We start from the raw sequence: 72,089 nt of genomic DNA, 5'->3' as shown, positions 1-72,089 counted from the left end.
ACGTTCCCTACATGCTTAGCGTTCTTTGGAGTAAAAGAGTATACTCTGACCGGAGCTGTATTTGTCTGAACAGTTCCCCAAGGTATCTGATTGCTCCCTCAGTTCACACTAGATGCAGGCACGTCTCGCCTCGGTGCATGACAATCACGAAACATGTGACCTAACTGTCCACAGTTGTAGCAGTTACCTCCAAATGACCGGAACTTACCCTTGTGCCATTTGTGGCATCTGGTACAACGTCCACGAGTCTGGCTCATCAGAGAATCCTAGCGCTCGATATTCTAACGGTAACTTGAGCCCTTGTTCCTCTTCTTCCACGATCCCTGACGAGAACCTATCTGAGACCCAGAATGTACTGTCCTCTTCCTCGATTCCTGATCCACCTCGTTCTCTAGGATACCAGTCTCAATCACCGTGGCTTTATCCACCAACACCGAGAACTCACGGATCTGAAGCATACCCACCAATCTGCGGATATCCTTCCTCAAACCCTTCTCGAACCTCCGAGTCTTCTTATACTTGCTCGAGATCAAACACGGCGCAAACCAGGACAGATTTATGTACCAAGCCACATATTCCTGCACCGTCATACTCCATTGAATCAGAGAAAAAAACTCATTCGCCTTCGCATTGCGTACTGAAGCCGCGAAGTATCTATCAAAGAACACCTCCTTGAAACAGCTCCACGTCATCTCCTCAAGACCACCCCTCTGCTTCTCCAGAAGATTCACTGTAGTCCACCATCAACTCGCCTCCCCAGATAGCTAGAAGGTGGCATAAAGGACTTGTTGCCTATCTGTGCAGTGCAGGACCTCCAAGATCCTCTCAGTATTTTCCACCTAATCCTCTGCTATCATTAGATCTGGTCCTCTAGAGAACGTCGCAGGATGCATGCGTGTGAACCTCTCAATGGTGCACCCCATAGTTGTAGGAGAGCGCTCGCATCTCCTCACAGTCCGCCCAATCTCCCATAATACTTGCCTTGTCAAACCTCAAGGCACAGATGGAGACTCATCACTTGCAGTCTCCTCGGAGCCACTTCCCAGGTCATTATCCTTGGGCTTCATTCTGTAACACAATAGGAATCTATCAGTATCCCTACAACACATACAGTTAACACAATGATCTACACTAATCGTGTTAACTACTCCCTACCAGGTCTAGGTCTGCCCTATCGCACTAACATGAAAGTCGTCAATGAACTGCCTTGTTTTTACTAAAATCGTCATCCCAGGAAAAACACGGAATACTGTTGACAAATCCCGGTCTAGCAACCGAACAACCCTCAACTAACTTTATCCATATCCAACATCCTATACTCTGGTATGTATTCACAGCTAAGCCTAACCAAGTCTACAAGACCTAACAACCTGGTTAGCTCTGATACCAAGCTGTCACGCCCCAAATCTTGAAATGGGACCTAGGGGTGAAAATGTAACCTAACCTGTCCCTGTATCATACAAATCATCCACAGATACAGTACAAAGGATGAGGGTCCGACCCCGTGGGGTTCTCAGGCACCCTAAACACATCCAAATATAATCATATAAGCAGTGAAAAAAGACATTCAATATATATACATATGCAGTACCATACTAGAGTCTATACTAGAGCAACCACCAGGCTCTATCAAAAGGTACAAATGGGTGCCCAAATACATCTCAAAATGGCAACCCACCATAATAAAGTCCTAACACTTACCCAAGCATTAACCGCAGTACACTGGCCACTATGCTTCCCTACACCAAGACGCTAGTTCCGGTTACTCGAAGGATCTGTAAAAATGTACGTATAGTAGGGGTGAGACGCCTCTTAGTAAGGAAGAACACATGTTATATCGGTGTGTGACATTTAAGTGTTATCATGACATACTACCATGCACAATTCGATAATCAAAACAATCAAAAACCAGTTCTAGTATTTTCACAAAACAAGCAATACAATCTGGTGTCGTCACACTCTTCGGCTTGAAGTCAGACTGTTTGGTGGTATTTTACACCCTTCGGTAAAAACCGGCAATTTGGTGATATTTCACACCCTTCGTTCAACACCAGTAGTCTGGTGATATTTCACACCCTTCGTTCAACACCAGTAGTCTGGTGATATTTCACACCCTTCGGCAAATGTCGGTGCGCCCAGTAACTTGGCATAACATCAGCGTTGAACCGGTGCAGATCTGGTGTTCGCACACCCTTTGGCTCGAAAGCCGGCCAATCTAATGGTATTGCACACTCTTTGGTAAAAGTCGGATTTTCAAACCTGGAACAATTCGGAACCCCGTTCATATTTCACCAAGATATAACATATGCATGCTCATATAACCAAACAAACCACACCCATTTGGTAATCTAAAATCACGGTTTTCCAAACACATACAGTTTAAACAAGTCAAGGCATGGTCATCCCTATAACACGGTATAAATCAACATATACGTTTGGTTTTCAACAAAACCAGGGATGCAGCCCGTCGCCCCCTTTTTCCCAAAACTGTAATCATGAAAAACTCATAGTTTTCCCTATTAAATCCCCCCAAATGAGTAGTCAAAACACACACAGGACCGTGAATCACAGTTATACCGAGTCTGATTTCAAAAATAACTGATATAAACACAATTCCCCTTACATTTTCCCTGAATAGTCAATCCCAAACTCTAAGGTCCCTAAATAGCGAACCGAGTTCCAAAACCTATAATCAACAGTATTAAATATACTCACAACACTGTTCCCTACAAAACTACCGGATCAGAATTAAAAATCGAGCGTTACCTCGATTTTAAGCCGAAACTTGAAAATCTCCGAAACAGGATTCCAATTCGTAGAACTTGTAGAGAGTCCCTCCACGATCCTCGTGGTAATTTCATATTCACGATTCCAAAGACGAACGGCGAGGAAATCTAGAGAGATAGAGAGTAGGGAGAGTTCTAGAGAGGGAGAGAGAGAGAGAGAGAGATTTGAGTTTTCTTAGTTGAGAAGTAAAGAGAATTCTATTTATAGCCCCTTTGACCCGGACAAACTCGTTGATGAGATGGTGTCCTCGTCAACGAGGCTTTATAGTCCTCTTGTCGACGATACGGAGGATTTGTCGACGAATCCTGATATCACTGGTTCCCAAAACTCCTCGGCTTCTCCTCGTCGACAAGCCTCTGAACTTCGTCGACAAGAGATGCATGGCCTTCGTTGACGAACTCTGGCTTCGTCGATGAAGCCTGTTCAAATACCAATTTTACCCCTCTCTTAATTATTTAAACCTATCTATTACGGTTCAGGTTCTTACAAGTTTCACGTTAACTAATAATAGACAAACTCAAGTCCAGCTGAACCAGCTCAAGTGGTAAAAGTGATTTGTGATTTTGGTGACCCCAAGGTCACGAATTGGATTATCCTTTGAGGCATTTCGTCGATGAATTACTTGAAATGCATCAATGGGCGAACGACTTTCACCTCATGAATTTGGTACCATGATACCTAAAGTAACGCGATGACGACTAGAGTCACCGAATTATAAAAAATAAAATAAAATAACATAGATAAACTCAACAAAATATGATGTATTTGATTCAAGTTTTTCATCGATAGATATAATAGGAGCCTAATTAGTTCTAACAAATTCAACTGGGTGAACATCAATTTAATGTATTCTCAGGTTTTGAACATTGGGTAGATTAGCATTGATTCTAGTCTGATCAATTGATTTGGTTTGAGTTCTACATAAAATCATGATTTCACAAAAAAAAAATTGTCCATATTTATAGAAATCATAAACCAAACCCTAATAGGTTCCCAATTAACTCATCATCTCATGCTTCCTTTTTTTTTTTTTTTTTTTGAATATCGTAGGGTGTCCACGTGCGTTTTACGCTTTATGACTAATCCCACGTCCTATGGAGTTGGCCCCACAACACCAAGGAGGGTAAATACAAGAACCCAAGGGAAGAATTCAAACCCGAGAGGCTTTATCAGCTGATCGTCAAGCGACACTCCTAGGAAGCGATCCTGCCACCTGAACCACACCATGTTGATTGATGCTAGGTGAGACTTCAACCCTCAACCCCCTGATAAGAAAAAGGTAGAGGAGAACCACTAAACTTAAAATTCATTTTGACTTACAGGTATATTATATTTAGATAGTTTTCATATTGAAGTCTCAATACAAACATCTTCTTAAAATATACATTTAACTTTCACAAATGTCAAACTCAAAATGCCTGATTTGATGGTTCCCTTCAAAAGTAGTCCTCAGTTATTATTAATTATGAGTTTGTTTGAGATAATTTTATTTTGTCATAAATATTTTAAAATCAAATTATACATTCTTTAAATAAAGCATTTTTTTTTACACATGCTGCTTACACATGCTGCTTATGTGAATTGACCAAAAAACAAAATTAAAGCATAGAAATGAATATATAAAACTCCAATTCCATGTGGCATGCAAATCAACAGCGGTGAATATCAAAATATAAATGGGAAAGGTGCAATCCCATCTGCATGGTGCACATGAAAACGTGTATGTTTGTAGGTTGTACTGTTTTCTTTTTTTAAAAAATAAAAAATTAAATTCCAATCACTTGAAAATGTGTTTGAATATGTATTTCACTCTCAAATGTGATATTTTATAGAAAATTATATTTAATTAGTTTTAAATTAATCAAGATATATACGAGTGTTGAATTATGAAAATGAAAATTAAGACAAATTGGGGGTGGAAAGAAAATGACGAGCATATTTTTGTTTTATAGTTGATATACTCCAAATATATCACTTACCATAAGTCCAAACGAGACTAGAGTCCAGCATTAATGAGAGAAGTTACCACTTAAATCAATTGTTCAGTCAGAGCAATTGACGTCAGCTCCGTGATGATCAGAGCAATCAATGCCAATGTTATAACAATCGAAGCGATTCACACTTGCGCCATAATTCGCCAATAAATGGCACATCACCCTTGGGTCAAATTTCATCACTATAAATGGGGATTTAGAGAAGAGGCTAAGGAATCTCACTCTTAACCGACTATATTGTTGCATTCAACCTCTTTGAAGCATTCCCTTACTTAGGCATCGGTCCCTCGGAGTACACCCTAAGTCCTCCAAGCCTGCTATGTTTCCATCCTTTTCAAGTCATTGGAAGTCAGAGAGCTACGTCGCAAGTCATCACCAATTTTATCCCGCAACAGTTGGCGCCGTATGTGGGAACTTCTTGAGAGGTTTTCTCTTTTAATCATTAATCATGACTACATCAAATAATTGAAGGTCGATGCATTGACTCGATTGAGATCGTCCGAAATGCCAACATCCGACACCTAGACGTCCTCGACGCCGTTCGATCCATCGCCGATCGGGACCCTACCAAGCGCAAACTCTTCATTCGCAGCCTTGGATGAGACACTACCATCAAGAACCTCCGCAATCTTTTCTCCACTTGTAGTGATCTCGAAGAAGCCGTCACAATCCTTGGCAAGGTCACTAGGAAAAGTAAAGGGTACGTGTTTATTACGTTCAAGCACATCAATGGCACTTTGCTCGCGTTGAAGAAGCCAAGTAAGAAAATTGACAGACGAATAACCAGGACCCAGCTTGTGATATTGGGAAATTTTGTATCTAATGCAAATTCAACTACAATTGATGTTTCTATATGCAAGATTTATGTAGCCAACGTGCCTATTCTCAAGGTATTATTTTTTTCTCCATCATATAATAACAATTCTAAAAAAAAAAAAAGAACAAATAGATGTCATAGTTTCAATGCTTGAAGAACTCCACCTTAATGACTAATAATAATTAATAGGATGTTTAAGTTATTTAATTGATCGAACAATGACCTATGCACCAAATGTATAATGGGGTCATGACAGCTGCATTGCCAGTCAAATAAACAAAGTCAAGCTTTGAAATTTCAATGGGTTGGCCGAATGCACCATGGGGTCGGCAATAATGACTTGTACATTCATATGCATTGAACAGTGCTCTGAACAGTGAATTTGAAATTGCAATTGGAAGTTTCAGTTGAAATTGTAATGCACACTGAAATTGCACAATTATAGCAACTGCAATTGGCATAACCCCAAATAGTAAATCTGAGCTCCTTAATGACATTCTTTTGAGCACCTGGAGCCCAATCAGCTAAACAATTCACACCATAATCAAAACAAACAGTAACAAAATCACCGTCACAGATCTTAATCTCAAACTTCAATCTATTAATGCACTCACAACCCCATATCCAAAAAATCCAACATAGGACTCAGGGATCAACTGGAATACAATCGAATAATCTGAGTTTATAGACCCCACAGATAACACAGATGACACGAAAATAGTTTGTGAAATCTATAACATTGCACGCTCACCTGCAGTTCCCTTTGCTACAAATGATCGAACACTTGATGCACACACGTCCAGACCCTTTGAAACAAATCCATCCTGAACCGATTTCGAATCCTAACTGATATTGAAAATACTAGAACTCACATCTTTAACTCCAATAAAATCAAAACTGCAAGAACCTGTCAAATTGAACAACCATCCCGCCATCATAAATTACTAAAATATTACAGAAGATATAGCTTAAAAGATGAGCACAGCTTATTAGGCAAGGAAGAATTGGCCCAACTGACAAGCAACGCTCGTGGGGCCAGAAGAATGTCCAAAAAATGAGCACAACTCATTAGGTAAGGTAGAATCTGTCCAACTGACGAGTAAGGCTCGTGAGGCTAGAAGACTGCCCAAAAAATGAACATAACTCATTAGGCAAACAAGAATCGGTTCAACTGATGAGTAATGCTCATGAGGCCAAAAGACTTCCCAAAAAAATGGAACAACTCATTAGGCAAGGAAGAATAGACCAAACTGACGAACAATGCTCGTAAGGCCAGAAGGCTACCTAAAAAATGAGCACAGCTCATTAGACAAAGAAAAATTGGTCCAATTGATGAGCAACACTCGTGAGGCCATAAGACTGTCCAAAAAATGAGTATAGCTCATTAGGCAAAGAAGAATTGGTCCAACTAACGAGCAACGCTCGTGAGGCTTAGAAACAGCCCAAAATATGAGCACAACTCATTAGGCCAGAAATGAAAAAAAAAAAAAAAAAAAAGAGCATTACTCATTAAACCACAAGCAGCCCAAAATGCCTCAAGAAGAGTTGCTTGACCAAAAATAAAAAAAAAAAACCAACAACAACAACTTTCAAACTTTTGAAGCCAGCTTCAAAAATTCAAAACTGAAGGAGGGGCAACTGATATACCCCAAATATATTACTTACCATAAGTCCAGAGGAGACTAAAGTTCAGCATTGATGAGGGAAGTTACCACTTAAGTCAACTGCTCAACCAGAGCAATTGACGCCAGCTCCATGATGACTAGAGCAATCTACACCAACGCTATAACAACCGGAGCGATTCACGCTTGCACCATAATTCACCAATAAATGGCACATCACCCTTGGATTAAACTCTATCACTATAAATAAGGATTCAGAGAAGAGGCTAAGGTATCTCACTCTTAACCCACTTTACTGTTGCATTCAACCTCTTTGAAGTATTCCCTTACTTAGGCATTGATCCCCCGGAGTACACCCCGGGTCCTACAAACTTTCTGTGTTTCCATCCTTTTCAAATCATCGGAACTCAAAGAGCGACGTCGCAGGTCATCACCAATTTGATCCCGCAACAATAATTATCATTCAATCTATGAGAAAATATAATTAAAGAGTTGTAAATGGAAATTGGATAATTTATTTTTGTTTTTAGAGAAAAAAGAAAGAAAAGAAACTATGCTAGAATCAATTGAGCTCTAAAATAGTATACTAACAAAAAATTTGATAATTTAAAAATAATATCATCCCATCTTGTCATATGCATTTGTTAGGATAAAGTAAATTCAAGATTTGAGGGGAAATCACGTAACAAAAAAAATTAAGAGTGATGTTATGTACATTTTAAAAACTTTATCTCATATAAAAAAAATGCTCAAAAAATTGAAAATTGAGAGTGAATACTTTAGAGTGAATACTTTAAGTCACATTATGAAGTCAATATAATACATTTGTGTATGAAATTTAAAAGTATTGGCCTATTAGACACTCATGGAATTATATACGCAATCAAACAATATGTAATAAAAAAAAAAGAGAAATATAAGATTAAATCAAACTATATAGTAATATGGTCAAGTTGACGTACGTTTATTCTTATTTATGCCAAGTTGTACATGTGTGCACCTAGAACAAAGGATTGGGACCTATTTACTTATAATTGAGACCAAATCACTAGGTTATCTCACCAAACTTGAATAAAAAAAAGTATCTTCCATTTTTTTCTTGATAGTAATAGAATTGCTCATGAATGCAATGACTTAGAATCAATACACACAAAATAAGAAAAAAGAAGAATTAAGAAAAGATTTGAAATAATGGTAACTAGCTAGGAGCTTGCTCAAGATAGTGCTTAGTAACTGAGAGAAAACAATTCTTCTAAATTTTTTCTCAAATAATTAGAACAAAACTCATGAATCGAAAGATTTAGAGTTAATATGAATAGCATAAGGAAAAGAAAAAAAACTAAGAAAAGTTTCAGAATAAAAGTAAGAAGTTTGCTCAAGCTATTTCTCGATTAGTAGGTTGCTCACATCCTATTTTGCTTTGAGCATATTTAGCATATTCCTTGTGAATTACTCTCTTCTCTCTTCAAATAGTTTCAAAGAAAAGTATCTTTGCATGTTCGTATGAATAATTCCTTAAAAATATGTAGCCCTTTCAGTATCTATAGTTTTGCAAGAGAGATTAGAGGTACATGATTTTTAGTATATTTAAGGAGCAAAATGTGTATTTGATTTTGCATAAGAAATTTTTCCCATATAATCTTACAAGAAGAAAAAATAGTAGACAAATAATAAATGTGATAACTAAGGGTCTCAAAATAATCAAATATCATTTCTCACAGTGTACCTTTTAGCAATCAGCCAAATCTTAAGTTGCTCAATAAAGTCATCAAAAAGATATTTGATGGTATATAAAGACCCAACAATACCTACCCAAATCCGTACTAGCTAGGAATATTAGGGTCTACCAAATATCATATCCCTAGAGTGATGAAGGCATCGACCCATTTCTACATCCATTGCATGCTTCTACACAAGGATAGCATGCACTTTATTATGTGAGGAAGGGATAAGAATATAAGGAATAGACAAGACAAAGAATGCACATATGGGACTACAATTTGAAGAACTAAAACATGATGAGCAGTAGGACAAGCAACAAAGGATAATTGGATACTTCTCTCATAAGCAACTAGCAAATCCAAGTCATGTTCGAAGCAATGAAGTGCAAAAGAGGTGGTTGCATGGTGATAATGATGTCTCTACCTATTTTCCATTGTTTATAAATTCTCAGTTGTTTCTTTGGTCAATAATTGATGGATTCAGAAAAAGAGTGAAAGTTCTCTCCGAATAAAGAAGTAACAAGATGATCAACACACAAAGTAACAAGATGCACTAACTTTATGCCTTGGAAAGGGGCAAAAATTATTTTGCTTAAAAAATTCTATATATGTTTTGGATACTTCAAGCCTGTGACCTCAAGGAGATACGAGCAAGACGAATGAAATTTTGAAATGGGAAGGTGGTAATAAGAAGTGTAAGGACTATATTCACAATTGTCAAATGAGTTTTATGATGTTTTATTGCAAATATGAAACTTCCAAAGTGATGTAGGAAATTTTTAACAAAAATAATGTAATAACTGAGGATGTTCAAACAAAGAAATTTTATGTTAGCAAAAATTTTTACAACAAACAATGCAGGCTAATATAGTGGATCAAAGCTAAAATCAAAAATCAAAAATCAAAGCTCAAGACAAATCTAAGGAACAATAAGCAGGTGAATGATAACTATTGCATTAGAAGACTTAGAAAGTGCATAGACAACTAAAAAGAAAACCAACGAAGGAGGTACAACCATAATAATCAAAATAAGTAAAATGTCTACGAAAAAAAATTGTCACTAGATACATATGTTGTGGTCCTAAATTAAGGCGCATAATGGTAAGTAGTTGTCATAATCAATATTAGGTGATTACACGTCAAAGATGCGTAATTAGGTGTTTTAATTCATGCATTAAGGATTATATTTTTAATTAAATGCCTAATTATTCTCAATATTTTAACATTGTGTTTTATTTATAATATTTAGATTTTATTGAGTAATTTACAAATTTTTGATATTTTTTTTATTACAGGGCAACTATTGGAAGCTAAAACTAATATTACTTCATAATTTGGACGTAACTTTCTCATGCGAATTCTGATCAAGACAATTCAAAATGTTATCGCAAGCCGAGAAAGTGCTCTACAACTTTCGTATTTTGAGTTTTGAGAGATACCAGCTTTAGGATGGTCAAAATTGGGATTGTGCGCTGCGGAACAAAAGAAAAGAAAAAAGAAGAAACAAGAAAAGAAAAAAAAAATAAAATAAAGTGGGCTGGGTCTTGATGTGACTCGGCCATGCAAGTGTGTGAGAGGTGGGTCTTGGGTCTTCACTTTGCTTGGCCAAATTGTAAAAAGGGGAGTGGGGCGATATTATTCCTTTGAGTTGGTAGGTTTGCTTTTGGAGGGCTCGAGGTAGGGTTGCTTTTAGTTTTGAGAGTAGGTTTTGAGAGTAGGGGGGGGGGGGGGGTGTGGTGGGCTACTCTCTTTGCTGGTTCTTTGGCCTCTGCGCCGCACACAGGAGGAGACCCGAGGTCCAACACTCACAGCCATCTTCTCCTCTCTCCTCTTTCATTCTCTCTCTCTTGTGCTTATATTTATTTACTTGTATTATGTTATTTTGATGATTATTTTAAATTTTCTGTTGTCATCTAGTTGTAGTATTTAAGTTTAATGTCATTTTAAATTACTTTGTTGGAATTTTCTATTTATTAATCTACTTCAATTTCATCTTGAGTTTATTTATTGTTAAAGTTAGTTTAAAAATTCTGTTTGAGTTTATTTTTATTGTCAAATTCAAAATCTGTTTTTTTTTTATTCTTGGTTTCATTGTTAAGTTGACTTATTTTATTGTTTCACTCCATCTCTAGTTCTCTTGTCACTTTAATTAATTAGTTTGCTTAAACTTCAATGACATTTTAGTATTTGATGAAACTTAATATTGTTGGGCTAATTTCGCTTTGTTTAAGCTTAGTTAATGTGGATTTAATATGTTTAAGTACTTGGTTGAGTGTTAGATTTTGTTTAAGTGTAGTTTATTGTTACTTAAGATTTTATATAAGTTGAATTTATTTTCATTTGTTTAGGTGTAGTTTATCCTTGTTCGGCCTTCGTTTAAATTTAATTCACTTTTGTTTAAGCCCTTGTTTAGGTTCATTTAATTGTTGAATGCCTTCATGAGATTAATGTTTAAAGAGTTGGTCATTTTTCTTATTTGGTTTGGTTATCATTTATTTGGATGGTTGAATGGATTGTACTAGGTTAGCTTAGTTAGTTCATTTGTTTAATTGCATCGTAGTTATTCTTCTGTTTATGCACGTTATGTTCTTGTTTTAGGTTTTAATTTGTTTTAATTTCAGCACAAACTTTCAAAAACCCTAAGATTTCGAATCTAAACCATGTTCAATAAAATTGTTTTCTTATTTTCTTTTCCTAGTTCACACTAGTTTAAAATTAATCTGCATTCCATGAGAAGACGATCTGGCATGTTTGGGCTAATTATTATACAACGTAACTCCCACACTTGGTGTAACGACCTGCTATTTATTCAACATTTTTTTTTCGTAAACATCAACTGTCTGAAATAATGATAATAACATCCCAGGCCCAAAAGACCACCAAGGAATCTCTGTAAATCATACACAACCAAGTAGCGGTACACAAAGTGGGAACTGCTATATACAATACAATACAAGAAAACTATAGAGCTTTGAAATATAATTACAACACAAAATATCCAGTGACAACATCTCAAAACAATATACCCCAAATCACTGCCATAAAAAATACACCTACCCTTCTAGGGCAGCTCAAGACAATCTCTAACCGCGAGCCTGATCTGCTCGCCTAACAGGATTCTCTGAAAAATAATAAGTCACTGGGATAAAACAACGATCAATAAGTGGAAATATGTAATTACTAGTGTATGGCAGCTGAATTAATCATTTAAAATACTATAATAATACTGTAATATGAGAAAACTGATAAACTGTACAGAATATATATATCTATCATGTAATCTTTTAAAATATAATTGTGTATCTGAGTTTACTATCTAAAGATACTGCTAATATAATAATATAAATTGCTGCTGTGTGATATATCTGTACATAGGAACTTCTGCTATACCGTGTGATCTGTATATCATGATATATCCCCTCATGATAAGGTTGTACGGCCCGTAGGCTGGACTTACTCTAGTCGGCCCTCCATCTCTATCATCCGCCAATCTATAATGATCTATGAAGATCCTAGCCCACTGCAATCACTCCGAGCCATCTCAAACCTCTATCATCGTCTAACCGGCTACCTCAACTCAGCATGCTAGGGAGACTACAAATCTCTCCTAACACGGTTAGACGGAATCCACATACTATCTGAGTCATATGGTTGCACGTGTCTGAAACTAGCAATGGTACCGTGCTCTGCTGTAAATATATATGTCTGTAATTTCCACATGGATCTGATATCGTGTAATATTGTATACATATATAAATATATAATCATCTTACTGCTTTTAACATGATTTCAAAAACAACCATAACACTATAATTCTGAGTTGTATTATTTGAGATATCTGACTGAAATATATATATTATTTGTCTGTAACATATGTGTTTTCTATCTGTACTATCTGTAATATCTGTATAAAATATTTGTATATACTATTTGTATACTCTATATATAATATATGCATACTCTGTATATAATATCTGTAATCTCTAAATAATCTGTTGTAGTATCTTGATGCTATAATTGTATAATCTGTTTGAATAAACTATCTGAGTGTTATGGTTTAGAAATCATGTTTTTCTGGGAAATACTGTAAGTTTCATTCATTTCTAATAATCTGAAACATCTAAATATCTGTAATACTGTAAAATCTATATATATTGTACTGTAATAAACTCATGCCACACATTTGAGTAAACACAATCTCATGCTTAATTTTTGTAATTCTATTATAAAAATAATATTCATAATTCTTTGGAAAAATAATATGATCTGCATGTTTGTCAATACACATTCATAATATTCTGTATACATATTAAAAATCGCTAGCATAACATATTTTCCTTACCTTAAATCTGAAAAGCCCTTACTAAATTATGGCCCTATACCTGCAGGGTTCCTAACTCAATATCTTGAAAATAATATCCCCTAAAACAAAATATCAGTATTTTTCTGTATACAACACTTCTTATAACTGTAGGAAAAGCAGATTCTAAATAAAACACCTTACCCTAGATTTGGGATGAATTTCAAACCAACTTTCCCCACGATCTGCTCCGGAAAACTTGTAGAGAACTTCGTCAGGAGCGTCGTGGTGGCCTCAGATCTTCAATCTGGTGAGAAATGGGGCCAGGATCGAAGAGAGAACGGGAGGGGTTCGTGAGAGAGAGAGAGAGGAGGGTTTCTACGCTGAAGATTTTGATTAAAAATCTGAGTTTTAGCTATTTAAAGGGCTGGATTCATCGACGAGACACGTCACTCATCGACGAGTCCTGTAGAAAGTTTGTCAACGAACCCGCACCCTCGTCGACAAGTTTCAGTCTACTTTAAACCCCCTCTCGATATCTTCTCGTTGACAAAACTGGACTTCATCGATGAGATCCTGAAGAGCCCTCGTCGACAAAACCCCTGTGTTTGTCGACAAGTCCTGTAGAATTTATTAGGTTATTACACTTGGGATAGTCATAAGCTACTCATTTTTAGAAGTGAGTCATTAGGTCATTGTATCAATGAGACTAGTTTTGGTGTAGACATTTTAGGAAAAGCAACACATGATGGGTAGTGTTTTGCATAATGCTTATAAAGGCAAAAAGAAGGGCATAGTAGTAAGACAAGGAATCACATTAATGAATTTGATAGTCTCCAAGTATGCATTTATTTTGGCAATCCTTATGCCTATGCTATTTATTGGGATGCATCAATTATGATTGTGGTATTGCATGTAAAATTATCATTAATTGCCTCAACACATTTATTGAATGGCGACTCAAATGAAATTTTATATGGAGCAACTAAAAGGTTTCAAAAACATAAAATTTGTATATTAAATAGTTCTTTATATGGGCTTGCATAGAATCTTTGTAGTGGCATGAAAAAGTGATAACATTCTTGTTAATATACAAGATTACTTAGCCAAATAAATGTGTCTATAGTCTAATGTAGTTATTATTCTTAAGTAGATAATCAATTCACGTCTTGCTCAAGATTATAAGTTATGATAATATTCTTGTTAATAATGGAAACAAGATTACTTAGTCAAATAAATGTGTTAAAAGTCTAGTGTAGTTATTATTCTTGAGTAGATAACCAATTCATATTTTGCTCGAGATTAGAAGTTAACAACTCTACTAATTTTTATTTTTTTTTTGGCATTAAATTATGAGATGCAAGGCCTGCAAGAATCAAACTCAATGTTCAATTAAGGAATTTTATGTAGATATAATTCCCTTGTTTTGTCTCAATCACATCATAAGCAAAACCTCTTGAAAGTTTTGGTCACTTTTGATATACCAAAAATTAATAGGCTCATTCATAAGGAGATACGGTTATGAAACCACTATTAGCACCCTTGTATAACCGATATACTAAAGTCAATAGGCACATTTATGAGGGGAAACAGTTATAAAAGTCATATTAAAACTCTCCCCCCGGCATAAATGCCCTTAAATTATCCATAAACCCCAAAATGCAAAATGCGCCCATAACCTAGCAATCTAGGCTCTAATACCACAACTGTAACGCCCCCAAAAATATTCCATAATCAACATAAAAATGACATCATTATATGATACCTCTAATACCACAAATGTAATAACCCGAACCCAAAAAGGGGTCTCAGGTACCAACTTTCCATAACGTAATTAAAATACATACAGTAGAAGCAAAAGACTACCCATTCCATACCTACCAAAGTACTGTCTCACAGCTATCACATCTACCATACTTAAATTCATATTATAACCCAAAATATCCAAAACATTTGTTGTTAACAAAATAGTGGCCCCCAACACTCACCCTCCGCGAACTCTTCTAGGTCCCGCCCTAAAGCTCCTAGATTTGATTTCCTATAAGCCCTGAAAAATTTAATATATTTATTGGGGTGAGATACTTCTTAGTAAAATGAATTAGATTATTATCAGTGTAGCTAACATGAGTTTTAGTGTAGAAAATATATCCATCAAGTTATATTTAAATGCAAAGCATTGTAAATTGTACTCACACCTATATATTTAAAAATACATATATTTTCTTTCTAGTTCATAACTTGGCTCAACAATAGCCCCATTATATAAATCTACAATTATGTAAATAAGAACGTCCCTGATTGAACTATCATAATCACATCATGTAATAACCCCACATGATTGGGTTGTGCGGTCCGAAAACTAGACTTAGCCTTGATTGACCTACCACCAGGCTAAGTCAAACATATAGCATCTGTAGTCTGATTTGCCTACCGCAGCCTGATCCGAACTCTAGGGGTGGTCCACAACTCTTTGTAGGCCAAATCGACATCCACTACCAACACTCTCAACATAGTGTGGTTGCAAAGACATATATATATCATCTGTAACTACGGTACTGGGCATCCATTGTCCAACAAGGTTCTTGGAACATACATTGCAAATTACATAATAAAATAGATAATTTGTTCATATTTCTCAACACATATTTCATATTCATAATTCTCGACTCCTATTTTGTGTTCACAATTCTCAACACATATATCATGAGCATTCCTCCCCAACGTCTCAGCGATAACTTTTCAATAACCACGTGATCAGTATATCACCATTGACTTACAATTTCTGCATTAATCACAACATTTCCAAGCTCAAAGCTCATTATAACCAAATCTCAATATAAAACTCGTATTCCGTATATTAAACCAGCATTCAGTATAAAAATCCCGATTTTGCCATGCAATACCATATCACTTAATCCACCAGTTAATTATGCATTTAAATAATCATATTCATGCCACACTATTTGAATATTAAATTGTAATATAATAAATTGCCCGGGGAAAATATATTTTACTAAAAATAAGGGTATGATCATTCATAAAATTTAGTTCAACTCAAAATACATATTTTACTGGTAAAACGGAGATGATCACCTCACTCACTTTAATTTTTCCTCAAATCCAAGTATAATAACCAAAACAACATTTTCATCCGCCCGATTAAATCAGGAAATCATATATAACAATCTTGTATCATATACTACAGTTTAATCGATTCACATTTCAAAAATAACTGGCATAATCTAATCCCCTTACCTGTTCTTAAAAATCTACCTACCACATTCCCTGGAATGAATCCTAACTTTTCCTAAAACTCGCCGAGGAAAGAGAAACCACAAGCCAAGAGGAAGGAGAGAGGTTCGAAGAGCACGAGGGAAACCCGAGAGAGCTTTAGAGAGAGAGAAATTCAAAACCCTAGGAGAGAGAGAGAAAAAAACTTATTTTTCTAAAGAAAAAATGAGCTTACACTTTTTTTTTATCAGTAAAGGTAAATATATTAATCAAAATCGAATATGTACAACTACACTGAGCATAACAAGGTTAATCAGATATATATCTCACAAACAGAAAAGGTACAATCATCAGATCTACCTATCTTCATAACATGAATCATAAAGTTTCAGAACAACTGAAAGCATTCAAAAATCAAGAGACATTTTGATTTAACAAAAGATGCTCTAAAAATGTACCTTTTGTTCATGCAGACATCTCCAAGGTAGTGATCATGCAGTCTTCAAGTTCCTCTTATTTCTAGAAGTGTATATTACTCCTTTTAAATTCAAAATGCGTCAACACTACCCATAATAATGTCATTGAGTAGGGCAGTGCAACAGCAACTCTCAATTCTGCATTATCTGATATCATTGTAATAACCATACTTCATACTTACATCTAAACTAGGTCTGAAGTCAATTTCAACTCAGGAGAGTCTAACTACTACTTCAAACATCTGTTTTTAGTCTTCTCCAACATTCAGTGGTGTCAAATTCAAACAGCTGCATTGAGGTTTCAAAGTCAAACCAAAGGTGTATCAGTCATCTACTGCAACATAACTCTAATCTTCATAGACCTTCTGTACAATCTATCTCTAACCACGTTACCACCATAGTAAATTTAATCCCCTCTGTATCAAGCCTAAGCTCTCTAATCTGAATCCAGCAGCATTGATCATACTTGCCAAAACCAGATCAGAAGTCAACAACAACTCAGGAGAGCCCTACTACTTCTTCGAACCTCTGTTTTTAGACTTCCCCAACATTCAATGAAGCCAATTACAGCAGCTGTAATGAATTACAAATACAAACCAAGCCAATCAGGATGTTGCAGCACAACTCTAGCAAAACCCAAAACTGCACTAGTCTTGATTCTTCTCCAAAATTCAGTGGTTCCAACTACAATCTGCTTCACTGATGTTTCAAAAAATATTTTAGTCAACCCAACTGAATACTGCAGCACAAATTTAATCTTCAAAGGACTACTGGTTTGCCCACCTCTGACCAAGTTCCCACCATAAGGACTTCTGGTGAAACTCCCTCAAAACCTCAAATCTATGCAAAAACTAGAGTACCAAAATGCCTTCTCCAATCTTTGCATTTGGTCAACTCCAGAATTTAGTATTGCTAGTTAAACAGTAAAGCTTATCATCCAACAATCAATCATGCCACCATCTGTAAGCAAACACATAACCAACACAGCCATTCAGCAGCATTTCAACCCACTGAGCAATCAAGAGGAAACATATTAAATCCATCATACACTTATCTATATACGTGCTTTTGTATCACTTTCACCAACTCTCCAAGAGAAATATCATTTCCTTCAAATATTTTTTTGTTTCTAAAGTGCCAGATGAAATACACTATAGAAGCAAGACATATTTTCTTTCCAACTGATTGGATTCTTGTTCCTTTGGTTTCCTTGTGCAGCCATTTAAGGGTAGCCTTAACTGTGGTCATTTGTCTTTTAATACCCATCCAAGTTCTCACCATGTCCCAAACTTTTTTAGTGTATTGGCATTTAAAGAGTACATGTTCATTTGATTCCATCTCTTCATTACAGAAGCAACATCCCAACTCCACTTCCTGAGCTTACACTTATTTATAGGTAAGCTGACCCGGAAGAAACCGTCGACGATTTTCCTGAAACCGTCGATGGTTTGGTCACTTACCAAACCAAAAATTTTCGTTATAAGCTCTCAATTGTTGAAACAGTGAACGGTTTTCCTAAGATTTCCAAAACCGTCGACGGTTTGGTCTCAAACCAAACCTTCCCACCTAAAATCATCGACGATTTTCCTAAGTCCCGCAAAACTGTCGACGGTTTGGTGATGTATCAAACCATTTCCTTACTTTTATTTTTCTTTCTCTTTTCTCTTTTCTTTTCTTTTTCTTGTCTTGGTTCAAGTTCCTACAAACTAAGCCTTGAGTTCAGGTGACTGAAGACCTCCTGAACTTTTAGTTTTCAATATCATTATCACTTGCTAATATCAATCGTGGAAATATTGACTTGTTAACATAAAACTTGTATTTTTTAACTTTGAAATAGCATCTTTTCTGCATAAAACTTGATTCCTTGGTGAATGAACACTTGAGACTTAATTTGTGGATAAATCATACACCTTTTCAAAAACCTTACAACATGTGAGTCGTAGCATAATTTATGATGTTAATGTTTAGTTGATTATATTCTTAAATTAAATTGTTTAGGTGTATGTGCTTGCTTGAGGGTTGTCCGTAGGACTAGGCTAACCAAACCCATCCTACATCAACCGATAGACAACCCCAGTGTACACTAAATGAATTTCTAACCTTCCTGAAAAGGTTGGAAGACATGTTTACTAGATCCTACATCATAAAAGGGATCACGGAGAACATGGTCCAGAGGCTAATCAAATAGAAGCAGCTTCTAATGGGAAGGTCTCAGCCCCCCCAAAAATCATTGTGAAGGCTTGTGATCCAACAAAAAAGGTAGAGGATGCAAATAGTGTGAGCATCTGCAAGCAACAGTCCCACGAGCAGTAAGAAAAGTTTAAATAAATTAACCAATTGGAAAAGTGTTGTGAAAAGAGTATGGGATTGCACAGCAGAATATATAAATGTAGCAAACAATGAAGAATGAAAATATAATTCCTACACACAATACATCTAAAAGCAATAAGAATCAACCCGAAAATATATGTGGTTCAGTAAAGCCTACATCCATGGGAGCAATCGGCAAAGGTTTCACTATGAAAAGCAAATTACACAATACAATGGTTTACAATGATCTTCCTTTATCACAATATGCCCAGAAAGACATATTTAACAACCCCACGGAGGCTTCCCTCCAAAATCCCAATCGTCCTAACGTGCACATTCAAAATTTGAAATCATCCTTACAGCCCTGAGAGCAATCGTCGACGAAAAGGGTCAATTCGTTGACAATTACTGGTCCATTCGTCGACGAATGAAACCTTTTCGTCAATGACTTCTAAATGTCTGAATTGTATTTGCTCTCGGTATATCCAGTCGTTGATGAATGAGGCCTATTCATCGACGACTTCTGAATGTCTGAATTTTATTTACTCTCGATATCTCCATTCATCGACGAATGAGGCCCACTTGTCGACAAATGCCTGCTGCACAACATCAATTGTAACGACCTCAAAATTCTTATCATTTATATATATATATATATATATATATATATATATATATACAGTAAACATTCCTACGCAGCGGAAACATATATCATGAAACCATTTATACATAAACTGTACAATACCAGATTCTAGAATATACAAACCATACACAAAAGTGCCACTCCAGTATTATCTATCCCAAAAACATACACATCTCTGCCAAAAACTCACCCTATAACCAGGGTGACCAAACACTCTCTCTATCCGCGAGCCTGATCTGCTCGCCCAGCTGTCTCACCTGAAAAATGGTAATGTAATGGGGTGAGTTGACGCTCAGTAAGTGGAAATATGCTATCACTTCTGTGTGGCAACCAAGTTAAAGGTACTTTAAAATATAGCAACTGAACTGTAATGCAACAATCTGTAAAACATATCTTTCAAACATATCTATCTTTCTCAATTTAAAATACACTGTATCGTCTGTATTTTCTACTTTTCATACTGATAATATATCATACTATTCTCATCATATACTGTAAAACTGTAAATATATATATATATATATATATATATATATAACTGTGCTTTTATCTCTGGAACTCTGTATGTCATGATTTGACCCCTCATGACAGGGTTGTGCAGCCCGTAGGCGGGACTCTATCTGGTCAGCCCTCCAGATAAGTCATCATACTCTACACTACCTCAACTCGGCCAAACTGCATCCTCTCCTAAGCTCGGGACTAGCTACTACATCGTCAAACCGGCCCCCTCAACCAAATGTACTGGGGAGCTGCATACTCTCCGAGCACGACTGACGGTACCCACATACTATCTGAGATATGTGGTTGCACTCTATCTGTATCTAGCAACGGTACCGTGCTTTGTAATTTGTATCTGTCTGTGTAACTTTCCTCAGGGATTTGATACTATATACATATATACATATATATACTCTTTTACTGTTTTCATCGTGTTTCCAAAATTACCATAACTCTATCTTCCTGTACTGTAAACATTGTATTTGTAGCATCTTGATACTACCTATGTATATCTATCTGTGTATTCTGTATATATACTCTGTCTGTGTTCTGTATGTTATGGTAATAGGAAAAACATGGCATGTTATAACACTATATATATGTATATACCGTTCTATAATAAACTGTAATATAAAATACTGATCTGAGCATCTGTATACATGTATTTGGATATATGTATATAACCGTTTCATGAACTATTCATATAAAACTTTATATGTATGTACATTTCTCTACGAATATAAATCTATCTCTGTATAATCTCATATACTGGAAAACCATATCAAATGTATATACTATCGATATCTTTATATTTAGTATAGTATGATGTTTCATAACATCTGTATAAATTCATTCTTCACATGAAAAGTCTACTTAAGCCACACAAACATTTATGCTCGTTTTCTATAAAAACTGTATAATAGAATGACATAAAAATATGCTTATGAAATCTCTATTAACTCTATTAAAACTCCTAGCATAGCATATTTCCCTTACCTTAACTTTGAAAAGCCCCTATAAAAATCTGACTCTATACCCGCAGGATTCCTAAATCAACCTCCTGAAAACACAATATCTCAGAACAAAATATTATTATTTTTTCGCCTACGTCATTTCTTATAACTACCATAAAATCAAAAACTCAATAAAATACCTTATCCAGAATTTGGGATGAAATCTAACTTCGTTTTCTCGACGATCCGCTCCAGCAAACTTGTAGGGAATTTCACCAGGAGCGTCGTGGTAGCCTCGGATCGTCAATCCAGCGACTGGTGGGACCGGAAACGAAGAGAGAAGGGAGAGAAAGTCGTAAAGAGAGAGAGAGAGAGAGAGAGAGAGAGAGAGAGAGAGAGAGAGAGAGAGAGAGAGAGAGAGATTTCGTAAAAATGAAAATTTTCCCCGAATTCCGTATATATAAACAGGGGATTTTCGTCAATGAGACCCTGTGTTCGTCGATGAGTCCTTCACAAATTTTGTCAACGAGAACCTGTATTTCTCGACGAAATTCAGGCTACCTCAGAACCCCTCTCGGTATTTTCTCATCGACGAAGCTCTGTGTTCGTCGACGAAATTTTGAAGGCCTTCATCGACGAGACCATGTGTTCGTTGACGAGACCTTGTGTTCATCGACGAAGTTTGGGAATTTTTCTGAGATTATTTTTATTTAATACTATCTCCAAAATGCAATGTCGTCGACGAACGCGGGGCGTTTGTCGACAATGTCTACGGCCTCCTTCTGTTTCTGTATCTATTTTCCTCTCTCTTTAATATTTGAATATGAATATTTTCTGGGTCATTACATCAATGACTTCACACATATGCTTTTCTTCCTTTGTTTATGAACTTCACCAAGTATAAGAGTCATATAAACACAACAATAAGATGATGAAGGAAGTGCGAAACTATCCTTCTGTGGGGGAATCATCGATCAAATCTTTAGACCCTCATTTTACTAAAGAGTTAATGGCTATTTCTTTGCTGAGTAAGTTTAAAATCCCAAGTATTGAAGGGTATAATGGCTTGTTCGATCCTGTTGATTACCCGGACACCTTTAGAGTGTTGATACAGTTGCAAGGCACGCCCAATGCAACCATGTATCGAGCATTTGCAGTCACCCTAACAGGGAATGCCAAGGCATGGCACCAGACTCTAAAGCCCGGCTTCATTGGCTCCTTTTTATAAATGGAGCATAAGTTTATAGGGCATTTCGTCAGCAGCCGAAAAATGGCAAAAACCCCAACTCATCTTATGAGTCTTTTCCAATGGAAAAAAAGACTAAAGAGTTCATGCACCGCTTTGTCAATGCCACCTTAGAGATTTGAAACTTGGATCATGGGGTGGCGGTAGCAACTTTGATGAGAGATCTTCAACCAAGGGGTTTCCTAAATTCGCTAAGGGAAAAACCCCCCAATCAACATGGGAGAGTTGATTGCATGAGCCCATAAATATATCAATCTAAAAGAAGTTATGACCACAAGAAGGAGCTAGACTTATTTGAAAAGGAAGGGTCCAAGGGACATGGATGAAGCAACCAAAGTGGGGAAATGGCAAGAAAGTAGTAGGCAATTCAACACGCAAAGGGAGGTGGGACCCAAACTTAAGCTTCGGTCTCATACTACCTTGAATGTCTCTTGAACTAATGTGCTGATGCACACATTAGGAAGAAAGGTTACATCTCTTGGCCAGAACCTATGCGCACGCCATCAAATAAGAGCACCTCAAAATTCTGCAAATTCCATAAGGATCACAAGCATGACATAGAAGAGTGTGTCCACTTGAAAAATGAAATTGAAACTCTAATAATAAGGGGATACTTGTCAAAGTCTATAAAAAAGAAGTGATCGCCGAGCCAAAACATGTAGTCATCAAAAACCTAAGGCTGAGCAAAAAGAGGAGTAGGTTGTGGGAGAAATTATCGTGATTTTTGGAGGATCAACCAGTGGAAAGGATAATGAAGGAACCAAGAAGAGATATGCAAAGCAGGTTTTTCTAGCCAAGGATCAAAGGCAAAATCAGAAAAAGCAAAAGTAGGAGGAGATCATCACCTTCACCGAGAAAGATGAGGAAGGTGTACAACAACCACACGATGCACGATGATGCTTTGGTGGTATCACTACTCATTGCTAATTATTGGGTAAGAAGGGTGTTGGTAGACAATGGAAGTTCGGCCAACATAATCTTCTGGTCGGTTCTACAAAAAATGAAGATGGGTAAGGAATGTCTAAAGCCTATCTCAAAAGTTTTACACTAGTAAAAAGTTTTTATATGCTTCTTTATATTTAAAGGAAAATTGTGGTGAATCTACTCATTCAAGTATGAATAAATTACATGATTTTAATATATCTAATGAATGACTACACACAGCATACTGCCTTTGAGTAGACAGAATGATAATCTGGGTACGAGTATCATTCAATAGCTTTAAAAAGAATATTAAAATGTTTTAGAGCACTATATAAAAACTTTGGCTTATTTTATAGTTGGCTATCCTATTTCAGTTGAAGCATTTTCTTATGCCAGTTAAACATTAAATACAAATGTATATAAATCAAATAGCAGATATATATTTGTTCTAGATGGTGTTGTTGTTTCATAGAGAATGCTCTACAAGAATGCTGAATGCTGATGTCTGAAGTTGATGAATTCCACACTAGCATATTTAATCTGTGTATGTAATCTTTCAATTCAATACATGATTGGTTTATTACACTTTATGCCAGTGTAACATTTCTTTGAAAAGGGTTAGTTTTACAATTGAATGCGGCTAAAAATAAAATCAAAGTATAAGAATTATATTGAATGTGTTTTACATTAGAATGGAATGGAATGTGAGTGGAATATAAGGAAAAATTATAAGGCGAATATTTAACTTTAAAGACCAATTCCATTCTATTCCATTCCATTCTTGAGTATCAAACAAATCATAAAAGTTAATGGTTCAATCAGAAGGGCATATTCCTGAAACCCTTCAACAAATCCCACAAACAATAAATCAGAACAATTCACTTTTGTTAAAATTGGGGGAGACAAAAGTAGGGTAATTCGTAGCTAACTTTATGGTAGGACTCCATTTTTGCCATAATGCAGTATTGGAGTGGTTGACTCTTTGGATATATTGGCCTGGCCAGAAAAATGGAGAGCAACTTGAATTTTTGAAGGCAGCAGACTGCAGTCTTTTCTTTTTTCCCTTTTTCTTTTCCCCTACTATCTTGAAGGAACACACACATTTGTCATATTTCAGGGGAAGTCAAATGGATAACTAAATGTTGACCCTTGGAATGAACTAATAGAGGATATATTGTACTCAATAGATATTTTATCTCAAATTTGTGATTTTGACATAAGACAATAAACATAACCCTGGGTAGATCCTTGTTGGAGACTAATTTAGAAGAATTAAGTCAAGGGTTTGTTGCGTTTAGTTAATAGTTTATAATTTGTTTTTATTTTAGTTTATATAGGAGTATGTGTATTTGGGGGCTTGTTTGTAATATTTGTGTAATTTAGGGGCGGGTTTGCAATTCTATGTAGTTTTAAGGGTACATGTGCAAATTCATGTGTTAAAGAACTTTCTTATAAATAGTGAGTGAAAGTCATGTTGAAGGTGGTTATTGCTGAACTTAAATTGAGAAGTTAATGTGTGATTTCCCCTTTGTGCCTCCTTCGTTCTCTCTTTCTTTATCCTTATTCCCTTCTCTCCTACATTTTTTCACGACTATAGATCCTTGATGCTGCCTACCTCGTTTGGTGTTTGAGCCCAATTATGATTTCTTTTCTTCTAGTTCTCCCCCATTTTTCCTTCTCTTCTTTTTTTTTTTCCTTCCTCTGTTATCTCTGTTCTGTTCTCTCTTCCTTCTTCCTTCTTCCTTCTTCCTTCTTCCATTCTCTCCTAAATTCTTTCATGGATGCATATCCTTGATGCTACGTGTATCATTTGGTATTAGACCCCAACATTGATCTCTATTCTTCTACTTCATACCCTAATTTTTTCTTCTTCTTTTTTTTTCCATTTGTTGTTTCTATTCTATTCTCTCTTCCTTCTTCCCTTCTCTCCGACATTCCTTTATGGTTGCAAATCCTTGATGATGTCTGCATCATTTGTGTTGACCTTATAGGTCATACCCTGTTTTGATTATGACAAATACTCTGGTATTTAATGTCTGCCAAGTTTGTGAGCATGTTCATATTAACAAGATCATATGATAACATGAGGTGACTTGAAGAATAAAGACTCAGAATAGTTATTATTGTAATTTATATTTTGTTTAATTCGGGTCTGTAATAATAAAGAAGGAATGGTCTGTAATAATTTATGTGCATCATGTATGTAGGAACTTATAAGCTCAAGACCATAGATGGACCTTAGAAAGACCTTAATTAGGACCTTGCACAAACACTTAGGATAATCCCCACTATCACATATGTAATCAAGGGTAAATTTAAATTAAAGTATGAACCTTAGATTTAAAATCATAACGACGTCCGGTGACCAAACCTGGCAAGTCAAATTGTCTCGGTTGACCAAACTGTTGACTGGTCAAATAGTTGAGCTGACTTTGGGCGACCGAACTCAAATGACTTGAGTGTCCACGATCGACCGAACTCGTACCCTATCCTTTTCCAACAACTCAGGTGCCCGAAAGTTTATGTTCAAAATACCCCTTGGACAACCAAACATGCAAGTTCGGCAGACCAAACTTATGGACGGGCGACCGAACCACGGATAGTTTGGAAAATCGCCTTGTTCAGCCACCCGAATCATTTTTCAGGCACCCGAAGTTCAAATTTTACTTTTTCTCATGTGTCTGTTCAGGCGACTGAACCTATGGCTCAATGGACCGAAACTCTCGAGTTGGCCTAATTTTTACCGAAATTAAATGGGGTTAAACAAGGTTAATTTTCTTAAACTCTTTTAAAACAAATTTAATAATTTCCTATGTATCCCCAACTATTATAAAATTGGCCCAGTCTATAAATACAAGTTCATTTGCTCATATTAGGAGGTTATTAACATTTTGATTAGTAGCAAAATTGTCTGAAATTTTTCAAAGCCTATTTTTCATAAAAAGTTTATACTCTCTCATACAATCATTCATTTGCTAAATCAATCTTTGTGAGAGTTCTTTGAGTAGTTTTACATTGTTCTATTTTGCTAGAACATCTTATTGTATTTGTTGTTGTTTGATTTTCAGATTGAGAGTTGAGCAAAGATTTTTCCCCGATTTCATTTAATAAATCTGTGTGTGGCTAAAATCTTATAGCTAGTCAGTCTTTGCATTGTTATTGCAAGACTCATTGAGCTAGTATTTTTGAGTGTACAAAAATCTTTTCACAAGCTCATTTTTTGAATATCTCTTGTGCTTGAATATTGAGAAAATATTTTTTGAGATATTTAGAATACTCTTGGTAGAAATCTTTGAAATCCTATACTGTAATTGAGATTTACATCTATACTTAGCCTTAATAATTTGACCTGGTTGTAACCGATTGCGCTCCACCCATTAAGTGAGCAATAGTGATAATCTTCGGGCTTGCGAGCTGAGGCAGGGACGTAGGCACAGTTGGCCGAACCCCGATAACATATCATGTGTGCACTTTACATTTTCACAATTTATTTACTACACGTATATGTTATATTATGAATGTTGCGCATGATTTAATTTCTGCATCTTACATATATCTGCGCATTTAGGTTTATGAATATATAGATAGACCCTAGGTTGAGTACTACTGTTATTGATTTGGACATACTTGGGAATAAATTTTAAATACCTAATTTTCCCTCCCTTTTCGAAATACACCAAAGGCAACAATTGGTATCAGAGCCTCATTGCACTTGGCTTAACAGCTTTTGTAAAAAATCACAATGACTCTCATTAGTGTATCTCTATTTGGCGAGGGACAATCACCTTCCAGTCTTCCATTATTTTGTGGTGTAAATTACACCCACTGGAAAATCAGAATGAGTTTTTTCATAAAATCTATAAATTGGAGGGTCGGGCAGGTGATTGATAAGGGAATTTGTATGCCAGTTAATGAAAATGATACTAATATGCATGCAAATTCTCATGTCATGGATTTACTACACTGTGCTTTAGATATTGATATTCTTCGTGAGATTATGGCATGTAGTAGTGCATAGGAGATCTAGGTTGAGCTTGAAAATAAGTATGGAGAGACCTAGGAAAAGGAGACCACCACTTCGAAAGCGTCAAGTTCAAATGATCTGGAAGTGGTAAATCACAAGATTAGTGCATTAATAGAATAGGAGGTATATGATTATTACTCTAACTCGATTGATGATTCATGTGTTGAATGTTGTGTTTCTACATGTGCTGAATCATCTACTGAGTATTGTGTTAATCCTGTTATTGATGCACTTGATGATTCTCATGTAAAATACGGGAATATATTATGCATTGAATCATTTAATGAGTATTTTGATAGTCCTGTTAATAGTGCATGTGATGATTCTTATGAAAAATTTTGCAATATAAGTTATGATGAATCATCCATTGTTTCTATTGATATTGTTGCATGCAATGATTCATTTGTTAATGATTATAATAATTCATGTAATGAATCATGTGCTGAATTGATAAATGAAAGCATATCTTCACGTGAAAAACTAGAAAAGACTTTATTGAAAATGAATAAATTTCTCGTTAAGTTATCTAAACAGAAAATATTTTTGAAAAATGAAAATGAAAAGGTAACAAAACATATGAATAATTCGAAAGAATATCATGCCACATTAGAAAAGAAAAAGATTAAGAAGATACTGAAAACTATCTTCTTAGAAGAAGTAATTGATGATTATTCTAGCATAACACTCGAAATTAAAAATGAAAAAAATAATCATAATGAACCCTTAAGAATTAAAAGAAATAAATTTTTCAAAAAGGGTTCATGGTTAGTTCATCAAACCCATAATCATGCCACGTCAAGTAAAAATGGAAGAGGCTTGGATAAAAGGATGATATGAGTGATCAAAAAAGTAAACCTCGTAAGACCTAAGGAAAAATGGAGTCCATTTGGAATCACATAATCATTTAATCCATCCTTAGTTCTTAGGTTTAGGGGTAGTGATGACCAAAAGGCTAGGAAGTGGTATTTACTTAAAATGTCAAATCTTAGTATGCACATTCATTATACACTATCATTATACACTAAGATCATTAGAAATCTAGCCAATACGAAATTTCAAATAAAATATTCAATCTAAACTTAACAGGAATACATATCATAATGATTGGATAAAATATGAAAACATTAGTTATAAAATAATTGAATGAAATCCACTTCCAAATGGACAAAGCATTATTTGCTTGGTAAATAAGTCAAATTGCTTAACTCATGCTTAAATATGATCATCTAAAGTTAAGCATACTCTGTCCATTGCACAAGTTTGAGTTTTAGGAAATGAATCCTTCTAGTGAAACATCTTGTCCTAAACTCATCTTGAAAGCCTAAAATGCCTAATAAAATGTTTAACTATCACTCTAGGCTTGAAACACTATTAATCATAAATGACTAATATATATTGAGTGTTTACCATAAGACATCCCTTCTACTCACCGGTTGTATCCTTACTTCACATCATAATCATATCTAAAGGATGCATTCCTATCTCCAAAGAGCTATAGTCAAAATTCATATACTTTATAATACTCTTTGCCAAAATGGTCAAGACATAATCTTTAGTTTGCCTATCTTAAATAATGTCCTGCTTTTCAAAAATACTCTCCCGAACTTAATAGAGATTTAATCTTTAAGAGTATTTACAGCTCTCAAACATTAAATCAAATCCATTAGAGCTTCATATCCTTCGTGATAAGTTGAATGGCTAAGTTGGTTGCAGCAAATCTCAATCTAAATGAGTGCATAAGATTCAAGTAGACCTATGCACATGCAGGTTAAATTGAAAGTCATTCCATCTTGTGCCTCTCACATGTATTAAATTCATAAGAAAAAAGACAGACATAGGCTTATTACCTAAATTGTGACTTTTTGGTCCGATAAGCCTAATACATCTATCGCCAAATTTAAACTGTTGGCCCGGTTGAGCGTCTAAAGGGGCGGTGAATAGACATTTCTCGCAGATATGCAAATTTTCTACAAACACGAAAATCTTACCAAGAACAAGTGCATAAAATCACAGTGTAAAGATGCAGCAAATCGCAATAACAGTATAAAAGAGATATGATAGAAGAGAAACTTAACATAGAGATATTTACGTGGTTCGGCACCCCGCCTACGTCCACGCCTTGAGACCAACTCAAGGATTCCCAAAATCCACTATATGATCCTCCTTCAGGCGGAGAAGCCAATACACACAACTGCTCACAAAGAACTTCAACAAGTCACTCACTTAGAGAAACCCTACAATGGCTCACAAATGACCTTTCTTTACAAGAAGTTGATGAGAAGTGAATACGAATTTAAATGCTCCCTTCGAGTTGAATATCACAACAATATCCTCACACTATGTCCTCTTTTCAATGGAGTGGAAACAAAAGTAAAAGCAGCAAGAAGAGGGCAAGTGAGTGTATGAGCAAACCATAGAAATGAAAGCACACAATAAATGATCTTGATACAAATTGAACTTTCTTGGTAAGAAGTAAATGCAATAACTCTTATTTAAACACCAAATGGGCGAAGAGGGTGTTGAAGAGCTGTTGGGCATTTATTTGTGTAAAACAGGGGTCAAACTAGTCGTTCTGCTGCATTTAATGAATGCTACAGCCCGACATTCGTTGACGAGGTCCATACTTCGTCGACGTGTTCTTGAGACAATTCGTCGACGAAGCCTTGTGTTGATCGACAAGTTGCTGGTTCTGAATTCAGATAGGTCTTGGTTTATTTTCGTCGACGAGAACCCTGTGTTCGTCGACGAGCTCTTTAATATATTCGTCGACGAAGCCCTGTGTTCGTCGACGAGATGCTGGTTCTGAATTCAGGTGCCTCTCGGTTTCTTTTCGTCGACGAGAACCCTGTGTTCATCGACGAAGGTCTGTGTTACTTTCGTCGACGAAGCCCTGTGTTCATCGACGAATCCCTTCCTACTTCTTTAGAGAATTTCCTTTTAAGTTCTAAGAAGGTCCTAGTCCGTTTGAGGGTTTCTTTAGACACTTTTAATAGCTTTACTTGTTTATGTTGTGTGTATGTGATATGTTCATTTCTTGCTCTTAATTTTGAGTCACTCCATATGCAAGGGATTTACAAAAAAGTCTCTCTCTCTTTCACACTCATCCTTTAAACCACTTATATATTGTGTAGAGTCCATGAATGCTTTGAATGGTTGTGCTTTTGGTCATGTCACGAGTTGCTTTGACTAATTTTGAAACTTGTTGGTTCTGGTGCTGTTCTGTGCAGCTAAACATGACTTTAGAAAAATGTTAGTAGCCTTAAGGAACTGCTAATGGATTGTTGTCATCAAAACATAGTAGGAATGAAAGACTCTTAACTACTTGGTTTAACATTCTCCCCTTTTTGATGATGGCAATCCATTAGTGTTCTCTTTAAAAGATATATGCTCCCCCTCACTAAATGAATAAGTTTAGAGTTTAAATAAAAGTCTCTCCCTTAATGTTGGCATTGTATGAAAGAAGATTTTATTTATAATTTTCGGCAGCATGCTGTTTATAAGTAAGACCTTTTCCAAGTAATCCTGCATAAAACATAACAGTCCAGTATATCAATCATTCAAGCATGTTTGTACACAGATAGAGCATTTATGTTCAAAAGCTTCAATGCTTGCTTAAGTGCAATAATCTCAGTACTAAACTTCTACATTGCGTTCAGTGATTACAAAGCTACTGTATCAACTAGAAATACATCTGAATAGAAACCTATATACATCCGAATAGAAACCTATATCTATTTCTCCCCCTATGTTATAATCAAAATTGGGGGTAAGCAAGAACAGAGCGCTACTCGCGTGGGCAACCAAGACGGTCGAAGAAGGCGGCAAAGGAAGCGTCAAGGGTGTCAAAGCGAGTGTGGTTAGCGTTTTCTTATCGGGCAAGAGACGCATGTAATGAATCAAAACGATTACGGTGATGAATTTTGGATTGTGTCATGGCGTGCTGAAGCCCGTCCAGGCGCTCCAGGATATGGCCATAGGCAGTGTCCGCATCCTCACCTTCCTCTTCTTCGGCCTCCATGGCGGCCTCAACTTCATCGACCAGAAGATGACCTTGCTCGTGGGCTTTGACCCACGTGTTGGTTTCTTCATCTTTTTCAAAGTACATGGGACGAAGGGTTGCCTCAGTGTATATATCTTTTGGCGCAAGACGAATGAAAGGCAAGCCGACGGGAATGAAATCAAAGTGATCAAAGAAGGTCGTGAGGAGACGATCGTATGGAAGGCAACCTCGCTGCCTTTTGAGGCTTTCCTCCATATTCAGTACAATGATAGAAGGAAGGTATATACCACGTCCAACCCATAGGCAGTACATGCTGAAGATATCGCCTAGGGTGACCCAATCCCTTCCACCAGTGCGAGGGCACAGATTGTACATGATCATATGGTGGAGGACCCGAAACTCAACTGTGAGGTCCTTGGATTTAGGGCGAGCAATAGCGGGAATGCGAGGATTATCGGTAATGAGCTTAAGTGCGTCATGCGAGTCGAACCAGTCAAACTGTGTGGGCCAAGAAGACTTGGGGAGGCCTCGGAGTGGTTAATGAGTGCACCCAAGCACGGTAGAGAAAGTGTCCTCGGAGAGGCGAATGACTGTCCCGTGAACAGTGGAGTATGCGGCAATGTCGCGATGCGAGGGAACGAAATTTGCGTACAATTCATGGACGAGGTCTTCATAGACAAGCTCATCAAGGTCGAATAGAGCATCCCACTCGATGGCTTTGATTTTGGAGAGGAGAGTGGGAAAATGAAATTGAAGAAAATTGGAGGGCATGATTTTCCTGTAGACGATGTGCCGCTTGAAAATGTCATTTTGATAGCGGTAGGCAGCCTCGGAAGAGACGAAACGGGGGTCGGGGTTTGCAGGGGCAGGCGGAGGAGGACCGGTGGTAGGGCTATGAGAGGAACCTTCGCGGGCATCGGTTTGAAGGTTGCAGCATTTCAGGAGGGGAGCCATTGAGGAACGAAGGGCAAAGAGAGAGCTGGAGGGGCTGAGGAGATGGGAGAGCTAAGAAAATGGGAGAGCCGAGGAAATGAGAGAGAGAGCGAGTGTGAGAGCGGGCGTGGTGGCAAGAGAGAAAGAGAGGTGGATGGAGGTAGAGGGCGGCGCAAGGTGGGTTGAAAGGGGGACAGAGTGCTGAGAGGAAGGAGAGGATCGAGTAGGGACGGCTAGGATTTGTAAAGAGAAGGGTCTGTTCGAACGGGAAAAATAAGTATCCCAACATATTTCATTGACGAGGCCCTGTGTTCATCGACGAAATTAAGGCAAATTCGACGACGAGACCCTTGTGTTCATCGACGAATTCTTCTGACTTCTCAGCGACGAATACCCTGTGTTCGTTGACGAGAGCAGGAAGTAGGAGAACAACTTAGTTAAGTGTATGGTGAGCAAGATAAACGGGTAAGAACCGACAGAAGGATCCTATGATATATCTGAAGGGATACACACGCCTAGGGCACAACGAATTTTGTGGAATCTTTCTTTATTGAGTGGCTTAGTTAGAATGTCGGCGAGTTGATTTTCAGTAGGAACATAAACCAACTCAACGTCTCCCTTTTGAACATTGTCTCGAATGAAGTGGTGCCTAATTTCAATATGCTTAGTTCTAGAATGGAGGCACAGATTCTTTGAGATGTTGATGGTACTAGTATTGTCGCAATGAATTGGAGTACCCTTAACTAAGATTCGGAAGTCCTCAAGTTGTTGTTTCATGTATAAGGCTTGGGTATAGCAACTGTCGGCTGCGATATACTCAGCCACGGTGGTTGAGAGAGCTACGGAGGTTTGTTTTTTGCAAAACCAGGACACAAGAGAGTGTCCAAGGAAATGACATGTTCTACTAGTGTTTTTTCTATCGATTTTACAACCACCGTAGTCAGCATCAGAATAGCATGTGAGGTCAAAGGGAGCATTTTTAGGATAGAAGAGTCCTAAGTCATGAGTGTCTGCCAAGTATCTAAAGATTCTTTTGACTACATAAAGATGAGATTCTTTGTGACAAGATTGAAATCTAGCACATAGACAAACACAGAACATTATATCAGACCTACTGGAAGTGAGATACAATAAACTACTGATCATTCAACAGTAGAGCTTTTGGTCAACATTTTTCCCTTTTTCATCGGCGTCAAGCTTTGTTGTGATGCTCATAGAAGTTACTTTAGACTTACCCATTTCAAGGTTGAATTTCTTTAACATGACCTTGACTTATTTGGCTTGATTTATGAAGATTTCATGTTTCATTTGCTTAATTTGTAATCCTAAGAAGAAGGTTAGCTCACCCATCACACTCATCTCAAATGTTTCCTGTATAGTTTGAGCAAAATCTTGACACAAGGTTTCATTTGTGGCACCGAAAATGATATCATCCACATAAATTTGTATGACAAGCATATCATTTTCCTTATGTTTTAAGAAAAGAGTAGTATCGAATTTTCCTCTTGTGAACCCATTTTCTAGGAGAAATTTGCTTAAGCGCTCATACCATGCTCTTGGTGCTTGCTTGAGTCCATAAAGGGCTTTTGAGAATTTGTATACGTAATCAGGATGAGTGTGGCTCTCAAATCTTGGAGGTTGCTTGACATATACTTCTTCATTTATGTATCCATTTAAAAATGCGCTTTTAACATTCATTTGAAATAACTTAAAGTTTTTGTAGCAAGCAAAGGCAAGGAGCATCCTAATGGCTTCTAGTCTTGCTACCGGGGCATAAGTTTCATTGTAGTCAATACCCTCTTATTGGTTATGCCCCTAGGCTACCAATCTAGCTTTGTTTCTAACAATGTACCCATCTTCATCTTTCTTATTCCTAAACACTCATTTTGTGCCAATTATTGTAGTATTTTTGGGTTTAGGAACTAAGTGTCATACTTTGTTTCTTTCAAATTGATCTATTTCTTCTTGCATGACATTTATCCCATTTTCATCATTTTCAACTTCTTCAAAGTTTTTAGGTTATAGATGAGATACGAAAGCGATATGATTACATCCACTTCTTAGGTGAGATCCGGTGCTAACTCCTTGGGATGAACTTCCTATGATAAGATTAGTTGGATGATTTTTTACAAACTTCCAAGCTTTAGGTAGTTCATGATTCTCCTTTTCTTCTGGTTGGTTAGACTTTTGAGAAGATGATCCTAGATGATCAATGTTTGTATCTTGACAGTTTGTATCTTGATCATTATTTAACTTGAGTTGTTCTAATTCTCTTTCAATTCTAAAGGTGGTGACTTGATTTTCTTTATCTATCTCAACAAGTGTTTTGGATGCGTAAGGGTTAGTTTCATCAAACACAACATGGGTTGATTCTTGAACAGTTTGAATTCTTTTGTTGAATACCCTATATGTTTTGCTATTTATGGCATATCCTATGAAAATTCTTTCATCGGACTTTGAGTCAAATTTCGCTAAATGATCCCTATCGTTTAATATGAAACACTTACATCCAAAAACCTTAAAGTGTGAAATGTTAGGTTTTCTACCCTTCCATATCTCATATGGGGTTTTTCCTAACTTGGATCTAATGATAACCCGGTTACTAACATAGCAAGTTGTGCTAACGGCTTCTCCCCATAAGTATTTTGGCAAGTTATGTTCGTTGAGCATTGTTCTAGCCATTTCTTGGAGTGTTCGATTTTTTCTTTCAACTACTCCATTTTGTTGTGGAGTTTTTGGTGCGGAGAAGTTGTGTGAATAGCCATTCTCGTTACAAAAGTCTTCTAGTTCTTTATTTCTAAATTCTCTCCCTCTATCACTCCTAATGTGTACAATTGACGTTCTCTTTTCATTTTGGATTTTTCCACAAAAATGGATGAATGCATTACAGGTGTCACTTTTGTTAGCAAGAAAAATTATCCATGAAAATCTTGAGAAGTCATCAACTATAACAAATGCAAACAGCTTTCCACTAATGCTAGCAATGTCATTAGGGCCAAATAAATCAAGATGAATTAACTCTAAGGGTCTTGAGGTAGAAATAACTTTCTTAGTTTTGAAAGAGGTCTTAACTTGTTTTCCATATTGACATGCATCACATATTTTTTCTTTCACATAATTGTCTTTAAGTAGGCCATATACTAGTTCTTTGGATGAAAGTTTATGAAGTAGATCCATGCTTGCATGACCTAGTCTCCTATGTCATAACCAACAATTTTCATTTGTAACTGCTAAATATTTAATGTTACAATTTTTGATATCATCAAACTCAATTGTGTATATGTTGGATTCACGTTTTCCTACGAGGATGGGTATTTCCATTTAAATCATTTACTAAGCATTTTGTGGATTGAAAAGTAATGTTTAATCCCTTATCACATAATTGACTAACGCTTAACAAGTTGTGTTTGAGAGTATCTACAAGAGAAACATTTTCAATAGCCAAGGATGAATTACCTATTTTACCTTTACCGATGATTCTTCCCTTGGCATTGTCTCCAAACGTGACTAGCCATTCCTTCTTGTAGGTGAGAGAGAGAAATTTGTTTGCGTCTCCCGTCATGTGTCTTGAACATCCACTATCGAAAAACCATTTGTTTCTTATGGAGTTGGTTTTCAAACATACCTGCACACAACATTAAGTAATTTGTTTTGATACCCACATTTTCTTGGGTCCTAGGGTTAGTGTTCTTAATCACCCATTTGTAATTCATATTCTTTCCTCTATTTCCCCTGAAGGGACAAGTAAATCGTACATGACATTTTCTCTCACAATATAGGCAAACTTTATTAGCATGTGAGGGGTTTAGTTTAGGTGCATGGTTTTTCTTTGATGCGGAGCTCCTTTTAGCATAAAGATTTGTAAATCCTATTGATTCTGAAGACGATAGACCGTATCCTAATCCTTCTTTGAAAATTTCAAACCTTTGAGCTCCAAGTAACTTATCAAAATTTTATTTACCATTTGTAAATTTATAAATAGTGTTGTTTTGATCTTCCACCTTCTTTTTCAATGAAGAGTTTTCTTGAAGAAAATCGACTAATTGACTTTTCAAGCTTCTAATTTCCTTTTGAGAGGACTCTTTGTAGTTTATGTATTCCTTAGAGAGCTTCTCATTTTCAAGACGAAGAGATACATTTTCTGCTTTCAAGGTGTCACATGAACAAATTTGTTTTTGTTTGCATCTTGAATGATTTTCTTCTAAGAGTTTGAGTCTCTTTTTAGATGCTCTTAGTTCAATATAGAGTTTTCTACAATTTTCTTCTAATTCTTCATAAGAAGAGAGATAATCGTCATCAGAGTTTACCTCATTTTGTTCGTCCGCCATAAGGCAGAAATGAGCAACTTCTTCCTCGATTTCTTCGTCAGTTGAGGTTCCATCCAGTTTGTCCCATTCGGTTGCATTCATTACTTTGAACTTCTTTTTGTCTCCCTATTGATTGTTGCCTTTGTTTTTGAAGAGAGGACAATCGGCCATGCAGTGTCTGATCTTTTTGCAATTGTAGCATCTAATGCTCGATTCTCCTTTCACCTTTTGTTTTCCATTTCGTTTGTTCATCAGAAAATTTTTGAATCTTCTTGTAAGGGGGGCGACTTCATCATCATCATCATCATTTTCTTCCTCTTCTACGAGTTCTTTTTGCTTTCCGGCTTTTAAAGCAATTCCGGTAGCCTTCTTGGGTACTTCAACTTCTGTAGCAGCATTTTTCTTCTTGATCTCATAGGTCATAAGAGACCCAATTAGCTCGTCAAGGGTGACCTTTGAAAGGTCCTTTGCTTTTCAATTGCGGTGGACTTGGCGTGCCAAGATGTTGGTAATGAACGAAAGACTTTCTGCACATTATCTTCCATAGAGTATTCTCTACCAAAAGCTGTTAGTCCATTAGTGATGTGTGTGAACCGAGTAAACATGGTTGTAATTGTCTCACCTTCTTCCATTTTGAACATCTCATATTCTTTTACTAGCATATAAATTTTTGATCTTTTTACCTGGGTTGTACCTTTGTATGTTACCTAAAGCTTTTCCCACATTTCCTTGGCCGTGTTACATCCGCATATTCGGTTGTACTCTTCATCACTTATTGCGCAATATAGGAAGTTCTTAGTCTTGAAGTTCAGTTATGCTAGCCTTGCATCTGCCTCGGGAAGTTTTCCAATGGGTATGTCATTGCAGTCTTCGTTTTTGAAGGTGCAGTCTCCTTTAGTGATGACGTTCCACATTCGGTAGTCATAGGCCTGGATGAAGATCGACATTCGATCTTTCCATGCTGGGTAGTTAGTTCCACAGAATTTGGGGGGACGGTCCACGGATTGACCTTGGGCAAATATATCCGCCATGTTGATCTTTTCGCCTGGGAGTTACTCCAGATTTCAGTGACTAGCGTTCTGATACCATTTGTTGGCACGGTTAAGCGTCTAGAGGGGGGGTGAATAGACATTTCTCACAGATATGCAAATTTTCTACAAACACGAAAATCTTACCAAGAATGAGTGCATAAAATCACAGTGCAAAGATGCAGCAAATCGCAATAACAGCATAAAAGAGATATGAGAGAAGAGAAACTTAACACGGAGATATTTACGTGGTTCAGCACCCCGCCTACGTCCACGCCTTGAGACCAACTCAAGGATTCCCAAAATCCATTATATGATCCTCCTTCAGGTGGAGAAGCCAATACACACAACTGCTCACAAAGAGCTTCAACAAGTCACTCACTTAGAGAAACCCTACAATGGCTCACAAATGACCTTTCTTTACAAGAAGTTCATGAGAAGTGAATGCGAATTTAAATGCTCCATTTGAGCTGAATATCACAACAATATCCTCACATTATGTCCTCTTTTCAATGGAGTGGAAACAAAAGTAAGAGCAGCAAGAAGAGGGCAAGTGAGTGTATAAGCAAACCTTAGAAATGAAAGCACACAATAAATGATCTTGATACAAATTGAACTTTCTTGGTAAGAAATAAATGTAATAACTCTTATTTAAACACCAATGGGCGAAGAGGGTGTTAAAGAGCCGTTGGGCATTTATTTGTGTAAGACAGGAGTCAAACTAGTCGTTCTGCTGCATTTAATGAACGCTGCAGCCCGACATTCGTCGATGAGGTCCATACTTTGTCGACGAGTTCTTGAGACAGTTCGTCGACGAAGCCCTGTGTTCGTCGACGAGTTGCTAGTTCTGAATTCAGATAGGTATCGGTTTATTTTCATCAATGAGAACCCTGTGTTCGTCGATGAGCTCTTCAATATATTCGTCGACGAAGCCCTGTGTTCGTCGACGAGATGCTGGTTTTGAATTCAGGTACCTCTCGGTTTCTTTTCGTCGACGAGAACCCTGTGTTCGTCGACGAAGGTCTGTGTTACACTCATCGACGAAGCCCTGTGTTCGTCGACGAATCCCTTCCTACTTCTTTAGAGAATTTTCTTTTAAGTTCTAAGAAGGTCCTAGTTCGTTTGAGAGTTTCTTTAGACACTTTTAATAGCTTTACTTGTTTATGTTGTGTGCGTGTGATATGCCCATTTCTTGCTCTTAATTTTGAGTCACTCCATATGCAAGGGATTTACAAAAAGTCTCTCTCTCTTTCACACTCATCCTTTAGACCACTTGTATATTGTGTAGAGTCCATGAATGCTTTGAGTGGCTGTGCTTTTGGTCATGTCACGAGTTGCTTCGACCGATTTTGAAACTTGTTGGTTCTGGTGCCGTTCTGTGCAGCTAAACATGACTTTAGAAAAATGTTAGTAGCCTTAAAGGACTGCTAATGGATTGTTGTTATCAAAACATAGTAGGAATGAAAGACCCTTAACTACTTGGTCTAACATAAACCATTAAAAATTTTAAAATCCTTGGAAAAGATTTTTAGAGATGAAAAATGTATAAAATGAATAAGTACATAACTCAGGGGGAACATTTATTCTTCATATCTATATAAATTAAAATGCTCTCATATTCTTATATCGTTTATATTTTTATGCCTATATGTGTATAGCATTGCAGCACTACCCATGATTCAATAAATGGCTAAAATCTCTTTGATGGATAGTTTATATCTTTTCTTAGCATGAACTACTAATGAACTATATTGAATATCTTGAGTTGATTATACTACTGGATTGCATGTTTGTTATTGAAAGTCTCCTGCAGATGCAGTGATGTGTATTGCATGCTGATAAAGGATATAGGTTCTTGCATGCTTAAATTGAAATATATTGCTTACTTGAATCTATTAGGTACAGGTTTTATGGAAAAATATCCGATTTACAGACGGCATGCTACCGAATTTTCATTAGAATTTTTCCAAGTAAAACTTTGTCCAAAGGTGATTATAATAAAATGAAAGTTAAAATATTTTTGAAAGAATGGGTGAAAATCAATTGAATAATTAAATTTCATACTTGCATAATCATCGAGAATATTTAGATGAGCTAAGCTCCTTCCCTATGAAAAGAACTTAAAGGACTCACATGCATCACTTCGCCTTTTGAATATTGAGGCTCTTCTAATATCCTTGAACATTATATCCTACACTTAAAGTTCTATGATTTGATATGGAATGTTCTTGGGTCATGAACTACATAGCATGCCTTAACATATATCTTCTAATGCATCTGTGGTCTATAGGGACAACTATACTGATAAGGATAAATATAATTGATTAATAATCAATATGGTTAATTTAAAAGTTTCAAAATGATGACTTATACTAGTAGGCATAATGAAATAATTCTCTATCTAGTATAAGCAGTTTATTGCATCTAAGCTAGATTTCAAATTAATAGGGGGAGCATCTAAAATTAAAATGCCTATCATATTATGCTCACAAACTTTTTAGCTTAGATCTGTTATTGAATCAAGTGTGGTATGTGCTTGAATAAAATGACATTATTGAAAATCTTAATTTGAAGCATGATGGTTAGTTTTGCCAGAGTCATTTGTTTTGTCATATGATCCTTGTTTTGAATTTGCTATATTCTTAGGATTTACATGCTTGTATTTTCTGGTCATATTTTATTTTATGATCAAATGCCAACCAGAATATTGATGCTTGCTTGTGACCTATTTTAATGTTTCTTTTCCAACAATGCATCACTCCCCAGTACTTTTTGAAAAACAACAAAGGGGGAATATTTTTTTATGCTTTATGGCAAGAACTATTTTCAAAACTAAACTCTTCATCTCTTACCGTATTATTATTATACATACATACATACATACATACATACATACATATATATATATATATATATATATATATATATATATATATATATACGAACTAGTTAGATTGTTTTATGCTCAAACCTTCTACCTGTTATCATATGCCATATGTTTTAAAATCAAATCTTTTATTGGTCTTATGCTATGACTTAAATTGCTATGGTTTGTGGATAATTCTGATCTAATCATGTTCATTATGTCATTTTAAATTTGAATGGCCAGTTATATTGTTTGTGTGTTTAATTGCTATATTTTTCAAAAATCAGTTATATTTTATTGGTCCTTTTTGTTATTGCCAAAAGGGGGAGACGAGACAAAATTGGGTACTTGAAAAATGTTTAAACTTTTAAATCGATTAAAATTCTCATTATGCATATTGTTAGGGGGAGCCTTTCTTGGTTGTACTCACTTTTGTATAAAATATTTGTCATCATCAAAAAGAAAGAGATTGTTGACCTTATGGTCATACCCTATTTTGATTATGACAATTACTCTAATATTTAATGTCTGTCATGTTTGTGCGTAGGTTCATATTAACAAGATCATATGATAACATGAGGTGACTTGAAGAATAAAGACCCAGAATGGTCATTTATTGTAATTTATATTATGTTTAATTTGGGTCAGTAATAGTAAAGTAGGAATGGTCTATAATAATTAATGTGCATCAGCATGTAGGAACTTATAAGCTCAATACCATAGATGGACCTTAGGGATCACTCTTCTGTCGACCAACGTCGGATTTTTTGGGTTTGCTCAAAAAGTCCTTAGAAAGACCTTAGAACCTTAGACAAACACTTAGGATAATCCCCATTATCACATATGTAATCAGGGGTAAATTTAAATTAAAGTATGGACCTTAGGCTTAAAATCATAAGGACTTTAGGCAATCGAACTATGCAAGTGAAATTGCCTCTATCAACCGAACTGTTGACTAGTCAAATAATTGACCTGACTTCGGGCAACCGAACTCAAATGACTTAAGTGTCCATGGTCGATTGAACTCGTACTCTGTCCTTTTCCTACAACCCGGGCGCCCAAACGTTTACGTTCAAAATACCCTCAGACGACCGAACATGTAAGTTTGGCAGACCGAACTTACGAACGGGCAACCGAACTGCGAACATTTTAGAAAATCACCTTATTCAGCCACCCGAATCATTTTTCAGGCACTCGAAGTTCAAAATTTACTTTTTCTTATGTGTCATTTCGGCAACCGAACCTATGGTTCGGTCGACTGAAACTCTCGGGTTGGCCTAATTTTTACCGAAGTTAAATGGGGTTAAACAGAGTTAATTTTCTTAAACTCTTTTAAAACAAATTTAATAATTCCCTATGCATCCCCAACAGTTATAAAATTGGTCAAGTCTATAAATATAAGTTCATTTGCTCAGATTAAGAGGTTATTAATATTTTGATTAGTAACAAAATCCTCTGAAATTTTTCAAAGCCTATTTTTCATAGAAAACTTATACTCTCTCATACAATCATTACTTTTGCTAAATCAATCTTTGTGAGAGTTCTTTGAGTGGTTTTACATTGTTCTATTTTCCTAAAAACTCTCATTGTATTTGTTGTTATTTGATTTTCAAATTGAGAGTTAAGCAAAGATTTTTTCCCCGATTTCATTTAATAAATCTGTGTGGAAAAAATCTTGTACCTAATGAGTCTTTGCATCGTTATTGCAAGACTCATTAACTAGTATTTTTGAGTGTGCAAAAATCTTTTCACAAGTTCATTTTTCGAATATCTCTTGTGCTTGAATATTGAGAAAATATTTTTTGAAATATTTGGAATACTCTTGATAAAAATCTTTGAAACCCTATGTTGTGATTGAGATTTACATCTATACTTAGTTTCAAAAATTAGCTTGTTAATACACTATTGTGCTTGATTGAATATAAACATTACTTTGAGTGCTGATTGCACACATATAACACAGAGCTTATAGCTCTTATATTGTTGATGTGCATTGATTACACTGTATTGAGTTGTACAAATCTGCTTGTATTAAAAGCACTTTTCATTATACGAAAAAATGTATCTGATTGTATTCCGGGCGTGACTTGAGGAGGCGTTGATCCAGCCTGTAAGGATCAGTAGAGCCTTTTCCGCCTCGTAAGGAAAGTGTGTAAAGGTTAAGGTCAGCCCTAAAAATTTGACTAGATTGTAACTGATGCCGCTCCACCCGTTAAGTGAGCAATAGTGATAATCCTCGGGCTTGCGAACTGAGGCGAGGACGTAGGCACAATTGGTTAAACCCCGATAACATATCATATGTGTACTTTATATTTTTACAATTTATTTACTACATGTGTATGTTATATTATGAATGTTGCGCATGATTTAAATTTCTCATTTTACATTTATCTACGCTTTTGGGTTTATGAGTATATAGAAAGACCCTAAGTTGAGTATTACTGCTGTTGATTTAAACGTACCTAAAAATAAATTTTAAATACCTAATTCACCTCCCTTTTTGAGATTACACCAAAGTCAGCAATTTAGTATTAAAGCCCAATATTAATCTCTATGATGCCTGCATCATTTGACATTAGAGCCTAATATTGATCTTTATTCTTCTACTTCATCCCCCATTTTCCCCCTTTCTTCTCTTTTTTTCTTCCTCTACCATCTCTGTTCTATTCTGTTAGCTTTGGTGTATTCCCAAAAGTGGAATGAATTGGAATTTTAAAATTTATTCTTAAATTTAACTAATCTAACAGCAGTACATTTGCAACCTAACGTCTGTCTATACAGTTCCAAATGCGCATAATATAATGTGGGAAAATTAAATCATGCGCGGCATTCACAATATAACATACACGTGCGATAAATAAATTACAAAAGAATTAAATACACACACGATATGTTATCGGGGTTCGGTCAATACTCCCTACGTCCCTGTCTCTAGCTCGCAAGTCCGAGGATTCAACTAAAGGCTCACTTCACGAGTGGAGCAGCACCAGTTACAATCAGGTCAATTCACGAGACTGACCTCAACCAACATGCCTTACCAGGATGGCGCACCTAACTTTCCTAACCGGGTCTAAGCCAGCTCGAGACTATTTTCCAGAGCTAGTCTCCCTCTTCAGGCCCATACTTGAATACAACAGATTTACAATATAAATTTAGTGTACAATTTTAGTGTTTCTCCAACAAGCAGATTTGTACCACTACGCACAGTCACTAAACAATGCATATCAACATGATAGGAACTATAAGCCCAGTGATGTGAATGTGTGCAATCTAAACTCACTATAATGTGTGTTCTCAAATAAGCACAAGAGTGTATACTAGAACTATCTTTGAAGTTTTCTATCAATATATCTCAATCATAAGTCTAAGGTTTCAAAGATTTCTACCAAGATTATTTTAAATATCTCAAAACAATATTTTCTCAATATTCAAGCACAAGGAGATATTCAAAAATAAATTTGTAAAATATTTTTACACATAAAAATATAAGCCAAAATGAGTCTTGCAATAACAATACAAAGACCCACTTAACTATAGGATTTTTCCCACACAAGATTTATCAAATTAAATCATTGGAAAAATCCTTACTTAACCTTCAATATGAAAATCAAATATCTCAAACAAAATTTTCAAAAACCCAAGCACAAGAGATATTTTTGAAAAACAAATTTTGTCAAAAATATTTTTCTTCACAACACAAGACAAGCTTTTGAGTCTTGCAATGAGAATGCAAAGAATCATAAGCTTAAGAAGGTTTTCCACAAATGAATTTATGAATTAAATCACTAGGAACACCTCAAGTTTACTCTAACTAAAATCAAAAATCATTGCACTTATTTGAGAATATAAACACGTAGGAACTATATGGAACAACTCAAAATACTCTCTCAAAAGGGTTTTGCAATAGAATGATCAATGAAAGAGTATATTGCTTTGAGAATGAAGAATATGAAAGTAGGGAAGATTTTGGGCAATAAAATTTTCGGAAAATTTTTTGCTAATCTAAAACCCTAATCACTCCTTAGTTTTACAAATGAGCCATATATAGAAATGGGAAGAATTTTAATTGTTGGGTACATATAGGGTATTATTAATTTTATTTTAAAACATTTTAACCCAATTAACTCTGTTTAAATATTTTAACTGCGATAAAAATAATAAGGCAACCCGAGAGTACCGGTCGACCAAAGGCAAGATTCGGTTGACTGAGTGTGTAAGTTCGATCGACCAAGTGAGATTTGAACTAGAAGTTCGGTTGACTGGTCAAAAGGGTTCCAAGGCAATTTTTCTTTTCCACGTGATTCGATCGACCATGAGGTTTTGAATTAGGTAGTTTGGTCAACCAAACCGTTGGCCAGACACACGTGGGAACTCGGTCAACTAGGCGATTAGCTTACGATTTGGGCTCAATCGACCGTATGATCAAATGGTTGACTTGGAGGAAGTTCGGTTGACCGGGTAGAATGAACTGGGCATGGCTCGGTTGATCAAGCAGTGATCAAACAGTTGACCCGATTGACCGGTTCGGTCGACCGACAGATTTACACTATGAAAGTTCGATCGACCGAACATGCATTTTTAATGCATTTCGATTCCAACTCCCTTATACATTCAACCTATTCATATGATGTTTATTTTTAATACAATAGGAAACTTTTTCATTTAGATTTATGGGTCCTAAGGTCAGTCTTAAGGCATTTGAGAATTAACCCTAAAAATCTAACATCTGTCGACTGTTTCCTAATGTCCATCTATGATCTTGAGCTTATCTATCCTACCATGCAGGTAAGACTTTAATGATTATAGACCATTTTCCTATCTTACTATTACAGACTCAAAATGATAAATATAAATTACAATAAATAAACATTTTGAGTCTTCGTCTTCTTTAAGCTCATGTGCTTACACCATATGATACTTCCGATTAGTCGTGCACACAAATTTATCAACCATTAAATACCAAAGTATTTGTCATAATCAAAACGGGATATGACCAATAAGGTCAACAATATCCCCTTTTTTTATGCTGACAAATATTTGCCTACTTCTCCCCTTTTTGGCAACAATAAAAATGACCTAAATAAACATTTAAGTACATAAACAAATAATCATCCGAATACAAAAAATGTTTGGGAAAAGGTTTTTAGAAAATTCGACAGCATGTCATTTGAAAATGGAACATTTCCCAAAAATCTCTGTAAACGGGTGACCTGATTGAGTAATATATTTTCAAGATATCAACAACTATGTACTCAAACAGTTTAGTATTCTCAAAACATGAAATAGAAGTATAATTTTTAGTCATTCAAGAAATAGAATAGTCATACAATGCATAATGTGAAAAAGATAACTTCAACAATTTAACACACAAACAATATAACTAGTTATTTAAATCATTTAAATGACATGAAAATAAGGTTAGACCATAAACATACACAAATCATTTGCAATTAAAACATATCATAAAACCCATGAAAGATTTTAGTTAAAGGCACACAGCATATGATACCAAGAGGAAGGTTTGAGCATAAAAACAGTCTAACTAATTCGCACGCATTTTCATATTTAGTTATTGAACCAATTATGCGACTTTATAACATATATATGTATATAATAATAAATATATCCCCATTATGATGTTTGCAAAAAGTACTAAGTGTGCTTGTTGAAAAAGAAATATTAATTTAAAACAAGCAAGCACAAGTTTTTCTGATTTGTCAATGAAACACATACTAAAATATAGCCAAAAAATCACAACTATAATGATCCAAAAAAAATTTAACAATCACATGCAAGATCATATGGCAAATCAAGTGACTGTGGCAACAACAACATATTTCAAATTTATGATTTTTAATAAAGCATTTCATTCAAACACATGTCACACTTGATTCAATAACAAATCTAAACTAAACATATTTGTGAGCAAAACAAAAGAGGAATTTATGTTTAGATGTTCCCCCTATCAATTTGAGTACGTGCTTAGATTCTTTAACTACTTATACTAACCAAAAATTAATTTCATTATGCTTAGTAGTATAAGTCATCAATCCAAATCTTTAAAATCAACTATACTGAGTATTTATCAATTACGTTTGTCATTTGATTAGTATAGTTGTCCCTGTAGACCATATATGCATAAGAGAATATATATTAAGGCGTGTAATAATGTTCATGACCCAAGAACATTCATTATCAAATCATAAAACTTTAAGCGTGGGATATAATGTTCAGGGATTTCATAAAAGCCTCAATAATTCAGTAGATGAAAGCGATGCATATGGATCATTTATGAGCTTCCTATAGGGATGGATCTGAGCCTTTTTAAACAGTTGATGATTATGTTAGGATGAAATTTAATTATCTATTTGGTTTCACTCATCCTTTCAAAAATGTTTTAATATTAATTTTATCATAATCATCTCTAGCACAAGATTTTATTTTGGAAAAATTCTTATCGAAATTTCGACAGCATGCCATCTGTAAATCGGACATTTTCCCATAAAACATGTACCTGATAGGTTCAATTTAGCAATTTATAATTAAGCTCAAGGCACACGAGAACCTATATTTATTACCAGCATGCAATTACACATCAACTGTATCTGTAATGCTAGGGGCTTTCAATATAAGTATGCAATCAAGTAGTAATCAACAATTCATAAAATATAATCTATCCATTAAAGAATATAAAGAGCAGAGGATAGATTTGAGTTCAGTACAGTGCGGTTATTCATTAAGGCATAAAGACATAAATGATATAAGAATATGAGAGCATTTTCATTTATATAGATATGAAGGTAAAAACTCCCCCTGAGTTATGCACTTAACTCATTTAATGTCTTTTTCAATTTCTAATTTTTTTTTAACCAAGAGTTATAAGATTTTCAATAGTTTAATCTTGGCATGAATGTTTTAGGCTTATTTGATCAAAAAGTCACAACATATATTCGTTTAAGTGTGATAAGCCTATGTCTGCTTCTTTTCTAATAATATTTCAATACGTGAGAGAGGCTCAAGTTAGAATGACTTTCGACTTAAAATTGTACATGCATAGGTCTACTTGAATTTTATACATTCATCTAGATTGAGACCTAGGCAATCATATTAGTCATTCAACTCATCTCTAAGAACATAAAACTCTAAAGGATATAACTTAATGATTTAAGAGCTTGTGAAGGGAAGATAAAAAAATTACTTTTTAAAAATTTAAATCACTAATGGGTACAGAAGAGTATTTAGGATAAACAGGACATTTTTCAAAATATTTCTGTGATGGTAATCATGCCCATGCTTGGGCAAAGATTATATAGGATATGTGAATATTGTAAACAATGCTCTTTGGTGATTGGAAAGTATCATTTAGATATTATCACAATTTGGAATAAGGATACAAACCAAGGAAATGATGAATCTATTCTTGATATGATCGTAGTTTGGTAAAGATTTCCTATAGATGAGATAAATCAAAATTAGAGGATTTTTATATTTTTGGTTCAAAGGAAATATTTTTATTTAATCAATAGAATTTGAATCCCTCAGTGGTTGTCTCTAATCTTGATTATAGCAAGATGTCTTATGAAGAACACATTTAATATATATTAATCATTTACAATCAATTGTTCTTTAAGCCTAAAGTGATGAATAAATTTTGATCCACTAATGAGATTAGGGTTAAAAACATATAGAATATGATGGATCCCTAAGACTCATTTCTGCGCAGTGGACAATAGTTGCTTAACTTTGTGATTTTCGTGTTAGCATAGGTTAAGCATTTAGAATTAAGTACTAGGCAAGTAGGCATAGATGTCATGTCCATTTGGAAGTGGATAAAGAGTCTTAGTATAACAAGATAATTTAGTGAGTGTGTATACTAAGAATTTCATTTTAAGCAACAATCACTTCCCAAACCTACAGTTATCACAACCTCCTAAACTTAGAAACTAAGGAAAGATTAACTAGAAGATGATTTCGATTTAATCCATTTTTCCTTAAGTCCTGCGAGGTTTGCCTTCATAATCACCCAAATCATTTCCTTATCTAAGCTTCTTCCATTTTTACCTGACGTGGCATGATTATGGGTTTGATGAACTAACCATGAACCCTTTTTGAAAAATTTATTACTTTTAATTCTTAAAAATTCATTATGATTATTCTTTTCATTTTTAATTTCGAGTGTTATGCTAGAATAATCATCCATTACTTCTTCTAAGCAGATAATTTTTAATATCCTCTTAAATTTTCTCTTTTCTAAGATGGCATGATATTCTTTTAAATCTCCTAGTTGTTTAGCCAACCTTTTGTTTTCCTATTTCAAGAATATCTTCTTATTAGACACCCTAACTAGAAATTTGTGCATTTTAAATAAGGTCTTTTCTAGTTTTATGAAGGAAGGCATGCTTTCAACAGTAAATTCATTATATGATTCATCACAAAATTTAATACAAGAATTGTTACCAGAATCAGTGCATGCATTATAATCAGCCAGTATATCACAAGATTTAGCAAATGATTCATCACAAGTTGTATAACAGAATTCTTCACAAGAATCATCGCATGCATTAACAACAGAACTATCATTATTTTCAATGGATGATTCAACATAAAATGTATTACAAAATTCAGCAAATGAATCATCTATAGAGGCTGAGATAGGATCATATACCTCCTATTCTGTTAGTTAAAGTACCGTGTCATTTACCACTTCCTGAGTGGTGGTCTCATTCTCTCGGGATTCTCCATATTTCCTTTCAAGTTCATCCCAAATTTTCTGTGTACTCTTACATGCCACAATCTCAACAAATAATATTAGAATCTAAAGCACGATATAATAACTCCATGGCATATGAAATCGTATGCAATAAATTTATATCATTTTCATTACCTGGCATACAAGTTTCATTCACAATCACCTACCAGACCCTCCAATTCATAGATTTTATTAAAAACACTCTTTCTAATTTTTCAGTGGGTGAAATTTTCACCACAAAATATAGGAAGGAGACTGTCCCTCTCCGAATGGGGATACATCAATATGAGTCATTGCGATTTTTTGCAAAAACGTTAAGTCTAGTGCAACGAGGCTCTGATACCAATTGTTAGCTTTGGTGTATTCCCAAGAGGGGGGTGAATTGGAATTTTAAAATTTATTCCTAGGTTTAGCTAATCTAACAACAGTACATTTGCAACCTAGGGTCTGTCTATATAGTTCCAAATGCGCATATAAATATAACGTATGGAAATTAAATCATGCGTGGCATTCACAATATAACATACACGTGCGATAAATAAATTACGAAAAAAAATTAAATGCACACACGATATGTTATCGGGGTTCGACCAATACTGCCTACGCCCCCGCCTTTAGCTCGCAAGCCCGAAAATTCCACTAAAAGCTCACTTCACGGGTGGAGCGGCACTGGTTACAACTAGGTCAAATCACGGCTCTGACCTCAACCAACACGCCTTACCAAGATGGTGCACCTAACTTTCCTAACAGGGTCTAAGTCAGTCTAGAACTATTTACCAGGGCTAGTCTCCCTCTTCAAGCCCGTGCCTGGAATACAACAGATTTACAATATAAATTTCATGTACAATTTTAGTGCTTCTCCAACAAACAGATTTGTACCACTACGCACAGTCACTAAACAATGCACATCAACACGATAGGAACTATAAGCTCAGTGATGTGAATGTGTGCAATCTACACTCACTATAATGTGTGTTCTCAAATAAGCACAAAAGTGTATACTTGAACTATCTTTGAAACTTTATATCAATATATCTCAATCATAAGTCTAGGATTCCAAAGATTTCTACCAAGAGTATTTTAAATATCTCAAAACAATATTTTCTCAATATTCAAGCACAAGGAGATATTCAAAAATAAGTTTGTAAAATATTTTTGCACACAAAAATATAAGCTCAAATGAGTCTTGTAATAACAATGCAAAAACTCACTTAGCTATAGGATTTTCCCCACACAGGATTTATCAAATTAAATCATTGGAAAAATCCTTGCTTAACCTTCAATATGAAAATCAAATATCTCAAACAAGATTTTCAAAAAATCAAGCACAGGAGATATTTTTGAAAAACAAACTTTGTCAAAAATATTTTTTCTTCACAACACAAGACAAGCTTTTGAGTCTTGCAATGAGAATGCAAAGACTCGCAAGCTTAAGAAGGTTTCCTACAAATGAATTTATGAATTAAATCAATCGGAACACCTCTAGGCTTACTCTACCTAAAATTAAAAATCAATGCACTTATATGAGAGTATAAGCACGTAAGAACTATATGGAACAACTCAAAATACTCTTTCTCAAAAGGGTTTTGTAATAGAATGATCAATAGAAGAGTATATGGCTTTAAGTATGAAGAATATGAAAGTAAGGAAGATTTTGGGCAATAAAATTTTTAGAAAATTTTTTGCTAATCTAAAACCTTAATTACTCCTTAATTTTGCAAATGAAAGGCTATATATATAAATGGGAAGAATTATAGTCGTTGGGGACATATAGGATATTATTAATTTTATTTTAAAACATTTTAATCCAATTAGCCCTATTAAATATTTTAACCGCGGTAAAAATAATAGGGCAACCCGAGAGCACCAGTCGACCAAAGGCAAGGTTTGGTTGACCAAGTATGCATGTTTGGTCGACCGGGTGAGATTTGAACTTGAAGTTCGGTCGACCGGTCCACAGGGTTCCAAGGCAATTTTTCTTTTCTGCGTGGTTTGGTCGACCATGAGGTTTTGAACTAGGTAGTTTGGTCGACCAAACCGTTGGCTAGACACACATAGGAACTCGATCGACCAGATGGTTGGCTTACAATTTGGGCACGGTCGACCGTATGGTCAAATGGTTGACTCTGAGGAAGTTTGGTCGACCGGGTAAAATGAACTGGGCATGGCTCGGTCGACCGGGCAGTGGTCAAACAGTTGACCCGGTTGACCAGTTTGGTCAACCAACAAATTTACACTATGAAAGTTTGATCGACCGAACATGCATTTTTAATGCATTTCGGTTCCAAGTCCCTTATACATTCACCCTATTCATATGATGTTTATTTTTAATACAATAGGAAACTTTTTCATGCAGATTTGTAGGTCCTAAGGTCAGTCTAAAGCATTTAAGAATTAACCCCAAAATCTGGCGTCAGTCAATTGTTCCCTAAGGTCCATCTATGGTCTTGAGCTTATCTATCCTACCATACAGGTAAGACATTAATTATTACAGACCATTTTCTTATCTTACTATTACAGACCCAAAATGATAAATATAAATTATAATGAATAAACATTTTGAGTGTTCGTCTTCTTTAAGCTCATGTGCTTGCACCATATGATACTTCGGATTAGTCCTACACACAAACTTATCAACCATTAAATATCAAAGTATTTGTCATAATCAAAACGGGATATGACCAACAAGGTAAACATATTCTCTCCTTCATATGTCATCTATGTTATGCTCTATCTTCCTTCTTTCTTCTCCTTTCTCTCCTAAAATCTTTCATGACTGCAAATCCTTGATGTTGCCCACATCATTTGGTATTAGAGCCCAATATTGATCTCTGTTATTTCCTTCCTCTACCATCTTTGTTCTGTTTTATTTTCCTTCTTTCTTCTTCCCTTCTCTATTATATTCTTTCATGGCTGCAAATTCTTGATGTTGCCTACATCATTTGGTATTAGAGCCCAATATTGATCGTGGCACACTTGCAAAATTTCATCATCGTCTAACCATTCGCATGGTCCTATGCAACAGTAGATCTCCCAGCTGATAGCCCTTCAAATCTCTAACTTCATCTGCTTTTATCATCACACCACCACCGCCATTTCAACCCCATTCCTTGATTTGCCTTTTCCCCAAATTTCATCATCAAAAATCCATTGCTAGCAACATGTATTGGAAACATTATCAAAATATCTAGTAGGTGCCAAACACGCTAAAATTTGTTTTCAACCATAAGAACCCTTGATATTTTGATTTGCAGCACGATATTTTGACAGTGGACATGATATTTTATAAATAAGTGCCATATTTTGATATGAAAGGCTAGCAATTGAAGCATTAGTGTACCATTAGCACTTTGGAGCATGGATTTGCCATTGCTAAATTAGTTTTCTTGCTGCCTTTTTGAGTTTTCTATGTGAATTTGTTCAGTTTCTGCATGTACTCAAGATGACATCTGAATTAGAGATGGTTCTTGAGAAATTGAGAGTCAAGCTTGTGGGCAAATTGTGTTAAGGCTTTTGGTAATATATAGTTGTAGTATATATATTCAACAACATAGTGACAACATATAAATCGTTCTTGTCACACTCTAGAAATAATATAAAGTCATTCAATACATTTCTTGAGTGTGGGGAAAAACTCTATAAATTCATTATTGATAGAGATGTCCTATGAATGTGATTTCTAGAAATGCAATCACTCTATGCAGCTTCATCTGGGATATCATTTAGAGTCTTATAAGATATCTTTGGTTGATAACTCTATTTAATATGTTTGTAAAAGATGTTTAGCTCTTACCCAAATGGGTGACTATTTTGATAACATTTAGTGTGATACCATAGCCATGAACATTGGTCATGAATTCCTTTGTCTTCCTTGATGAATTGAGTGTGATTCAAAGACATTAGAACATATATCTTCCACTATAATGTTAGAAATCCATTTTGAAGCCTATTCTACCAACTGACGAGATTAAAAAAAAATATATATATGGCATTATTGATCACATCAGAGTTACTACACTACAAGCAAGGAAATGCATATGTTTGAAGACATCCAAAGTATTTTATCCCTAAAGTTGAGTTTTACATTCTTGATGCGTTTTGATGCTAATTTTCAATTCAAGTCTATAGTACTGCCAACGTAACATCGTTTCTTACATCACTCAAGCACTAGCTTTTGAAGAGCCCCACTTTGCCCTTACCTTTGATCCTCCAACATTTCAAAATTTGAGGCCGAAGTTTTTCTACTTAAGGGAGGTTTATATAGGACGAAAAGCAAGACCATAGCTAGATCCCTATTGGAGACCAATTCAGAATAATTAGGCTTAGTTAATAGTTTGTTATGTGTTTTAGTTTAGTTAGTATAGGGGTATGCATATTTGGGTAATTGAGGGTTTGGATTAGGGGTAAATGTGTAATTTCATGTGCTAAAGGTTTTCTTATAAATAGTATGTGAAAGTCATGTTGAAGGTGATTATTGTTGAATTTAAATTGAGAAGTGAATGTGTGATTTCCCCCTTGTATCTCCTTTCTTCTCTCTTCCTTCTTCCTATTTTCTTCTCTTCTATTCTCCTACATTCTCTCATGGTTGCAAATCCTTGATGCTGCTCTGCATCAAATTCATATCAACCTCTTATAATTGACAAGTAAGCCCCCTTTACTTCTCCCCAAAGAAAAAGGCCTCTGCCCCTGCGGCTATTAACAAATTGAATCTTACATTTCTTTTAAATAACAGTGTTTAATCAAACAAGTATAAAAATGAAAGATGAAAACCTACCCTCTAAAATGAAACAAAACCAAAACCAAAATCAAAAGAGCTTTCCATAACTATGAGTTAAAAAACTTTGCTATGGAACCCAAAAATAAAGAACAAGATGGCAGCAAATTATTACTATATATTTCTTAAACAGTATTAATTATATACATCAATAATTAATTTCTAAAATAACATTCAACAAACAACAGCAACAACAACAATAAAACCAAACCTTAGTCCCACTAAGTGAGGAAAATAACATTCAACAATTATTTATATAAGATAGTAATCAATTTCTAAAATAACCTTCAATAATTAATTGAGTTACTCTCACAAATGCATAGCATCAATTGACATCAAGAGGCTAGGAATGGCCTGGAACAGCCCTAGTGCCAGAGAGAATAATATGCTATTTAGGGCACCAAAAAAATAAAAAAGCCCACACTTGGTTTTCCTATATGACCAAGAGAGTACTTTAGAAAACCAGCAGAGAGATGAATTAAGAAATTTTCGGCCAAGCATAGGGAAAAAAAAAACACACACACACACACACACATATTCAGAAAATTAGTAGGAGATGGAGCAATTTTCGGCAAGCAAAGAATAAAGAAGAAAGGCACCTTCACAAATTTGAGGGAGAGACCTTTGCAAATTTGCTCGAGTGTAAATGGAGAAATTGAGGGATGCGCACGGAGGGAAAAGCTCTCTACAGCCAGAGAGCAATGGAGAAATGGAGGGCCGCGGCGGAGGGGAAAAATAAACTTCTAAAGCGCAATGGAGTATAGGAGAAAATTCATGAGGCCATAGAGAAAATGCGATGGAGGGTAAAATCCAGGGTTGTGCGCAAGAATTAGGGATGGCAAAACCGTTTAACAGGGCGCTTTCGGTCAGGATCGGAAATAAACGGGTTCAGATTTCGGATTGACCCGTAGATAACTATTATATAAATCTAAATCCAATCATTTAATAAACCTGTTATAAATTGGTCGTGTATTTTAAAAATATTTCAAATAAAATGACTTATTTTAAAAAACACTCATTCATTTTATTATAAATGAATCATTCGGCGGGTGATCCGACCCCAACTTGCCTACCCCGTTTAATAAACGGGTTAAGTCCAGGTTGATTCATTTATAAATTGGTCAACTTGTACTAAATTCAAATTCGATTTAAATGGGACAGGTTATGTCACCCGTCAAATTTCGATCCATTTTGTCATTCCTAACAAGAATGATGAAATTAAGGAGTTGTTCCCTACACCTACTAGCAACCAAATTAGGGGCCTAGGACTCTTGTCCCCAATATTACTTGGGGTATATGATTTAAAGGACAATTAAATTTGGTTGTCCTCAATTATTGTCCCCTATATCAAGTTTCTAGTAGTGTATATACATAATGATAAAGATACACATAAATAAACAATAATTTTTCTTTGACTTGAAAAGGTTTAGAACCCTAATATTGATGATAAGCAAAACAATAAAAACATCTATATAAGCTAACAATTAGTTCTCTTTATCGAAAATCTTTAATTTGATTTTAAATTTTTTTACATAAATTTCATAATATAAAAACGTCTCAAATTTTATCTTGCATAATACTTTTAATTTGAACTTGAATACTAAAGATGCATTGATCACGTGTTTTTTGAGAGTAATCATCTCTTTCATAAAAAAAAATTTAAAGTAAAATTTGTGAAATATATTCAGTACATAACACGGTGTATACATATATAATTCAACTAATAAAAAAATTCTCTCGCTCTCACGACATGACGTGGTGAAAAGGCATCAGGAAGTAAGAAGGAGCATCGGGGGTTCAATTTTAGGTAGATACACTCACGAAACCCGCTATACCTGTGGATGGTGAGAGTTTACTCTGTAAGCCAATGGGGACCATGAATGGTGAGAGTTCGCTCTGTGAGCCAACAGGGACCGTGGATGGTAAGAGTTCTCTGTGAGTCAGCGGGGACTGTGGATGGTAATAGAGATGTGTCCCGGGGGTCGGGTTGGTCGAATGTCCAACAAATGCACAAAAGTCATGTCCGCGTTCGGATTTTACTCTGATCAGTGAGACCTGGGGGCGGAAGACACTGATCTGTAAGTTTGGTACTGCACCAGGGGATCCGAAGGACTCGTTGGTGGCTGGAGTTCCTATGTAATCAAAAAAATAAAATAAAGAGACTCTCTCTCTCTCTCTCTCTCTCTCTCTCTCACATACATATACACATGCACACATGTATTTATATAACTATAGTTTTGTATATGTCATCACTAATAAATATTTTTTTGACCACTAATAATCATGAATTAATTTATTTATTTTTATTTTCTAACGCTATTTATATATTATTAGATATTTTTAGTTTTAAATTTCTTGAAAATTGTGTTTAGGAAGTAATCTAGTTCAAGAGTGTTAATGAAATTATATGCATAAAAATGGTCTCTATTAATAAATAAATTAATAATTTCACCACCACAAATAGTTGAATTAAATATTTTTGTAATTTAAGTTTGTAATTCAATATTTTAATTGTTATTGGTAGTTGAACAAATGAATAATATTTGAATTAATAATTTTTATTACCATTGTTAATAACTAAATTAATTTATGAAATAATAAGTTAACGTTTTGAAACCTCCAATGAATTAATAATTTAGTTTTTATAACGTCTAGTAATAATTAAATTAATATTTTTTGTAAATACTAATAATATTTAAATTAATTAATTTATTCATCGATGTTATTTAATGTCATTAAATATTACTATTATTTTTTTAATTTTCTATTTAAAGAGTGTATCCAATGTTAAGAAGTGTCTTTTTTATCTAGTTTATGTTTCACATTCATTTTATGGCTTTTTGTTTAGTAAAATAAAATATTAATCCAAATATGAAATGCGAATGGGATAATTCATTTTATATAGGGTCCAAAATAAACTATTTTACATAAGTTAATGCAAAATAAGTAGGAACAAGTGAAAGTAAGCACATTTCATAGTTGATATTGAGCTAATGGAAAGTGAGGAGAAAGATTAAAGATTAACAGATTAAGAGTTTGTGTTGACCTCATTGGTCAAACCCGATTTTGATAATGACAAATACTCAAGTATTTGATGGTTATCAAATATATGTGCAGGTATATATTAGCAGATCAATTGATGACACATAAAGGCTCAAAGTATAAAGACTCTGGAGTTTTCTTTTGTTGCAATTTATATTATTGCTCAATTCGGGTCTGTAACAATAAATATAGGAAAAGATCTATAATAATCTCTGTCATGCATGTAAGTAATTGTAAACTCAAGACCTTAGAAAGACCTTAAGGATTCGGTCGACTGATGCCAGATATTTGGGACCATTTTAAAATGACCCTAGAAAGACCTTAGGTCCCAGCACAAGCACATAAGATGTCCCCAAAATCACTTATAATATTAAGAGAATTAATTGAAGGGAAAAATGGACTTAATAGGCAAAACTGTGAGAGATAGGGCGACCGAACCCTTAGTGTTCAAAACACTTCGAATGACCGAACCATTGACTGGTTAAAATGCTGACTTGGTTTCGGGCAACCGAACATAAATGATTGCATTGTCCACGCGCGACCGAACCATAACTCTGACCTTTCCCTACCAACACGGTAGCCCCGAACTTCACGTTCAAAATTGCCTCAAGCGACCGAATAGATGAGTTTGGTTAACTGAACTCTAAACTAAGCGACTGAAATGCGGACAGAATGAGAATCGCCTTGGTTCAGCAAACTGAACCTATGCTCAAGCGACCAAACTTCAAAAACTGACTTTTTTCATTGTCTCTGTTCGAGCGACCAAACTGTGGTTCAGCCACCTGAAAACTCTTAGGTTGTTTTATTTTTACCGCAATTAAACATGGTTAAATGGGATTAATATTTCTTAATGGTTTTAAACAATATTAATAATTCCCCCTATGTCCTTAATGGTTATAATTTGGCCTACTTCTATAAATAGGGCCTCATTTGTGAAGATTAGTATAAGATTAGAAAAATCATTAGCAAGAAATCATCTTAAACTCAAAAGCTTATTTTGCCTATTCTACTTCAAATACTCTCGTACACTCATTCCTTTGATCAATCCTAGTATTGTGAGAGTTTCTATTGTGCTATTGCTTCATTGTTAATTGCTTAATACTCTTATTATTTTGTTTGTTGATTGTTATTGATTTTGGAGAGTTAAGCAAGAGTTATCCCACATATTTAATTTGATAAATCTAGTGTTAGGAAAAACTCATTAGTTTGAGGATCTTAGCATTGTTATTGCAAAATTCCTATAGCTATAATTTTTGTGTGCAAAATATTTTACAAGGTATATTTTTCAAACAACTTTTGTACTTATTTCATTGAGGAAAATATTTTGAGTTAGTTTGAATATTTGATCAGCATCTTTGAAACCCTAATCTATTATTGAGATTTGTTATATCTTGTTTTAAAGAAATAACTTGTTTGTACACTCATGAGCATATTTGAGATTCTACATTGCTGAGTGTTATTTGCACAAAATCACATCACCAAACTCACAATTCCTATACTGTTGATGTGTGGTTAATTGATTATATTGTGCGTATTATAGAACATACCCTGATTGTTGTGTAGAAGCATATTTCTGTGTATGCAAAATTTTATATTCGTTGTATTCCAAAAGTGAGCCTAAAGAGGGAGACTAACCCTGTGGAATAGTCTTAGATTGGCTTAGATCTGGTTAGGAAAACTAGGTGCATCATCCTGGTATGGTGTAGGTTGAGATCAGCCTCGCTAATTGACCTTATTGTAAACAGTGCCACTCCACCTATTAAGTGAACCATAGTAGAATCCTTGTGCTAGTGAGCCAAGGCAGGGACACTACAAAAAATCAAGGTATTAGTGAAGGATCAAATCCGTCACTAATACTTATAAATTCGTGACTAATAGTTTCGAGAAGGAAAACAAAAATGAACTCCAAGAAATTATCTCTAAGGTTTATGAACCTAGCTACACTAGATGGAGCTGAGCTCCTCTAACTATTCGATGATTATGTTATGATGAAATTTAATATTCAATTAGTTTTCACTCATCCTTTTAAAAATATTTTATCATTTATTTTAACATAATCATCTTTGAAAAATGTTTTGATTTGGGTAAAAAATCTACCAAAATTTCGGCAACATGTTGTCTGTAAATTGGACTTTTTCCCATAAAATTTGTACCTAATAGGTTCAAATAAGCAATTTATGATTCAGTTCAAGGCACATGAAAACCTATATCCACTACCAGCATGCAATTCACATCCACTGCATCCGTCATGTAGGAGGCATTCTAGACTAAGCATGAAATCAAGTAACACAATTAAACAAGCAGCAGAACTATCAGTGTCAAGTCAATCTAGTATATTCACAACCTGGCACAATTCGGCATATATATGAATATAATCAAACAAGCAAGTATTCCCTTTCAAGCATACAACATTCTATAAAGGATTTCATTCATCATTTCAAAAACAATTTTAGAAAAATCATTTCTGATTTCATTTCTGAAAAATTTTTAACAAAATTTCGGCAGCATGCCTACTGTAATTTGAACAATTTCCCATAAAAATTTTGACCTGAAAAAGAGTTCATATATAGAAGGGTATGCGAGAATCCTAGATTCACTACCAGCATGCAATACATAAATCTGCATCAACCATGCAGATGACTTTTATACTACCAATGTCAAGTCAATCTAGTATATTCACAACCTGACACAAGTCAGCACATATATGAATAGAATCAAACAAGCAAGTATTCCCTTACAAGCATACAACATTCTATAAAGGATTTTCACTCCTCCTTTCAAAAATAGTTTCAGAAAAATCATTTTTGATTTCATTTTTGAGAAAGTTTTAACAAAATTTCAGCAACATGCCGCCTATAATTTGAACAATTTCCCAAAAAAAAATTGACCTGAAAAGGAGTTCATATATATAGAAGGGCATGTGAGAATCCTAGATCACTACCAACATGCAATACACAAATCTGCATCAGCCATGCAAATGACATTTATACTACCAGTGTCAAGTCAATCTAGTATATTCACAACCTGACACAATTCAGCATATATATGAATAGAATCAAATAAGCAAGTATTCCCTTTCAAGCATGCAACATTCTATAAAATATTTTCATTCATCCTTTCAAAAACAGTTTTAGAAAAATCATTTCTAATTTCATTTTTGAGAAAGTTTTAACAAAATTCAGCATAAATATGAATAGAATCAAACAAGCACACACATGCACATTTTTAAAATGTATATTACCTGATGGCAGGGCATGTGTACAACACCTTGAGATTCAACCTAAAATACCAAATCCCAACTCCCAAGACTAATGCATTAAAAGATGAGGCTTATGCGTTTATACAGAAGGCACACCTTTTGTGTGTCTTTAATTGAGGCATATCCTTTTTGGGTGTGTGACTCTCAAGTTATATTTGGCTAGAAAATTTAACTCCATGATTATATAAAAGGAATGTAAATGAGTTGAATTGTATAACTTTTGTTCCTAAACTTTTTCAAAATAATTGAAAGCTATATCTTAGATCTTGAAAATAATTTGAGCTTTATAATGCTATAGCTATCTCATCATGATGTATGCAAAGAAATCAAGTTAGCAATTTTTGAGTTGCAACAAGTAGTTTTGAAATTATATTTGATTTTTTTTATATATTTGTGTTTTTTAAAATTTTATTTACTTGTAAAAGTATGTAATTTACTTACATATTTTTATCTAAAACAAAATTCTCAAAAGACTTATGTCCCAATGCCTTAAGGCTTACACCTTGCATCTTAAAACATCTTGCCTTAGGCCTTCACTTTTTAAAACTTTGGTTAAAATAAAAAAATAAAAGCAAAACATGCTTCTGGACGGATTTACCTATCAATTCAAACATCCATATTTTCTATAATTCTCTAAAAATTCCTACTCTATGAGGTATAGATGCTGAATTTTCAATCCACAAGAATAGAAAAATGACATACCTCCTAATGAGAGGAGCCACCTGCATCATCTGATCGACATTTGTTCATCATTTCTTCGAACTGCACTTACTTGTTCAGAACTACTGCGAGCGTGGCTTTAACGGTGGACAACTTTTCTTTCAAACTTTGGTTCTCCACTATGACGTTAGACATCATGTGTCTCAATTCGTAGTTCTACAACTCCACCGTATGCACCCACTGAACCATCTCATCTGCCCAAGCCTCGGCCTCTCGACGCGCTCGTTCTATCTCAGCACGAGCCGCACCCATCGAAGATGATGTTGTTGGGGCGATGTATCTAATTCTAAGCCCTTTCACCCAACCCCCCGCTCGTTCTCCAAGCACCTGAGCAGTTATTTGGTAATTCGTCATTTGCTGGTTCCCCTCTTCAACAGGCGCATCTCTCAGCTTGACCATCCACGCCTATTTTCAGTCATGAAAATGATATAAAAAAAAAGAAATAAGAATACAAATTCGATGTTTTGAATCAAATTATAAACTACATATTTAATTTGACTTACATGTTTGCTCTGCGCACCGTCGCACCACTCCCCCAATCGCCTTTGGTGCGTTCTCTAATAAAGATCTGGTAGCAGCTCCTTAGTGCCAATCGTGGGATCACACTACATTATCATATAAAACATCATTAATATTAATTTAGGTAATCATCAAATAGTGTTATATATTGCAATTACCTATCGATCATTTACGAATAACCTCTACCCCCCGCAATGTGTCGTAGGGAGTTTGCTACGGTTCGCAGCATTTTTTACACATATAACCTACAAAAAAAAATGTTATGGCTTCTTATTAGCCATAAAAAATCTTAAAGTAGATATTATAATTCAAACACATCACCTGATAGTGTGAGTCGCGGAAATGGTGACACACCACCTCTCAATCCTCTTGGGATATCTTATCGTATGGCTGGGTTTCTGCTTCATCTCCCATCGCACGAAAATATTCACATATTTTAGCACGATAGGACTTAAATTTATTGCAAAGTTGGACGTCCACTGCCCTCTTCACATGGTCCGCAGGAGAATGTCCATATTGAACTCCTCCTACATAGGTAATACATTTAGAATGTTAGACAGTTGTTTGGCTAGTATATTAAAAGTGAAAAAAAAAAGGTTTGGGATTACTTACCAAGATGCGCATGTAAAGAACCATGCGCTGCGCCTCAGTCACCTGCGGCCAATTGAAGGCAGTGACTGGAGCATACTGTCGGCATATAATGCCAAGCTCTCGCATCCATGTTGGACACCAATCATCACGCAGGGCGGTGAATCCTAGAGGAATGTCAATCCTAATGTGCTGCCCCGTCCTCTGCAGGTGCTTTTTCAGCGCGGTGTTCTTCGCGACACCATGGCTTGACTTGGCTGTGGATGTTGATGATGAAGGAAGAGTTAAATTAAGAATAATATTTTAATCATACACGTGAATAAAAATCAATAGTTTACATCAAAATAAATATAAGAAAACCTTACCAATGCTGTTGATCATGGTGGGCTACTCACCCTACGTTTCATCCTGAGCTAAGGTATCCACATCTGGCCGAGGTGCCGATGGCTCAAACAATGGTGCCGCCGCATCAGGACTGACGAGCTCTGCCAGTATCGAGGATGTTGGATCATCCTCATGCGATGTAGTCGAGTGCCTGGAAGGAATTCGGCCACATCGACCTCCTGGTCTCATGTCTGTAAAATATTAAACAAGTAAATATAAGAAGTACAAATATTAGATGGTTGCATAATAAATATATTTTTAGTTATTTACACATGTCAGATACATAGTGACAAATATAACATGTTTAACCCCCTATACGTCCTTAATATCGGTATCATCCTCACTTTCTAAAGTGTCTTCCTCTTCACTGCAATACTCGACCCCTATGTCATCTTCCCCATCAGTTTCCTCATCATCAATGAAGGGAACATCTACAAAAGGTTCAATTGTAATATCAATAGCCCCTACGTGTTCTGCCGTGGCACCAATCCTATTTGATGGTATAGGATCAACTCCTTCTTTGACAACAATGAAAGCATATTGCGCTATTGCACTGAAAAATGGCTCATCTTCTTGGAATGCAGCGTCACTGGCACTCTTCTCCCCATCTACAACTTCTATAATAGCAAACAAGCTTCGGGGAGGAATCTTTTGGGCCACATGCCATTCACCCTTCAATTTTGCATCTTTAAGGTAAAATACTTGTTCTGCTTGCGTCGCTAGCACAAAAGAGTCATTTTGAAACCACGTCTTGCTAAAATTGATATTGGTAAAGTGAGCATCTGTGTTTATCCCAGTATTTTTATAGCCAATGTCCCACTAGGTACACTTGAATAGGTGGACGAGTCTGTTGGCTCTATAGTTAAGCTCTATAATGTCATCCAATACACCAAAGTAGTCAATTTCTTCATCTCCTTCTGTGCCTAGCACTGCAACCCCATAATTTTGGGTTCTTCTATTCAGTTCGAAGGACTTCATATGAAATCATAACCCTTTGACAATGCAACCGTTTCAGCGGTTAACTCTTTGATCAGGGTCACATGTCAATGCGTACAAATCTTTACTTGCTGTTGGTTCTTTATTGTAATACATGACTTTCATCTATTAAATAAACAGGAGTTTAGATGAGTAAACTGTCAACATTGACAATGTACATTACTTCGCACTTGGGCAGTATTTGTTACTTACACGGCTTCCAAACCAATTGACAAATTCCTTCTTATATCTTTCGCCGACATTCCTTTCATTTTGGTCTAGAGGTTCAGCTTTATGTTCGCTATATGCAACAATAGTACATGTTAATATCAAGTAAGTATATAAATATGCATATGTAAATACAATGCGATAATAGTAAAGAGTTTCGAACCACGTACTCGATATATGGAATAGTTTCATCACAATTATTGAGGACGTAAAAATGGGCCTTTTGTAGGTCGGCCATATCCATGAAATCGTAAACCCGTGCACCGAATGGCCGAACATTTTCTCGAAATATAGAGCTCCTCGGTTCTTCATCTTTGGCATTAATAGCATGAACGTCTGCATTTCGCTCCTTGTGAGTGAACCTTGTGTCAATATCATGTATATACATTGACCAAAATGCAAGACATTCACTGTCAATGCATGCCTCAATGATTGAACCTTCCGACTGTGCCTTATTGCACACATACCCCTTCAAAGTGGACAAGAACTTGTGCATTTTACATAGCATTATTGACTTATAGATGCAAAAAGGAAAAAAAAAACGAGGAAATCACCTGACCATTATAGAAGGACTTTATAATTTACCTCTCAATAGGATACATCCAACGATATTCGACCGGTCCTCCAATTATGGTCTCCCTTGGTAAATGGATGGCTAGGTCGACCATCACATCGAAGTTTGCTGGTGGAAATATTTTCTCTAACTTGCATAGTATGATCATGATGTCATCCTCTAACCATTCAAGTACGTTTACGCTCAATTTTTTGGAACACTAATGTCGAAAAAAGATCCACGGCTCAATCAGCATTGAGCGAACATCTTCGGTCAAGACTCCACGAAGGAAAATGGGTAGAACCTGTTGAAGAAGGATGTAACAGTCATGACTTTTCATTCCTAACATCTTCCCTTCCTTCATGTTTATGCATCGAGCTATGTTCGATGCATATCCATCAGGGATCTTCATTTATTTCAACCATTCAAAGAATTTATTCATCTCATCCTTCGAAAATGTGTAACAAGAGGATGGCATGAGAAGTTTGTTCCCATCACGAAACATGTGCAACTCAGGCCGTATTCCCATGTCTTCCATATCCCGACGAGCATTTGCAGTATCCTTTGTCTTCCCATTCATATCCAACAATGTACAAATTGTAACAACTCGAGGAATTTTTTAGCTCCTCGTCGACGAATACAGGGGACTTGTCGACGAGGGTATAACAGGAGCTTGTTGATGAGGATAGGAATCATCGATGAGAAGATACCGAAAGGGAATTTTTAGGAGCCTGAAATTCATTGACGAGGGTTGAAGTTCGTCGACGAACTTTCTATAGGACTCGTCGACGAGGTGACGTGACTCGTCGACAAATCCCGCAGTATAAGTAGGGTTAAACGTGATTTTCAGTCCATTTTCCTGCGCAAAAACCCTCTCTCTCATCCTTCGGTCCTTCCCCCTTCTCTCTTCGATTTTGGGCTGGATTTCCGCCAGTTTGAGGATCCGAAGCCACCACGATGCTCCTGGGAAAGTTCTTAGTAAGTCTGTTGGAGCGAATCGTCAGTGGGACTTAGTTGGAAACCATCCCAAATCTAGGGTAAGGCTTTTTACTCAGTATTTGGTTATTTGATAGTTGTAGGAAGTGTTATACGCATAGAAATACTGAACTTTAGTTCTCGGGAATGTTGTTTCCAGGGTGTTGAGTTGGGAACCCTGCGAGTGCAGGACAGATTTTCTTATAGGCTTTTCAAGAATCAGGTAAGGGGATAAACTAAGCTAGTATTTTATGAAAAATATGTATATTGTTATAGCATTTGATTTCAGGAAAATAAATATATTTATATATGATTTATATTTGGGAAAATACTGTTAAAAATGATGGTATGTTAAACATGCGGAAAACCTGTTAGTGTGGCATGAGTAGAAATTGTTATGAAATACTGTTTTTTGGGAATTTGTTAATCATACGGATTTTTATAATGGAAAACCGGCATACGGGCCAAGATTTTTATATGTTTTGCCAGCGTACGGGCTGAGCTATGGATATATTTTACCGACGTGCAGGTCGTGCTATGGATGTGATTTGCTAGCGTACAAGCTAAACTATGTATATGATTTGCCGGCATATGGGCCGAGCTATGGATGTGATTTTCTAGCGTACAAGCTGAGCTATGTATATGATTTGCCAGCATACGGGCTGAGCTATGTATATGATTTGCCAGCATACGGGCTGAGCTATGTGAATGATTTGCTAGCGTACGGGCTGTGCTATGATTTGCCGGTGTACGGGCTGAGCTATGGTAAAATGTGTAATACCGATGTACAGGCCGATGATTTTCATGATATATGTATATATGCAAAATGATATGATTGATTTGATAATTAAAGATATGAAATATCCATGTATCACAATTTCAGTACATGTTATATGATATCAGAACCTGGTTGGCTTGGTCTAGGCTAGCACTTACACGGTACAGTTGCTTTGTGTCCATGGTCATCATGATCATGATATTTGTGTTAACGCCGCTGTACGAAGTGGTGCTAGATTGGATGGTCGATGTGGTTTTAAGAATTGTGTGAGCGCCCCTGGTGTACGGACCAAGTCTGGTAGAGCCATCAGACTTAGAGACTGTACTTTTGACTTGGTAGTGGTCAACCAACCATTGTCAGATCCCGCCTTCGGGCCACACAACCCAGTCATGTGGGGCAATACATGACAACAACCAATTAACCTATCATGAATGTTTTTGTATTACTATTATATGAGATGAAATATGTTTACGATAATGCAATATGTTCTGCCATGTTTGATGATATATATGTTTTCCCAGATTTGACAAAACAGCTACTGAATATGTTTTGTATGGTATATGTATAACACGGAATACTCATGTTGCTATACACTGGTATTAGTTTATTTCCCTTACTGAAAGGTGTCTCACCCCAAAATTTTATAAACTTTTCAGGTGCCCCAGATGGAAGAGCAGGAAAAGCCCCGCTGATCTAGTGCTGTTTGTCTGCCCTCTTTGAAGGGTAAGTTTTGGTAGGGACAGTTGGATTTTGTGGGAAATGTCCTTAGATCTTGTTTTTGGGATGTGTATACTGAAATACAGTGGATATAGTGACTCTAGTATTTATGGTAATGTGATGGATGTTTTTGTATCTATAATATTATGATTGTATGTTTCCTGCTGCTAGGGCTTCCGTTATATGTTCTGATGTATCTCCGGTACCACGAGTTCAGGTGGATTATGATCTACTGAGTTGAGATTTGTGATTTTGTAATATTTAAAAAATGTGGAAATTAAGCAAGTCATCACAGTTTGGTATTAGAGCCTAGGTTGCTAGGTTCTGTAGACTTTAGAATACAGCGGAGACAATACCAGAGTTTAGGAAATGATTTGAGGTTTTGTTCTACAGTTTGGAGGTAGGACTTCCGCGGTGGTTTCTGTGTTTTTCCTGGGGTGACGATTTTAGGAAAACCATAGCAAACTATTGTCGGGTTGTGTTCCTAGAATGTAGGACTGGGAATTAAAAATGAGTTAGAAATTTTGAGATAAGTGGTAAGGATAGGTGGGTAAATTATAAGGATAGAATTTCTAAGTTGTGTTTGTTGTTTCCAAGATGGATCTAGGAGGAAGTAGTGCCCATGCGAGTGGCAGTGATGGAGCGGGACCATCAGGTGCAGCTAGGACCGAATCTGACGCGGTATTACGTAGCATGGCTCAGCAGGTTATGGCTGAGATCGCTAGGAGCTCGAGGGAGCAGAGTGGTCCATCTGCAGGCCATGGGTGCACTATAGGAAATTTTATGAAGATGAATCCTCCAACATTCTCAGGTGGAGTTGATCCTACAGCCGCTGAGAACTGGATGTAAGAGACTGAGAAAGTCTTGGTTGTGTTGAGTGTACTGAGGAACAGAGGGTTCTCTTTGCCACCAATAGACTGACAGGAGAGGCCGAGAGGTGGTGGACTGCGGTGAAACTGCTAGAGCAGCAGAGAGTGACTCCGATAGCCATGACATGGGACCAGTTTAAAAAATTGTTCTTTGATAGATATTTTCTAACTACTGTCAGGGAGGCTAAGGTAGAAAAGTTCCTGATTCTAAAGTAGGGACAGCTATCCGTCTAGCAGTATGCGGCGCATTTCATCAAGCTCACTCGTTTCGCCCTGTATATTGTTCCTAATGAAGTGAAGAAGGCGAGACAGTTTGAGAGAGGCTTGAGGCAGAGAATATTCAAGCAAGTGGTGGTGCTGCGGATCTAGGAATTTGCTGAGTTAGTCGATAGGGCAGCCTTGGTAGAGATTGGTGAGCGTCTTGATGCAGAGGAGCAGGGACAGAGGAAGAGATCTGCATCTACGGGCTACCAACAGGGTCATAGACCAAGTCAGTGGAGGAGAGGAAACCATGGCAGAGGGCAGAGGCAAGAGACTAGAGGACGCGAGGTGCAAGCAGGGCAGGGTTCTCCAGTTTGTCAGACTTATGGTAGGAGGCACTAGGGAGAGTGTCGAGCTGGTGGTGTGGTGTGCTATCATTGCGATAGATCGGGGCACATGGTGCGAGACTGCCCTACTCCACCAGATGCAATTCCAGCTCCCAGACCATACCGGGGAGGTTATTAGGTGCCACGTGGGGGCCAGCAGAGGAATGCGGCTCCAGCCAGGGTGTTTACTCTGACGCCGAGTGAGGCTGAGACGACAGGTGACATGGTGACAGGTATGGTTATTATGCTTTCTTTTAAAGTTATTGCATTGTTTAGTTCAGCAGCTACACACTAGTTTGTGTCTTCGGGGTGTGTTAAATTATGTGGGGCTGAAACACAATCATTAGATGTTGAATTGTTGGTATCTACATCGACTAAGTCAGCAGTGAGGTGTAGTAGGGTGCTCCGAGGTTGTCCAGTTGATATTCAAAGGAAGACTTTGTCTGCTGATTTGATAGTGCTGGACATACACGGGCTTGATGTTATATTTGGCATAGATTGGCTAGCAGCTAATTTTTCCATCATAGATTGCCGAGCACAAGAAGTGATATTTAGACCTCTAGGGGAAACGGAATTCAGGTTTGTAGGATCGCAGGTGCAATCCCCGCCTCAGCTAGTTGAGCTATCCAGGCTAGGAGACTATTACTGAGTGGTTGTCAAGGGTTTGTGGCAATTGTGAAGGAGATGTCAGAGAATGAATTGAAACTTGCTAGCACGCCTGTAGTAAAGGAGTTTACAGATGTTTTCCTAGACGAGTTACCAGGCTTTCCACCCGATCGTGAGGTAGATTTCCCTATTGATCTACCTTCTGGTACAGTGCCGATTTCTAAAGTGCCTTACTGGATGGCGCTAGCAGAATTGGCAGAATTGAAGAATCAATTGCAAGATCTGCTTGATAAGGGCTTTATACGACCCAGTGTATCTCCGTGAGGAGTTCCAGTTTTATTTGTGAGGAAGAAGGATGAGATTATGAGGATGTGTATAGACTATAGGGAGATTAATAAAGTGACAATCAAGAACAAGTATCCTCTACCCCGTATCGACGATTTGTTTGACCAGCTCCAAGGTACGCGGGTGTATTCGAAGATTGACCTCAGATCTGGCTACCATCAGGTAAAAGTGAAAGCAAAAGACGTCTCAAAGACGGCCTTCAGGACCAGGTACAGGCATTATGAGTTTCTTGTTATGTCGTTTGGTTTGACGAATGCTCATGCAGTATTTATGGACTTGAGGAACTGAGTCTTCCACCAATACTTAGACTAGTTTGTTGTTGTTTTTATTGATGATGTACTGGTCTATTCGAGGAGCTATATGGAGCATGAGACGCACTTGAGGCAGGTTTTGCAGACACTTCGAGAAAAGAAGTTGTACACCAAGTTCAGTAAATGTGGATTTTGGCTTGAGAAGGTCGTGTTCTTAGGGCATGTTGTATTTGGAGACCGTATTTCTATGGATCCTAGTAAGATTGAGGAGGTAGTGAATTGGGCTAAACTGAGAAATGTCTAGGAGATCAGGAGTTTCTTGGGGCTAGCTGACTATTACCGCCGTTTCGTTGAGGGATTCTCAACTTTGTCAGGACCTTTGACACAACTGACAAGGAAAAATGTCAGATTTAAGTGAGACGACAGCTATGAGCAGATTTTTCAAGAACTGAAGCAAAGATTAGTCACAACACCAGTATTGGTTATCCCATCAGGGGGTGAGGGGTATGTCATTTACAGTGATGCGTCTTTGAAGGGACTTGGTTGTGTATTGATGCAGCATGGCAGGGTAATGGCGTATGTATCCAGGAAGTTGAAAGAATATGAAAAGAACTACCCTACACATGATCTTGAATTGGCTGCAGTGGTGCACGCATTGAAAATTTGGAGGCATTACGTATACGGCGAGCAGTGTGATATTTTCTCCGACCACAAGAGCTTAAAGTATTTCTTCACGTAGAAGGAATTGAATATGAGGCAGAGAAGGTGGTTAGAGTTAATTAAGGATTTTAATTGTACCATCAGTTATTACTCGGGGAAAGCAAACGTAGTAGCTGATGCATTGAGCAGGAAGTCCAGGGAATCAACGTTGATGACAATGGAGATCTAGTATCCGATCATGAGGGATCTGGAGAGTTTCGGTATTGAATTAGTTGAGAGTGGTTCTCAGGCTCACATTGCCAGTTTAGTGGTGCAACATATTCTGTAGGAGAGAATTAAAGCTGCCCAAAAGGAAGACCCAGAATTAGCAGAGGTGATAGATAGAGTACAGAGTGGTCAAAGAGAGGAATTTAGTATTGCAGATGATAGAACTTTGCAGTTCCGTTTCAGATTATGTGTTCCTGCTGATGTGGATATCAGAAGGACCATTCTAGAGAAGGCTTACAGATTTTTGTATACAATTCATCCCGGAAGTACGAAGATGTACAGGGATCTGTGAGAGTCGTACTGGTGGAGTGGTATGAAGAAAGAGGTTGCCAAGTATGTAGCACAGTGTCTGACGTGCCAACAGGTAAAGGCTGAGCACCAGAGGCCGGCATGGGAGTTGTTGCCGTTATTCATCCCAAAGTGGAAGTGGGATCATATATTCATGGACTTTGTGTCAGTACTGCTGACGACATTACATGGTCAGAATGCCATCTGGGTGATTGTTGACCGTTTGACTAAGACCACCCACTTTGTACCTATCAAGATCAGCTACTCCTTCAACCTTTTAGCGGAGATCTACATTCAGGGGATAGTTCATTCTTATGGGGTGCCAGTATTGATTGTGTCAGATCGAGACTCGCGTTGTACATCACATTTTTGGAAGAGTATGCAGGAAGCATTAGGGTCTTAATTGCCATTTAGCATGACATTCCATCCTCAGTCAGATGAGAAGACTGAGAGGATGATACAGACATTAGAGGATATGCTCTGTGCGTGCGTATTGGATTTTGGAGGTAGTTGGACTCAGTTCATGCCACTAGTAAAGTTTGCGTATAATAACAGTTATCAAACTAGCATTGGCATGACACCGTTTGAGGCTTTATACAGTAGGAGATGTCGTTCTCCTTTATTTTGGGATGAAATGGGTGAACGGCAAGTAGTGGGGCCAGAGCTTGTGCAGCAAGCGCGTGATAAGGTTCGGCTTATCAGAGACGGGATCAGTGCAGCTCAAAGCCGACAGAAAAGTTATGCTGATAATCGCCACAGGAATCTGGAATTTGATGTGGGTAATCATGTGTTTTTGAAGATGCTCCGATGAAAGGGGTTATGCAATTTGGGAAGAAAGGTAAACTTAGTCGTAGGTTTATCAGTCCATTTGAGATTCTAGATAAAGTGGGGTCGGTAGCCTACAGGCTAGCTTTACCACCTGTGCTGTCCAGGATCCACGACGTATTCCATATTGCTATGTTGAGGAAATACGTCCCAGATCCTTCTCATATCATCAGTTATGATGAATTAGAGTTTAGTGATTCACTGGTGTATAAGGAGGTACCAGTACAGATTCTGGATAGAAAGTACAGGAACTACGTAACAAGAAGATTCCTCAGGTAAAAGTTTAGTGGAGGAATCATGCAATTGAAGAGGCTTCTTGGGAATCCGAGGAGCAAATGAGGCAAAGGTATCCACATTTATTCCAAGAAGTTTGATTGGGTAAAATGTAAGTAGTTAGAAAGTATTTCTTTTATAGGTACATGTAATGGTTTAATTAGTGTAGCATTTTAG

The 72,089-nt window shown here is 36.2% G+C and overlaps 1 long non-coding RNA gene across 1 annotated transcript; it reads right to left on the bottom strand.

Annotated features, from left to right (window-relative positions):
* Positions 1–49,950: 49,950 nt before the first annotated feature.
* LOC131158123 (uncharacterized) lies at positions 49,951–55,093 on the bottom strand. Its single transcript, XR_009137410.1, has 2 exons — positions 54,803–55,093; positions 49,951–50,236 (listed from the first exon to the last, which is right to left on the bottom strand). It is a non-coding gene; the product is annotated as an uncharacterized LOC131158123 (long non-coding RNA).
* Positions 55,094–72,089: the final 16,996 nt, after the last annotated feature.

Source organism: Malania oleifera, chromosome 6 (genome assembly GCF_029873635.1).
Source record: "Malania oleifera isolate guangnan ecotype guangnan chromosome 6, ASM2987363v1, whole genome shotgun sequence".
NCBI lineage: Eukaryota > Viridiplantae > Streptophyta > Magnoliopsida > Santalales > Ximeniaceae > Malania > Malania oleifera.
This window is presented reverse-complemented; position numbering and strand designations above follow the sequence as displayed.